The 72,089-nt window shown below is 36.3% G+C and overlaps 1 long non-coding RNA gene across 1 annotated transcript; it reads right to left on the bottom strand.

The window, feature by feature from the left end:
• Nucleotides 1–14,416: 14,416 nt before the first annotated feature.
• On the bottom strand, nt 14,417–48,645 carry LOC118146786 (uncharacterized). Its single transcript, XR_004732763.3, has 4 exons — nt 48,559–48,645; nt 23,123–23,235; nt 22,071–22,190; nt 14,417–14,734 (listed from the first exon to the last, which is right to left on the bottom strand). It is a non-coding gene; the product is annotated as an uncharacterized LOC118146786 (long non-coding RNA).
• Between the last annotated feature and the right edge of the window lie 23,444 nt (nt 48,646–72,089).

Here is a 72,089-nt window from a genome sequence, read left to right on the forward strand (position 1 = left end):
TTCACCATGTTGACCAAGATGGTCTCGATTGCTTGACCTCGTGATCCACCCGCCTCAGCCTCCCAAAGTGCTGGGATTACAGGCTTGAGCCACCACGCCCGGCCTAGCTCCCACTTATAAGCAAGAACATGCAGTGTTTGGTTTTCTGTTCCTGCATTAGTTTGCTGAGGATGATGGCTTCCAGCTTCATCCATGTCTCTGTAAAGGACATGATTTTATTCCTTTTTATGGCTGCATAGTATTTCATGGTGTATATGTACCACATTTTCTTTATCAGTTCTATGGTTGATGGGTATTTGGGTTGATCTCATGTCTTTGCTATTGTATAGTGCTGCAGTGAACATACACATGTATGTATCTTTGTAATTGAATGACTTATATTCCTTTGGGTACGTACCCAGTAATGGGATTGTTGGGTCAAATGGTATTTCTGGTTCTACATCTTTGAGGACTCAGCACACTGTCTTCCACAATGGTTGAACTAATGAGAATTAGCCTTCAGAAAAATGCTTATTTTTATAGCAGTCTTAATCTAATCCTTAGGTACATTTACTTTCATCTACTTCTCTTTTATCACAAGAAAATTTGTTAATCAGGCATTTATCCACTGGAGAATATTGGTAATCATCTGGTTGACATAGAAAAGTCTATTGTTGGAAGTCTGTAATTTCTTGGTTTGCATTTTAAGTGGTTCCCATAAACATTTACTTATATTTGCTATAAATCCTTCCTTATTAACTACATCATGTTAGCCATCTAGTGGTAATCAATTTCTATCACTCTAAGCCCTGAGTCTAGATCCCTGAATTACCATTTTACTCTCTCAGCACTGATGAAGTCCACTAGTTACCACATCATCTGAGCATCAAGATGATAAAGCCTATTTGTAAGCATCAAGTCCAAGAATGAATATTATGTAAGTGCAGAGAATCATTATTTTATTTTAAACTAAGGAGCATTCCCAGATCAATGCTATGATACATTGTTGAATTTATTGTTCTAGTCCTAATGGCACACACATTATATTGTCAATTTCAAATTATTGGGCAACTTGTGCCAAAATGCCTCCATTCATCATATTGACAGTGATGTTAATCAAATTAACTATCCTTAACAAAAAGCCTGCTTCATTTGAGTTATATTGCTTTTCTGCCTACAGGGAACATTTACACAATTAACAAAAGCAGATCAAATGCTAATAAAGAAAACAAATGAAGATTTATTCATAATCCTCAAAAGAATTCTAATAATTTAATTAAGGTATATACTACTTTTGGAAGGAAAGTGATAAGATAAAAAAATCCTTTGTGAGAAGGTAAAGGGAGGGGCAAAATAGCTCATTAAAGAATTCTTCAGCTTTTGTAATTTTCATTGATTTCATCTTGAAGAACAATAGGCAAGTATCCACTGAAGATGGACGTTAGCACTTGGGGAGAAGAAAAAAAGGAAGGATCAATCAAAGTCTGCAGCTTGCCAAATATTTGAAAGATCTAGAGACGGCCAGGAGGGAGAACAACAGTCTGAGGTGGTCTGAGGGAATAAAAGAAATACTTAATGGGATGAACTTAGAAGCAAAAGAAAATTCCAACTGATAATCAAGTAATGTTTTCTTGCAGCCACAGATTAGTCATTCCTAAGCAATGTTAGACTTCCCATGGAGATGTTTTTCTTTAAAGTTTTATTCTCAGCCATCAAGAGAGAAAGAAAGCTCCATAAACTGTGATATGAATGAAACATCAATGTTTGTGAAGATTGTTGGATCAGCTAAATGTAGTGAGGCATTTTGGGGGCACAAATCCCAATGAAGTAATAGCCTTTAAACTTAGAGTAGACTCTGAGATTCAACTCCTAATTAATAAATCAGTACAGAAAGTATTACCAAGTGGTTGAGAAAGTCACAGTCATTCTTTAACATCATCGAAATAGTAATTAATTCAGCCTTTCAAATTTATATATTATTGAGAAGGAGTTATGTCCACCATGGCATGAGAAGAAGCTATGTGTCATGAACCCATTCCTCATCCAGGTGAAGGTTAAGTATAATCTGTATGGCAACTGTAAGATTGATATGTGTAATACAGGCATATCATTAAGGCCTAAAGCATATAGGATTGACTAGAAAGGGAAATCAATGCAAGCTGGATTCTTCAGGGAAGCCAATATGGAGTTAGGCTAGGAACAAATGGAAAATTTAAATGTGTAAAAGAGGTAGGAAACTATACGTGAAGGGAAATCTATTGGAAGTCAATAAGGCAATAGTGACTATTCTTTCATTTTATAATACCGTTAAATTTATAAAGATTACATGTTCAACTACATAAAACTTATGGGAAGAACTGTATACAATTACTTATAGAAAGAGACTTTTAAGCATTGAGTCCAAGAATGAATATTATGTAAATGCAGAAAATCATTATGTTATCCTAAACTAAGGAGCATCCCAGATCAATGCTATCATACCTTGTTGAATTTATAGGAAGAGTTTCATAGGATTGCTTATAGGAAGAGACTTTTATACAAAGAGAACCTAGAACATTATGTTTTTTTCTTAAATAAAAAATAAATGAACAAAACTATTGTGTATTCATGGAGATGCCTATATATAAAGGAAGCAGTATGTGCAATACAGTCCGTACTGAATTGAAACTTTTAAGACATGGATGCGCAACGCAATTCTGCTATTAACCAGCATCAAGCTGCTGGTAAGCATCTTCATGACGATGGACCTCAGTTTAGCCATTTGTAATGAATGAATGAATGAATAGAAATAAGTAGGTAAATAAGTAACATTTCCCAATTGCGTCAATGTTCCTTTTCTGTTCTACATGTCTAAAATTATCTGAAGTAATTAGAAAAACAGTGTAGAACTACCCATGGTTTAAAAATTTTGAATATGGGAAAGCTAATTTCATGCTGATGTTGATGTCAGAACACATGGAAGATACCCAGTTTCAGTGAATGGTGAAAGGAACTCCAAGAAATTGATATCCTTCTTTTGTTACCACCTTTCCCTCGTCAGTCTTCCTTCCAGGGGCATGGTGGGCTGCGTCCCAACCACAAGTCCCATGAAGAGACATCAGGCAGGCACAGGAATATTAAGGAACCCTGGTGTCAGGTTTGGAAAGAGAAATAAAATCGAATTAGTTTGATCTCTGAGCCAAGTAGCATCTTCTTCCATTTGCAGTTTCTCATTTCAGTGGGATATAACATCAGTATCCTAACTAGTAGTTTTCCTTTTGCAAACACCCAGTGTAATAAAATTCCTAAAGAATAAGTTGGAGTCGGAGAATCCTATTTGACAAGGAAGATTAAAAAATATGTAGAATGAGGAAATGGAGTAAATCAAACACAAACATTTCTCACTTATCAAATATATACTTAAAAGGAAAAAAATGCTTGTACTTACTTATGCCGTTTTGTTACTTTTTAATTTGGAAATAAGAAAGGCTGTTTTGCATTGCTCAGTGCCTGTGTTTGTCAGTGTTAGGAAGCCAGGTGGGGTTAGCAATGGCATGTAATGAAATTGCTTATATTTTAAGCAGTTTATTGCTTCACTTTGAAAATATAAATTAAACATAAGCTGATAGAAAGAACAGAATTTAGCACAAACCCATGTCAAGGAAGACTTGAGAAATAGATTCCTACAGCATTTTTGGCTTGTTTTGCATAATGCTTCTAAATACCAAGATTCATTGCTCTAGACTATGGCACAGATGGAGATTATCTTGTAAAAACTATTTAAATAATGAAATCCAGACAGATTTTATGTGAAAGCAGATAATTTGACTGGTAAATATAATTGACTGGTTGGACAAATCCCCATCAGCCTGAATATCTCTTATAATCCACCAAGATGACAGGTTCCGTCTAGAACTGACATTCCAAATATTTTTTGTCTTAATAAGAGAGTTAATAACAGGTAGTGGAGAAAGCACTGGGTTAAGTATAAGGGGTTCTGAGCCTTCTAAGTTTTGTTCTATGATTATGAGCTATGTTGTCTTGGGCAAGATACCTTTACATGTCTACACAAATAACCCTCCTATTTCAAAAGATTCCTTACTCACACAGAGTTGTGAAATGTGATTGAAATGATGTTGATAACATAACAATGATTAAATGATAACTCAGTAACTGAATTCCAAGTTCTTAGTGTTATCTTAAGCATTATAATTGGATCATTTTTGATTTCTACAAATGACCTAAGAGATCAGCATTATCTTTTCCATTTTAAGGATGAGAAAACTGCTGCTGCTCAGAACGTTAAAGGGACTTACCTAAACTCACATGATAAGTAAAGGGCAGAATAGTTTTAAATCAGCTCTTACTGGTCCTAAAGCCTGTACTTATTCCACGGTACTGTTGGAAAAGAGAAGGGTGCCAAACAAGTGAATGTAAGTATAGAGCACTTTTCAGTTTTCAGTTACATTTCATTGCTATGAACAGAAATAAATTTTAAAAATTCCTATTACAACTTTGATTATTTGTATTTTGGTTTTACAAGCAAGGTTTAAAAGCTTACCAAAGTCTTATTTCTCAAGACCCATTTCAAATGCCACTTAGTCTGTGAAGCCTTTAGGTAAACTAGTCAGTGCTAGTTACTTCTTACTTGAGTTAATGGGACTTTTGGCATTTTTAAACATAAAGTAGTCTTTGTGTTTTTCTATGCCTCCCTTTTCTTTTAGGCAAGGCTGTTCGTTCAGTAAAGTATCATGTGGCTATTTGAATTAATCAAATTAAATTAACAACGTGGTACCTTAGTAACACTAAGTCACATTTCAAGACTTCAACAGCCACATGTGGCTACTGGTTATGTAGACACAGGACACTTCCATTATTACATCTATTGAACAGTGCTTCTTTCGATCAGGGGTTGAAAACTATGGCCTGGGGCAAAATCTGGCTTGCTGCCTATTTATGTAAATTAAATTTTAGTGGACGACAGCCATACTCATTTAATATTTTCTCTGGCTACATTTGTGTTAACAATGTAAGAATTAAGTAGCTCCAACAGAGACCAAATGGCCCACTAGGTCTAAAATATTTATTTGGACCTTTACGCAAAAAGTTTTGCAGGCTTCCAATCTAGACTACATGCTATTTGAGGCTTAAAGCTCCGAGCATGTTTCTTTTATTTTGGGGCCCATCATATCAGATTATCTAGTAAAAACCAATGTACTTTTGCTGAACTGAGTTGACATCAAATTAAGAAACAAATCCAAATTCCAACATCTAGTAAGTGATAAAGCCAGAATTCAAAACTGTTCATCTGATACAAACCCATGCACTCATGCCATGCCATCACGCTGGCTCCTGGTCTTTTGTAGTCAGTATACTAGTCAAACATGGAGACTGGCCACAGTCTGTAAGATTTCCTCTGGTTAGGCTCTGGTTGTCAAACATGGCTTCTAGCTATTGGGAACTCATATAAAAGCAATCACAATGTATAATAAAAGGGAAACTCAGGCTCATTTAGACTCCCATTCCTCTTCTCACGTACTTTGCCCTATTCTTCAGTTTGCTCTTTCTGTTCCAGCTGCAACGATCTCTCTTTCTCATGAACCTACTGGGCATGCTGCCACTGCAGAACTTTTCAGCTGCTACCCTCTCCACTTGGCAGAAACGCTGTGTAGGGTTGCTCAGGTTGCGCACCACGACATGGACAACTGAACATGGTAGCCATGACACCTACGATTCTCTTCTGTTCCAATATCCAGTGGCTCTTCCCTTGACTTTCTTCAGTGTTATGTTTGCTGTCATTTTCTCTTGAAGCATCCCTTGGCATCCCCAATCCTTCTTACTTAGTTCTGCTTTATTCAACTTCTGTATTCTAATACCAGATAATATTTAACTTACTTTCTTTGTTTATTTTCTCTCACAGTGAAGGCTCCAGGGAAGACAGGGTTTTTTTGGTTATTTTTGTTGATGATTGATATTCAGTGCGGGGTAGAGGATTTGGAACAAAATCTTCCAGTCTCTTTCTTTGAATTTCTATAGTGGCTGGCAGCCATATCTTAAGGGGTCAGGAGTAAAGTATACACAATCTAATTAACAATACCTGTAACAAGCACCTTTGCTCCCTTCTTTTGGTGAGTTCTCCTTTTTTTTTTTCCCTAATCATCAAGAATCTCAGCTCTTTGTTATTTTGAAATCTACAGCATATATATATATATATATATATATATATATATATATATATATATATAACTTTTGTATATGTATAAAAGTTCAGGGAATGAAGGTTGTGGCTAAACATGTAGAATAATAGAATTGTGTGTGTGAGAGAGTGTGTGAATGTAATGGCATGTGTAAGAGACAAGGAGAGACATTGAAAGTAATGATATTTATTGGAAAGGGTGTGAGATGTTGAATTTGACCAGATGTTAATAAAATCAATAATATGTCTATTGGACCAAGCTAAATATGTGGGGGCAAATATACTCTGAGACACTGAATTATCCAGTGCAGTTCCCAGGCAGTGTTCTCACTGTCGGTGCTGCTATTTTGGAGAGTTTCTTGGAAGCTGAAATAGATTCTGCTTGTTCCTTCCTGTAAGATTTATTTTTTTTTCCACCAGAAAAACTTAAGAGATCGTCCATAAATCAAATAGAAAGGCAGTGAGTAGAACGAGGGATTCTGTGATCCCTCTGGATTTTCCCTGCATTTTTACTCTCTAAATATATTGAAAGATCAGTTCTATTTCTTTGAATCATTTTTCTTAACCAAAGGAAACAATATCTCTCTGCTATTTCAAAGAACTGATTAATTTTGCATAATCTGGGCAGATAAGAAAATCAGGTTCAGCACTGAGGAGCATTAACAAGAGTTCAGTGCCAAGTGTCCTTGCTATACAATTTAATGTTGATGTCAATCTTTTAACTGCCTTTGACGTGGAGCTGAAGAGCCTTATAATAAAGATAATAAAGCTATGAAATTTAGACTCTGCATTGGCTGAAATTGGATAATTAGTTTAGGATTTCTTAAATTATGTGGGAGGTGGCAATAGAAAAAAATAAAAAGAATGAGAACCCGCTTCTCAGCAGCACAAGCTAATAATTTAATCTTTACAGATTGATGAATATTCACTGGATTCCCAGGAAATACTAACTACTATTGTGCAGAGATTGCCTGAGTCTGGTTCAGGACAGAAATAGAGGTTGTAATGCAGAGAAGCATATCCAACATGAAACAATCTACTGTTAGAAGACAGGAGAACAATAAAAAGTCAGCAAAAAGCATAAAGTATATTATGCTCATTTGCCATTGCTAACCTTTTGAATGTATTCATCTATCTTTTTCTTTGTTTTGTTCTTTCAAGAATCTCATGTCTATACCTAAAAAGATTTAATAAATTAAAAACAAAACAAAACAAACAAATGATACCTAGAAATGTTTTTCTGTTACTTTCCTTTGCTTTTGATGTAACTATACAATTTTCCTAATAACTTACCATAACGACACTGGTAACTTCAAGTTTATATCATTGCTGAAAAAACTAAAATCATCTTTATCTGATCGCTTGGCCCCCTAATCTCTGCTGTCTCTCCATCACCTTTCTCCGTCTCTCTTTATTTACCTTAGCTTTAAAATCTCTCTTAAAGATCATTGTAGATGTAGACTTTCTTTTTTCAAATCAACCTTTATTTTAAGTTCTGAAATACACATGCAGGTTGTGCAGGTTTGTTACATAGTGCCATGATGGTTTGCTGCACGGATCAACCCATCACGCAGGTATTAAGCCTGGCATCTATTAGCTCATCTTCCTGATGCTCTCCCTGACCCAGTGTGTTTTGTTCCCCTCACCTGTTGAGAAATGCTGAGTGTATGATGGAATATATTGTTTGCAAGGAAGAATGATGGCAAGGAAAACCTAGCCGGTCCCCCCGCCCCTGCCAAGTAGAAAACTACTTGGGGCATTCTAAAGTGGCAGGACGATATATAAATATCACGCACCAGTTAAAATAATTCTTTAAGCATGGGACATCTGATCTTCCCCTCATGGCTCCTTCATGAAGAATACTTTTTAGTTATCTGTGATCAGTGGTAAGCCGGCACCAGCTGCCTACTTGGTATATTTTTGTATTATGAGAAAATATCGAACATCCGTTTGTTAATAATCATCACTTGTTCAGGGAGAATACGTGCGAGGGTCAGAGTCTGCTTGAGCCCCTCAGCCTGGAATGCTGTCAGTCCTCCCTGAGGCTCTCAGCTCAGAAGACTGTTACATGCCCCCGGATGGACCCACTTTGCTGTTCTATCTGGGTGTCTGCCTCTCAATTCCTTCAGCGCCACTTGGGTGGGGGTCTCTATGGCCAGGCTTGTTCTTGGTACTCACCCCATGTGTCCATGAGTTCTCATCATTCAGCTCCCACTTATAAGTAAGAACATGCAGTATTTGGTTTTCTGTTCCTGCATTAGTTTGCTGATAATGGCTTCCAGCTTTATCCAGACTTTCTACAATAGAGAGGACCTTATTTTTTGCATAATTTTAAAGATGCAGAAAGCATTTTGGAGTCCAAAACAAATCATCCCAGATCTATTTTGTAAATATATAAAAATCAGACAACTGACTCGTATTGCCCACCTAATGAATGTGATAAACTAGCTTTGTGTTTCAAGCTCAAGATGGAAGGTAATAGGTCTGTCCTCATCTCCTCTGAATGATGCAGGTATCACTACGATGAGATTTGAGTTAAGTGATCCTTTACTTCAGCTGCAGCATTGTATGTGGAGCCAGGTGTATGAAACGAATCTTAATATCTCTGAGATAAGAAAGGAAATTGTGTGTGATGGAAACAATTTTCAAAATATAGATGATCAGCTGGGGAGATAAAAGACTTTTGTCTTAAGGAAAGACAACATTAGAGTAAGTGTATAAAAAAATCTCTCAAAAATGATTTAGATTCATTTTTAATAAAATTACCAAAATATAAGCCTATCTAAATTCACAACATTTTGTTTTTGAAACCTCTTTTGAAATTGTTCTCAGAGCAATGAGCACACTTGAAAAAATTATTTCAACCTAATGATAGCAAATCAAATCTTCACCTTTTTTTTTTTTTTTTTTTTTGAGATAGAGTTTCGCTTTTGTTACCCAGGCTGGAGTGCAATGGCACGATCTCAGCTCACCGCAACCTCCACCTCCTGGTTTCAAGCAATTCTCCTGCCTCAGCCTCCTGAGTAGCTGGGATTACAGGCACGTGCCACCATGCCCATCTAATTTTTTGTATCTTTAGTAGAGACGGGGTTTCACCATTTTGACCAGGATAGTCTTGATCTATTGACCTTGTGATCCACCCGCCTCGGCCTCCCAAAGTGCTGGGATTACAGGCTTGAGCCACCGCGCCCGGCCCAATCTTCACCTTTTGAGCAACAGAGTTGATTTTCAGAAATAGCCAAAACCTTTTTACCATGTATAAATAATGGCATCAGTGGTCCCTAATATTATTTTTAATAAAAAGATCATTGGTGAATATTTAGTATTGAATTCAAGTATTTTTTAGTAGTACAAGTACTGTCCACAAAGACAATTTCAGAAGTTTCTTTGAATTATGATTGAAATGAAGAGTATTTGTTAAGTGCATCATAAACCCACTGTGCCCTCTTCTCTTTGAAAGTCTTTTGTTGCTAGGAGGGAAAGTTTCAAAGCAAAGAGTAGACAGTGTTACTGGGGTTACCTTTCTTGTTATACTTCTTCGATGAGTCACCTTGGGGAGTTTACATGACGTGAGGGCAATCAGCAATATAAGATTTATACAATGACCGTGACATTCATATATCATTTTTTCCTCTGAGCTTTATGAAGTTTGAAATGAGAGTCATCCCATTAAGAAAAATTATGTTTGAAATCTTTAGGTCAGGTACAAATAAAAACAATGAGTGATAAATAACTTACATTTTACTTTGTGTCAATGTGTAGGCCTTTGTAGACAAAATTTATTACTGCTCTGAGTCAGTTTTTCCCCTATTGGTCAGGAAAAGATTGTCTTTGTAGATAATAAGTACTGATTTTAATATCAATTTACAGGAGTACATAAAATCATTTTTGCTTTGAAATGACATCTTACTTTGAAGGTTTTGTTGAATGTTAATGCAATATAATTTGTCATAAATTTTGTTCTGGGCATGGTCTTTCAAGTAGGAAGGAGAATTTTTGTTTGGCAGATTAAGCCAGTTGTTTCTTGGTGTGTGTGTGAGCATGAAAAGCAATTCCAGGGGGTGGGAGGAGATTTAAAAAAATTAATCTCCCATTTTGGAGGTTATGCAAAATCTAATTGACCTTTTTGAAAACATCTAATTGTCATGCACCCAGGTACTTTCCGGGCTCAAACTGACAGTCAAATATCACTAGAAAGGTTATTCTTGTTTTTTCAAAACTTGCTTGAACCAAGAAGCATTGTGTGTCCATGGGGGGTGGGGTTCTAATTAAGCTCATCGCGGTCTTCTGTTTAATTAATTACTTAATGTTTGTCAAGTGATTTGAAGACGCTAAATGAAATGTATGTGCTGCTTAGTATTATTCATGAAAAGCAAATAAGACATTAATCCTTTTCATTTTCTCATAAGTATGGTACCTAAGCTGGCTTATTTTTATGGACCCCATCCACAGTTGCCCTCTTATAGATTTGTAAAATGCATAATACACAGAAAGTGTTGTGTAAATTTTAGAGACAACTTACAAGAATTAGATAATATATTTTGTTCTATAATTTTAGCTAGCCTATATTCTCTAATTTTATCAGTGTGAGTCGTCTTCATAGAATAAAATAGAAGAGGTTTGTTTTACAGTGTTTCTGGTATTACTTAAGTAAACTTTACAATTGTATAAGAACCTTGAATTTCTGCACTAATCTAAAAGGATAATTTAAAGCTGGTAGGAATGGAGAATTGTTTTTCCTTGGTACCTTTCACTGAAAATGTTAAATAGAGTAGATATTCTCCATATATTCCACTTAACACTGTTAGTAATAAAAGGAAAGTTCAGTCTATTTGAAGTCAATTAAAATCTGGACCTTGCTGTGACAGTACTCATAAATATAGAACCAAGTAAAACTACTGGTTGTGACTTAAAAAGCACACACACATATGACAGTGTAGAAAATGAAGGGTGACTATGACAGCGTATAACTTTTGGGGGCTCTCCCCAAACCATGTCTTCCAATCATCACCAGATGTTTCAGTACCAAGAGACACCAAAATACACCAGAAGCACAGCTTAGTAGCAATTTTTGAGATGTTGAAACATGTAATCTTTGTTATTGAACCTAGTATAGCTGCAAATCATGCTTTAAACATAAAATTGCAGAAGGTTTTGCAACCTTTAAATCTTTTCTTGTCATTTTATGTTTCTGGCGTTAAATTTTGCTGTGTTAATGTCATCTTCACTTGGTAATATTTACAGCACCTAAATCAATGCTGAGGACACACAGAATATTGAAGGATCAACTCTACTTCTTCCAAATACACTTTAATACTTTCACGGCTAAACCAGAGTTCGAGAAATAACTGCGGCAGAATGATAATGAGAAGTTTAACAGTTTTATGATGGTTGAAGCTGACTTTATGAAAGTTGATAAATTTCATCTTGTAGGTTTCAATTTCTCATTCCCTACCGAGAGATGGGGAGAATACATTGATACTGCATTTCAAATTGGCTAGATCAGAAGGAACAGCAGCTAAAATCCATTACAACCCAATTACATCCATCAGCTGAAGCTGTGTGCATTCACTCGTGAACATCAGCATTTAATCCATAAAGGGGAACTAATGAGAAATTTGAAAATGGAATCTACGCATCAGTAAGTTTGGAGAGATTTTTCTGGGATTAATGATCTGCCAGAGCATCTTCAACATGCTGGAAAGCTATTCTCTCTGGGTTTGTTTACTGACCAAGAGAAAAAAGGGGGTTTTCTTCTGTCTGCTCATCAGATATTTGGAATACTACTTGTTTCAGTCCTTGAAAATGGGATACCATGAGCTTTGGAAGTCAGGTACGTGTTGGTGAACACTGCTGTCATTGAACAGAAAAAATTAAATTATTAAGTGAGAAGTTTCCACTTTGAGATTAGTAGCAAGTACTCTGAACAAATTATTTTACCTCTGTAGATGCTAAGACAAATGTGTTCTTTTAATTTGAGACCTGGGAGTGTGTTTAGAATTGCACATAGTGGCAATAATTCTATGGTGTAGAAAAGAGAAATAGTTTTTATTTTTTACTTTTGGTGATTGCATGGATAGAAATAAATATTCCACTTGTTGAGTTGCAATTGCTTAAAGAGTAACAAGGAAGCTTAGAGAGTAACAAGGAAGCTTAGAGAAAGTGGAGGATAAACTTGTTAACAATTGCATAACTTCACAGGTACAATTTCTGCATCAATAAACATATAGTTTGTGAAAAGTTAACACTAGATGAAGTTTTAGAATGCTTTGCAATTTGTTTTCATCTGGTGAAAATGGTTTCTGTAAGCATACAATTTAGGGATGTTACTATATCCAAGGTTTGGCAAATGTAGTCATCAGATTAAATAGATGTATATGTGGAGTGTGGAGGATTGGATTCCCAGTGATGTTTGGAAAATAATTTGGTTTAATTTGTTGCTCTTTGAAGAGAAGATAAGAGTTAGATTTCATATTCAAATTACACCAGACAGTATAACTCGTACCTCTGTTTCTGTAGTTCCTGAAGTATGCTTATTTAAGTGTGAATACAGCACCTCATGATATTGATGGCTTTAATGGAGGTTAAAAAACATAAAATTAGAGGTTTTCTTTCCTTATGCAAAATTTCAGAGAGAAGTTTATTTTCTTTCTATCTTTAGAAAAATAAATGGCAAAGGGAATACAAAGAAATCTGACCTTTGTGTTTTTGGCACAGGGAAGCCATTGGAGGACTTTTAGTGGAGGGATAACACACACGTATTAGAAGGGTTACTCTGGCTGCAATGAAGACTAGGTTGGGATAAGATTGTGAATGGAGAGCGCAGAGAGAACAATGAGGCTTTCTCTGTATTTAAAGGAAGAGTTGGCAGTGGAAACAATATTGGGAGAGGAGACATCCTAAAGGATGTATGAGAAGTAGAGCTGACAGAACTTGTTTGTTGAAATACCAGAAATTGTTTTTAGAGCAATTGGGTTATTGGTGGGTCCATTTACTGCAAAAGAGGTACTGGGGAAAAGGGAATTAGTTGTGGGGATCCAAGCTAATCGCCTGGCCTTTGCTGATGGTCTTAGGGACAGGGCTGTTATTTTTTTGTGGTGATTGTCCTGAAGCAGGGTACCTATTATCTGAAAGTTTTCTGTTTTGCTAGCCTTCCTCTTTTCTTTATTTTGGTTTGAGAGGGCTGGCTTTCCATGGGGTGTGTTTTGCATGCTGTTGTTGCTGTCTGCAGATTGCTGGCTTCTCCATCACACAGTCTGAGATAGATAAAGCAAAAAGCAAAATCAAGAAACTCATGTAATTCCTTTAGTGAAGGATCTCAAAAGGTATGTTTCTTTTCCTCCAACTTTGAGAATCCTTTTATGATTGTCTTATATATAATGTCCAGGATTTTTAGTTGTACTTTGAGGGAAGAGGAGGGAATGTACATTTACTCTATCTTGGTCTGAAACTGCAAATAACTTAGGATTTCTTAAGCTAGAAACAGTTATATTATAAAAGAACTAAGGAGGAAAAGACTAATATAAAAAATAAAGTTTCATTACTGCCTGAAATATTGACCCTTCACATTTAAACCTAAGATTAGTATATATTTATCTATGACTTACTTTTCCATATTTCCAGCATTATGGGAAACACTAGTCTGTAAGTTCTGCTTCAAAAATAATGTGGAGGAAGGCCATAGCTGTGTGTTAGGAATAAGAATTCCATTATTCTAATATAAGATTAAGACTGCTCTGACTTATGATAAGAAGAGAAAAAAATTGGCTGGGTATGGTGGTTAACACCTGTAATCCTAGCCCTTTGGGAGGCCAATGCAGGCAGATCAAGAGGTCAGGAGTTCAAAACCAGCCTGGCCAACCTGGTGAATACCTGTATCTACTAAAAATACAAAAATCAGCCAGACATGGTGGTGCATGCCTATAATCCCAGCTACTCAGGAGGCTGAGGCAAGAGAATTGCTTGAACCCGGGAGGCAGAAGTTATAGTGAGCCAAGATCATGCTACTGCACTCCAGCCTGGATGAAAGAATGAAACTCTGTCTCAAAAGAAAAAAAATATTGATTTTGATAATATCTAAACATGATGAATATTTAATAGGAAAATCAAAACATTAGAGGGAAATTTAGTATAAAATGAAATAGGTGAACAAGCATGGAAAATACACATAAAAAGTAACTAGGACTCATTTGGTGGAAATATAAATTATAGCACATTAAGGCTGTTGATGAACAATTATTTATTAAATGTCCTTTTTTTCTAATTGAGCAGTTCCATAAATATTTGTGTATGTACTTTATTATTCAATATGCTAAAATATATACTCATATACAGTCTATGTTGTTGTGGAAAGGAGTGGAGATGAGACAGAGAGAGAGGAAAAGAGAGATAATTAGTGGGTTAAAGAAGAAGAAAAAACATTAAAAAAAATTCCATGGAAGGTGGATATTCCAGGATGGGTAAATGGCTCAGCTCCATGAAGTTCTGGGCAATTCTTCTTTCTCATTATTTCACCAATTCTGAAGAGGTTGCCCATTTTTGCAAGGCTGGTTTTCTGGAACCACAGTCTGGTGTTCCATCCTATATAAAGGTGGAAAGAGAAAATGGATGTCAAGCATATGTTTCCAAATAAGTCACATGGATTAGAAAACATCATTTCCACTCATTTCTTTTGATGATGACTTCTTTCCCTCACTGACCACTTTCCCTAAGAATACTACCCCAAATTCCATTCATTTTCAGTACGCAACTAGAAATTTAGGATCTCTGAGTGATGTACAATCCTTTCCATATGCTCCAGATTTGGTTCCTGGTTAACTAATCAGATATAAACTAACATCTGTTCCCACTCCTCACACATACCCAATGTGCAGTTGCTTTAAACTCTCCTCATAGATAAAAGGAAGAATTAGAGGCATATCACAAAGTAGTCACAGGTTTTCAAGCAATCCTCTTGCCTCGGCCTCCTGAGTAACTAGGACTATAGTGCATGCCACTATGCCTAACCAAATTTGTTATTTTTTTGTGTGTAGAGATGAGGTCTTGCTATGTTACCTAGGCTGGTCTTGAACTTTTGGGCCCAAGCAATCCTCCTGCCTTGGCTTCCCAAAGTGCTGGGATCACAGATGTGAGCCATGGTGCCCAGTAGTAATCATAGTTTATAGCAATGAAGAAACTCTGCTGGCTAGGAAGGGTGAAAAACCTCTGCCTTGGAAGTGGTCTAAATTCCTTGATCAAATGCTGGTTATGCTTTCTGGAAGGAATTTCTTGGTCCAGTATTCCTCATTGCTCCCAGCTTTGCCCTCTTGGAAGTTTTGTCTATTATTATCTGTGGCTATGTCTGAAATCAGTATCAGAGAAGTCACTCTTCTTGTTTTCCAGCATTCCCAGCCTACTTCTTGCACATGCCTTTGGGAGATTTGCAGGTTGCTTTATTCATGTAACAATTCCATGGCTTTGAAGGCCAGGCTTGTAGTTGCATTGGTAAAGTAATTTCCTCTAAACTTACTAGAGTCCTGGTCTGTTTATCTCCAGACACTTTTATGTGAAAGTTAAAATCACCATTATCTTGTCTAGTCATGATTCTGAGCACATTTACTAACTGTTCTCTCCGCTTAACTCACTTCTGTCTTTCTCCATTGAATGGTGGCTACTGTGCAGCAATGTGAATCAGTAGGCATAGGTATAGGGGTTAATCAGTCTATCACAGCCAGCAATCACAAAATCTCAGTGGCATGCAACAGAAAGCATTCATTCACTCATGTGCCCACTACTGGCTGAGCTTTAACTGATGTAGGTTATGTTCAGCAGGATGACTTAAATCTAAGCTATGGATTGAGGCCATGTTTCTTTCATTCTCTTTGTGTAGCATGTTAGCTGAGGTTCCCCTAATGGGACTTGCAGAGGGAGAAGACAGCCTCTACAATTTGCTATGCTTCTCAATCCTATGCTCAGATCCTGCCACTATCACTTTTTTTTGCATAATATTATCCTTTATTAATGTATATATTCCTTTGTCTTCTAGCTATAGGAATTTGTAGTCACAGCTTGATTCATAGCACAGATCTCATTCATCTTCGTTTCACCTACAGGCCCTACCAAATCCTTTACTTTTTAATTTTTAAAAAATTTTTTATTTCCATAGGTTTTTTTGGAAAAAGGTGGGATTTAGTTACACAAGTAAGTTCTTCAGCAGTGACTTGTGAGGTTTAGGTGGACCTGTCACCCAGGCAGTATACACGGAACCCAGTTTGTAGTCTTTTACCCTTCGCCCTCTTTCCACCCTTTCCTCCTGAGTCCCCGAAGTCATTCTTATGCCTTCACATCCTCATAGCTTATCTCTCACTTATGAGTGAGAACATATAATGTTTTGATTTTCCATTCCTGAGTTATTTCACTTAGCATAATAGACTTTGATCCCATCCAGGTTGCTGTGAATGCCATTAATTCATTCCTTTTTATGACTGAGAAGTACTCTGTCATATATATAACCACAGATTCTTTATCTGCTCATTGATTAATGGGCATTTGGGCTTGTTCCATATTTTTGCAATTGTGAATTTGGCCACTATGACTTTTGTCCACATTTTATTGGCTAAAGCTGGTCCCATCACCAAGCCCAAGGGGAAGTGATGAGAGAACATGCCCATCTTTAGCATGATGGATGCCAAGTCATGTGACAAGGGATACAGGAAAACAGGCACATCTACCACAAGGAGCAATACCATTTTGTCTCTGACAGAGGATTTTCAATGGGAGCTTCTCTTATCCTTGTTGCTTGGCTTTTCCAGACTTCTAAGCCCTGAAATTTCTAGCTTGTCAGTCAAGTTAGGGGCAAGAAAAGTCTCCTTTGAGTAGCTGTATTTCTTCCATCACTGCTTGTACAGGTACACTGTCCTTAGGTACATTTTTTAAAGGATCAAGGAAAAGATAACACACACAAACATTCCAATCTCTGTCTTAGCCAGTATCACATATTTTATGTATTATTTTGACCCCAGTCTACGCCCCACTACTTTGGATATCGAATACTCTAGATGTTAATATTTAGTGGAGGAAAAATTATTCCAGGTATTATGAGAATTTAAAAGGAAAGAATTTAATACAGGGAACTCAATACTTCCAAAAGACATAGAATAGGAGTCTGGGGGCTACCACTGCTTTAAAGAGTTCAAGGACAACTGTCCCAGCTGCAATCCAGAAATCAGGAGACTGTAGCTGCTGCCATACCACTGCCTCTCAATACAGGAAACCCTGATGACCAGATGCAGATGCTGAGTAGGCCACAAGTAAAGACAAATGTCGCGTTGACTTTGCTTGCTCGATAAATAAATAAACTAATTAATTAATAAGAAGTTGTCCTTGCTTTTCTTAACTTATACACTGTCTGCACCAGCACAATGACTAAAACCTATCTATATACAAAATCCTAACTAAAGGTGAGGTGAATCTTTGAAACATACTTCTCTCTGCAGTTCAGGAAGAGGCAGAGAAGAGGGTGGGGAAGGTGAGAATATGCCAATTGACTATATCTGGTATGTCTAACAAAGGAAGCAATATCATCCCTCAAATATTTGAATTTGGCTATATTATTGAAGAAATAAATTTGAAAAGCAAATGATTAAAGATAGCTAATTTTATGCATAAAGAATTAACAATGAGGAAAATATCAATGATGTTTCATAAAAGAACTCTGTATTGTATCAGAAATCAAGAATAAAAATTTCAAAAAATAAATATATACACTGTGATGGAGAATATTTAGAAATGTATATTTTCATGGATATTTTTATGTGTACCCATTAGAAGATAAGAGAATCTATAAATTTAATGACAATTATAATTTTATCAAATCTAGAAAAAATGAAAAGAGTATAAATTCATAGTTGACACTTTTGGAATTTATTTTCTTTAGCTTTGATAATCTGACCTAAAATGCTGATGAATCATTATAATATAATAGATTATATCTAAGAAGGAATATTATTCCTTGTTAAAAAGAGGATAATAAACTTGGACTCACAGTAAGCACGGATTTGAATAAATATTTTAGTATCAAATATCACTCAAACATTCTTCACTATAAAAATGCAATGAGATTTAGGTCAGACGTGGTGGCTCATGCCTGTAATCCCAGCACTTTGGGAGGCTGAGGTGGGCAGATCACCTGAGGTCAGGAGTTCAAGACCAGCTTGGCCAACATGGTGAATCCCTGTCTCTACAAAAATAAAAAATTAGCCGGGCATGATGGCACGTGTCTGTAATCCCAGCTACTAGGGAGGCTGAGGTGGAAGAATCACTTGAACCCAGGAGGCGGAGGTTGTAGTGAGCCAAGATGGTGCCACTGCACTCCAGCCTGGGCAACAGAGCAAGACTGTCTCAGAGAGAGAGAGAAAAAAAAGATGGGCATGGTGGCATGTGCCCATAATCCCAGCTACTCTGAAGGCTGAAGCAGGAGAATCACTTGAACCCAGGAAGTGGAAGTTGCAGTGAGCCAAGATTGCGCCACTGCACTCCAGCCTGGGTGACTCTCTCTCTCTTTCACACACACACACACACACACACACACACACAAATTGTAATGAGATAAAAGGAGCTCATCTCTGTTTCTGTTTAAGAGAGCATTGCTATTGCTATTAACTGTTTATGTTTCCATTCATTTTTGTATGCATATTTTGACATATATGGTATTATACATAGCTTGCCATTGTTTCTTGGATTTTTTTCACTTCAGTTCACAACTGTCATCTTTTTTTTTTTTTTTTTGAGGTGGAGTTTCCTTCTTGTTACCCAGGCTGGAGTACAATGGTGCAATCTTGGCTCACCGCAACCTCCGCCTCCTGGGTTCAAGCAATTCTCCTGCCTCAGCTTCCTGAGTAGCTGGGATTACAGGCACGTGCTACCGTATTTTTAGTAGAGATGGGGTTTCACCATGTTGACCAGGATGGTCTCGTTCTCTTGACCTCGTGATCCACCCGCCTCGGCCTCCCAAAGTGCTGGGATTACAGGCTTGAGCCATCGCGCCTGGCCCACAACTGTCATCTTGACTAAAATAATATTTCTATTCTTTTATAAGCAGTACTGAATACACAAACATACACACTTTTCATTAAATTTCATAGCTAGAAGGGAAACACTGGTAAAATGGTTCACACAATTTAAATTTCCATTGTCTCATCAAATAGCCCTTAAAAATTTATCAATTTATATTTAAAAGAAAGAGAATAAAAGTACTTTATTTTCTATATACTGCTAATTCTAACTTACCAAATTTCCCAATATTTTCCAAATTTATAAAAGTCAAAATTATTATCATTGAGATTTTAGTTTGCATCACCCTTATTATCAGTAAAGTTGAATAGCTTTTCATATTTTTATCATGATTTTTTCTCTTGTTCTGGAAATTGCCTGTTTATTACAATTTTCCTTTTGGATTTGGAGGTTTTAACTTTTTATTAACTTCTTAGGACTATAATAGATGTGGGTGTATATAAAATATGGTTTTATATACATGTGTATATACATATATATGTGTATATATACATAAAACAAGTTTGTTGGCATGTTTTCCTTTTTCTGTTTCAGTTTGCCTTGCTGTGATTTAAAAGATTTCTGTGCTCAAATGTCTCAAACATATTAATCTTTTCCTTTATGATTATTCTGATGCTTAATACTATAATTATAGATAACTCTTCTTTAATTAATTCACATATTTGAGTGACATGTATTTTTAATCAACGAAGGTATAATTTACATACAATAAAATGCACATTTTTAATATGTAGTTCAATGAGTTCTGACACAGATATATGCCTATTTGACCAATTTGCTAATCAAGGTAGAGACTATTTCCATCATCGCAGATGCCTTTGGCATCTGATAGCAAGTCAATCCTTGCTATTCCCTGCTCCAGTCAACCACTGAATAGATTCTATAAGAATAGATTAATTTCACCTATTCTAGGATTTCATGTAAATGAAATCATGCAGTATGTACTATTTTATGTCTAATTTTTTCCCTCGGCATGCAGATTTTCAGATTTATCCATCCATGCTACGGCATTTATCAGTAACTCATTTCTTTTTATTTCTGAGTATTGTTCCACATCATGAATGTAGCAGTTTAGTTAGTAATACATTCACCCATTACTGGACATTTGAATTGTTTTCAGTGTTTACTATTACGAGTAAAGCTGCTGTGAACATTCATATACCAATGTTTCTGTGAAATGTGTCTTTATTTCTCTTGGGAAAAGACCCAGGAGAGAGATTACTGATGTATATGGTAAGTAGATGTTCAATTTTATAAGAAATTGACAAACCTTGTCAAAGTGGTTGTACTATTTTACACTATGATCAGAAATAAATGGGTTCCAGTTGCTTCAAATTCTTGTCCTCACTTGGTATCACCTTTTTTTTGTCATTCTAATAGGTGTGAAGTTATTTCAATTTGCACTTTCTTGATGATTAATAGAATTGAGCAGCTTATTTGCTAATTGGCAATCTGCACATAATCTTTGGTGAAGTGTCTGCTCAATTCTTTATGTATTTATTAAAATTTTAAATTATTATTGAAATGTAAGAATTTACCATATATTCTAGATTTCAGTACTTTGTTGGCTAGCACAAATATTTTCTCCTAGTTTGTAACTTATTTTTATATATTTTTAACTATGTATTATACTTTTTAATATATAGAGTTTGCCCTTTAAATTATAAGTTAAATTAAAATTTATAATTTAAAGATGCAATCATTTTTAAGGGTACAATTCAGAGGCATTAATTACATTCACAATGTTGAGCAACCATCAGAACTATGTATTCCCAAATCATTTTTATCACCTCAGAAACTCTATAAACATTAAGCAATAACTCTACGTTCTTTCCTCCTCCCTGCCCTCAATACCCTTAAATCTACTTTCTGCTCCAATGAGTTTGTCTATTTTAGATATTTCATGTCAGTGCAATCATACAATATTTGCACTTTAGTGTCTGATTTCTTTTGTTTAGCATAATATTTTTAAAGTTTATTCATGTTGTAGCATCTTTGAGAACTTTATTTTTTAATGGCTGAATTATATGCATATTATGTGATGTATATATATATATAATTATCACATTTTGCTTAACATAATATGCATATAATTATCACATTTTGCTTAGCCATTCAACACTTGAGTTGTTTCTGTCTTTTGTCTACTGTAATTAATGCTGCAAGGAACAGTGGCATTCAAGCACTGTATCTGTTTGATTCCTTGTTTTTAATTCTTTGGGTACATACCTAAGAGGGAATTGCTAATTTGCATGTAATTCTATGTTTAGCTTTTTGAGGAATCACGAAACTGTTTTCCATAGTAGATGTATCAGTTCGCATCCCCATCTGTAATGTAAGAGGGTTCTAATTTCTTTATATCTTCACCAACACTCATTATTTTACTTCATTTTTGGATAATAGCCATCTAGTAAGTGTGAAGTGGAACTCATTGTAATTTTGATTTGCATTTTTCAAAGACTAGTGATGTTGAGCATCTCTTCATATGACTCTTGGCCATTGGTATATCTTTATGGAATAAATATCTACGAAGTCCTTTACCCATTTTTAAATTGAATTTTCTTTTGGTTGTTGCATTTTAGTAGTTATTTATATATTTTGGATATTAAACTCTCATGAGATATATGATTTGCAAATATTTATCCCATTCTGTAGGATATTTTCACTTTCTTTATAATGTTTTTTGATGCAAAACATTTTAAGTTTGATTAAGTCCAAATTATCTATTTTTCCTTTATTGCCTAAGTCTTTGATGTCAAAGCTAAAAATTCATAGCAAATCAAATGTTATAAATTTACATTATTATGTTTTCTTCCATAACTTTCATCGTTTTTAACTTATATATTTTGGTCATTGATCCACTTACTTTTTGCATATGTTGTAGGAGTTAGGGATCCCACTTCATTCTTTTGCATGTAGAAATTCAGCTGACCCAGCACCATCTTTTGAATATGCCATTATTTCCCCACTGAATGAACTTGATAACCTTGCCAAAAAAATTTGAATGTAAGTAAGTTTAATGATATCTTTTGAAAAGCAGAATTAATTAATATTCCTGAATTTTTATTTCTTATTATTTTTTAACCTTTGGTTAGTGCTATTTACAAAAAAATCTAATCTAAGTAATCTTTCCCTACAAAAATTTACACATTCTCCCTTTTCTAATTAATTTTTATTTATAATGTGAAATGGGAATCAAGGCTCCTTTTCTATCATATGGATGTCTATCCTGCCAATATCATTTATTGAAAAGATTATTTGGGGGGTCCAAAGTGGCTCCCGCTGGAGGTCGTGGCGCTTGCGAAGGCCAGGTCATGAGTTCAAGGCTAACCTGAGCAACCTTATAAGCTCAAACTGATTGGAAAAAAAAAAAAAAAAAAAAAAAAAGAAAAGATTATTTGGAGATTGGAGAGATTATTCAATTATGGTGATGTCTTTGTTGAAATCAATCATATATGTACAGGTGTATTCTGGACTTTTGTATTTTTTATTGATTTGGATGTCTATGTTTACACCAATATATTGTTAATTAAATGAGTTTTCTCGTAAGTCTTGAAATCAGGTAATTAATAAAAACCCTCTAATTTTATTCTTTTAAAAAAATTGACACATAACATTTGTCAATATATATGTATGTGTGGTATTCTGTTGCATGCGTAGAATGGAAAATGATCAAGTCAGGGTATTTAAGGTATTGATTATCTTGAAAATTTATCATTTCTATATGTTGAGAACATTTCAATTTCTCCCTTTGAGATACTCAGATACATACAAAACATTGTCATTAACTATAGTCACCCTCTTCTGCTGTCAAATATTATAACTTATTCATTCTATTTAACTATATGTTTGTACCTATTAACTAATCCCTCTTCATCCCTCCTGACACATGCTTCCCAGGTTCTGGTAACTCTTTACCTCCTGAGATCAACTTTTTCAGCTCCCATATATAAATGAGAACATGTGATATTTGTCTTTCTGTGCCTGGCATATTTCACGTAATGTGGTGATCTCCAGTTCCATCCATGTTGCTGCAAATGACAAGATTGCATTATTTTTTATGGCCAAATAGTATTCCAGTGAGTATACATATCACATTTACTTTACCCATGTATCTACTGATGGACACTGAAGTTGATTCTATGTCTGCTATTATAAATAGTCCTATAATAAATGGGAGGGTGCAGGTGTTCCTTTGATACATTGTTTTTTGTTGTCGTTTGTTTTTGCTTTGGATAACTACCCAGTAGTGGAATGGCTGGATCATATGGTGGTTCTATTTTTAGTTTTTTTAGAGGTCACCATACTGTTTTCCATAATGGTTATGCCACCAGTAATGTCAAGAGTTCACTTTTCCTTGCATCCTTGCCAGCATCTGTTATTTTTCAAAATGTTTGGCTATTCTCTGACCTTACCAGTTTGTCAACATTTAACATAGATCTTGCTAGGATTTGGTAGTTACTGTGCTTAATCTATAAATCAGTTTTGAGAGAATGAATGCCTTCATATTGTCTTATAATTCATAAAAAAATATTTCCTCCATTTGTTTAGATATGCTTAGTTTCTCTCGGTGATACTGTCTAGTTTTTACTGTAGAGATATTGTACAATTTTATTAAATATTTTCTTTTTGATTACTCACAAATACTATTTAAGAAATTTCATTTTCAGTTACATGTTGCTAGTGTAGAAATACATTAATTTTGATATATTCATCTCATGACATAGCAAAATTTACTTCTTACTTCTAGCAAATTTTTTTTGGTAAATCTTTAGATAGTCTTTATAGGCAGTTAGGTCAAATGCAAGCAAAAAGTTTTCTTTTATTCCTTCCTTCCACAAACTTTGTGACTTACTTGTTCTGTTTGTCTTATTGCACTGCATGGGACCTTTAATATAATATTAGATAAAAGTAGCAAGAGTAAATATCCTTACCTTATTATCAATCTTAGGGATTTGTTTGTTTTTCAACATTGAATATGGTGTTAAGTGTAGATTTTTTTGTACATGCTGTTTATTGTGTTGAGGAAATTTCCTTCTCTTTATAAGTGGTGTGTTTGTGTGTCTTGAAGAAGTGTTAATGTTTTCCTGGTAAATATTTTGTGATTTATTAATCTTGTTTTTTTGAGAATTAAGGAAAATATGTTAAGGTCTCCTAATTCCATTAGCCTTCCCTTGTATTGTCATCATATATATATTTATACACACACACACACACACACACACATATATATGCTGAGCTTCATAATGCACAAATATTTCTAAAATGTATACCTTTATAGTGGAATATATTATTTCTCAATAAAATGCTATTTCTTTTTCAATACTTTTAAATAATTTTTAATACTTCTAATAGTATGGTATTAATACTATATATTCCTCTATGTTTTTTTCTCTCTGACATCTCTTCCAATTTCTTTTCAATTCAACATTTCTTGTAGACAGTATGAATTTTTATTCAATCTGAGACTTTTTTCTTTTAATATATGCTTTAGTTTTAATGTTAAAATTTATCAACATAATTAATATGCATGGTATAATAGATGCAATGAAAGAAAAAAATAATTTGACTGCAGAGATAGAGAACACACAGCTTTTCAAGAACAAATAGGACATATAAAAATAGATCAAAAATTATGCCTGCAAAAAAATTTCAATTAATTCCTTAAGCAAAATTAACATAGTCCATATTCCATGAATACAATGTAATAAAATTAGAAGTTTAAAACAGCTCTACAGGTAAAACTTCAGAAATAATTCTCTAAATAAATTGTGGTATAAAGATAAAGCTTAAATGAAAATTAACAACTATCTTAATGCTAAAAGACATTAAAGGCAGCATCTATCAAGAGATATATTATCTTGCCAGAGTGGTACTGAGCAGAAAAGTTATAGCATAAAAATGCACATACTTAAAAAACAATTAAAGCTAATAAATTATGCAAATTAAGTAAAAACCTAGAAAAGAAAAAATAAGGAAAATAAAAGGAATTGCTAGAAATAAACATAGAAACTAAATTACAAACAGAAATAAAAAGTAAAGATGATCAAGAAAATTAAAAGCAACCTCTTTATTTTATTTATTTCTTTTTTTGAGATGGAGTTTCGCTCTGGTTACCCAGACTGGAGTGCAATGGCGCGATCTCGGCTCACCGCAACCTCCGCCTCTTGGGTTCAGGCAATTCTCCTGCCTCAGCCTCCTGAGTAGCTGGGATTACAGGCACGTGCCACCATGCCCAGCTAATTTTTTGTATTTCGAGTAGAGACGGGGTTTCACCATGTTGACCAGGGTGGTCTCGATCTTTTGATTTTGTCATCCACCCGCCGCGGCCTCCCAAAGTGCTGGGATTACAGGCTTGAGCCACCGCGCCCGGCCCAAAACCAAACTCTTTAAAATTATCAATGAGATGGGCAAACTTGAACACTTTCACCAGTTAAAAATACAAACAAATAATGGCAGGAGTGAGAAAATAAATACCATTATAGATATAGAGGCAACATTGTATTAGTGCATTCTTACACTGCTATAAAGAACTACCTGAAATTGGGTAATTTATGGAGAAAGGAGGACTAATTGACTCAGTTCCACAGGCTGTACAGGAAGCATGGCTGGGGAGGCCTCAAGGAAGTTACAATCAGGCACATCCTACTATGGTAGAACAGGCGGGAGAGAGAGAGAGAGAGACAGAGAGAGAGAGAGAGAGAGAGAGAGAGAGAGAGAGAGAGAGAGAGAGAGAGAGAGAGAGAGAGAGAGAGAGAGAGACCTACTTCTAAACAACCAGATCTCATGAGAACTCATTATCATGAGAACAGCAAGGGGGAAATCTACCCCCATGATCTAATCGCCACCTCCCATCAGGTCCCTCTCCCAACACTGGGGATTAAATTCAACATGAGATTTGGGTGGCAATACAGAGCCAAACCATCTAGATGTAAATACAATTTATGTTAAAAATTAACCATCTTAGTAAGTATTATTTTCTAGTGACACAAATGACAAAAATTTACCTAAGGAATAGTAGAAATATTGGTAGTGTCAGGGAAAATATTGAGAGCTTATCTACCATGATATGGGAAATCAGGCGCAGGGTGTTTTATGGATGAGGTTAACTGTACCTTTATAGAGATAACTTCTTTATTATGTAATGTTTTCAGACTGGCATAAAGAAATATACTCTGCTTCAAATAACTCTATGGGTGTAATGTAACTCTGATATCAAGATTTAACAAAGAAAGCGTGGAAAACTCATGAATACAGAAATGAATATCATAAATGAACTATTAGCAAATTAATTTCAGGAGTGTGTTAGCAGATTAATATAAATACATTATGCCCAAAAGGTGTATACTGGGAGTGCAAAAGTATTTCAAATTATGAAACGTGCTTTAATTTAATTAGTACGTTAACAAAGGAGAACTGTGAATAAACATCTCAATATCAGTGGATAAATCATTTGATTCTTTACAGTATTTGTTACTGACTCAGAAATAAAGAAGATCTTAGTAAGCAAGTTATAGAAATACACTCTTGAAAATGGCTTAAAAATATAGACCAGAAGCTTTAATAAAATTTAATAAGTAATAGTGAAGTATTTTAAGTGTGGTAGGTTTAATGATGTCTCCTCCCCACAAAAACATCTTAATTCCCGGAACTTGTGAATCTGTTACCTTATGTATTTAAAGAGACTTTGAAGATATGATTAAGTTAAGAACCTTGAGACTGGGAGATTATTCTGAATTACCTGGCTGATACAAATCTAGACAGGGGTGAAGGCCATGTGATGATGGAAGGAAGAGGTTGGAGCACTATGAAGAAGAAGCCTTGAGTCAAGGAATGCAGGTGGCTTATAGAAGCTGATAGAGACAAGGAACAGATCCTGTCTTGCAAAAGGAAGAGCATGTTCTCCTCCGGAAAAAAACAGCCCTGCAGATACTTTGATTATAGCCCTGTACACCACACTCTGAATTCAGACGTCTAGAACTGTAAGGAAATGAATTTGTGGTGGGTTAAGTTACAAAGCTTGTGGTAATATGTTACAGTGGTACAGGAAAGCTAATATGAAGATAATCTGCGGTAAATCAGAAATAAGAAAAGAATCCCAGCTACCATGACAATACTGATGTTTGTTGGAGATGCTGTGCCATGCAATAAAAGTAAAGTATGTGTGTATGTGTGTATATACACACACACCTATGTATAGACACTATGCAAACACACATATATACACGTGACAAAGATAAAGGTTTTGTCCACCAAAAGAAAAAAAATAGCAAGACTCAATGAAAACCTATAAAAACTAGTAAGAGTCCAGGAAAGTGGCCAAATTGAAAAACAATCACTAGCAATGACAAATTTAAAATGTAACAGAAAAACTGGTCCGTTTTGAACAGCCACAAAGCTCATTAAATACTTATGATTAGGTATGACAAGAAAAGTTGTAAAACCTGTTTAGAAAATAAAAGTCTATTGAAGGTCATAACACAGCCCCTAAAAAAAAAAACAAAAAGTTATACTATGTTCTTGGTTAAGAAGTATTCAGTATTTGAAAGAGGTAAACTCTCCCATAATTATTCTGCATGTTAAAATTAATCTGAAAATTAGACTCAATATAATTTCTAAGGAATATATAGGATTATTTTAAATTTGTTATGGAAACATTATTTTCAAAACAATAAGACAACATTTGAAAGGAAGACCAATGAGAAACTAATCCTACCAAATATGAAAACATATTATAGAATTATAGCAAGTTGAACAGTGTGGTTATTACAGGAAACAGTAAGAAAATTGATGGTATGTAATATAGAGTTCAGAAATATTCATGTTTTTATAATTCAACACAAAAAATGGATGGACTATAGCACATTAATATTTTGACAACTGATTATCAATCTGGAAACTTTTATTTAGCTCTCTGTATAATCTTACTAGAAATAATTTACTATGGATAAGTTAAAAAGCTAAATACCGAACAAGTCTCTGAAATTTTAGGAGAAAATACATGAAAATATTACATATCTTGGAACTAGAATGCTTTTCTAATTATAAAACAAATCTAAACGTGACAGGAGAAATAATCAGCAAACTTGACTGCACACGAATTATAAATTATGTATTGTTTAACAGATGGAAAGAAAATATTTGCACCATCCATGAAAAAGCATTAATCATTAAATACATTAGAATCCTACAAAACAACAAGAAAGACAGAATAAACAGATCAATAGAAAAATGAGCAAAGGATTTGAAGCAATTTACATACACACATACTCACAGAAATACAGATGTCAAACATTGCTAGTATTCACATTAGATTAGCAAAAATCTAAATAAATGATAAATAATTAAGGGCTGGCAAGGTGTTCTGGCTATAATGTACTATGTAACAGATTACCCCTAAATTAGCAGATTTAAGCCATAAATGTTTATTACCTCATTGTTACCGTAGAGCAGGAATCTGAGAGGTGCTTGGCTCGGCATCCTCACTCAAGACCTCCCATCAGTTTACAGTCAAGCTGTTGGCTGGGGCTGCAGACATCCCAGGGCTGGCCTGGGTCTGGAGGATCCACTTCTTTTTTTTTTTTTAATTTTTTATTGGATTATAGGTTTTGGGGTACATGAGCAGAGCATGCAAGACAGTTGCGTAGGTACACACATGGCAGTGTGCTTTGCTTTTCTTCTCCCCTTCACCCACATTTGGCATTTCTCCCCAGGCTATCCCTCCCCACCTCCCCCTCCCACTGGCCCTACCCTTTTCCCCCCAATAGACCCCACTGTTTAGTACTCCCCTTTCTGTGTCCATGTGTTCTCATTTTTCATCACCCACCTATGAGTGAGAATATGCGGCGTTTCATTTTCTGTTCTTGTGTCAGTTTGCTGAGGATGATGTTTTCTAGATTCATCCATGTCCCTACAAACGACACAAACTCATCATTTCTGATTGCTGCATAATATTCCATGGTGTATATGTGCCACATTTTTCCAATCCAGTCTATTATCAATGGGCATTTGGGTTGATTCCAGGTCTTTGCTATTGTAAACAGTGCTGCAATGAACATTCGTGTACATGTGTCCTTATAGTAGAACGATTTATAGTCTTTTGGATATATACCCAGTAATGGGATTGCTGGGTCAAATGGAATTTCTATTTCTAAGGCCTTGAGGAATCGCCACACTGTCTATTTCTAAGGCCTTGAGGAATCGCCACACTGTCTTCCACAATGGTTGAACTAATTTACACTCCCACCAACAGTGTAAAAGTGTTCCTTTTTCTCCACATCCTCTCCAGCATCTGTTGTCTCCAGATTTTTTAATGATCGCCATTCTAACTGGCGTGAGATGGCATCTCAATGTGGTTTTGATTTGCATCTCTCTGATGACCAGTGACGATGAGCATTTTTTCATATGATTGTTGGCCTCATATATGTCTTCTTTCGTAAAGTATCTGTTCATATCCTTTGCCCACTTTTGAATGGGCTTGTTTGTTTTTTTCCTGTAAATCTGTTTGAGTTCTTTGTAAATTCTGGATATCAGCCCTTTGTCAGATGGGTAGACTGCAAAAATTTTTTTCCATTCTGTTGGTTGCCGATCCACTCTAGTGACTGTTTCTTTTGCCGTGCAGAAGCTGTGGAGTTTCATTAGGTCCCATTTGTCTATTTTGGCTTTTGTTGCCAATGCTTTTGGTGTTTTGTTCATGAAGTCCTTGCCTACTCCTATGTCCTGGATAGTTTTGCCTAGATTTCCTTCTAGGGTTTTTATGGTGCCAGGTCTTATGTTTAAGTCTTTAATCCATCTGGAGTTAATTTTAGTGTAAGGTGTCAGGAAGGGGTCCAGTTTCTGCTTTCTGCACATGGCTAGCCAGTTTTCCCAACACCATTTGTTAAACATGAAATCCTTTCCCCATTGCTTGTTTTTGTCGGGTTTATCAAAGATTGTATAGTTGTATGTATGTTGTGTTGCCTCCACTTCTAAGCTCAATCACCTAGCATTGGTGAGGCTGCAACTTCTTGTGAAAGGCTAGACTGAGTGTCTCAGTTCCTTGAGGGTGCCATGTCACATGGGCCTCTCTATAGGGCTGCTCACAATATGGCATCTTGATTGCCCTGGCATGCGAGGAAGGAAAAGAAAGGGGGGGAGAGAGAGAGAGAGAGAGAGAAAGAATGAAAATGTGTGTGTCAGTGTGTGTGAGAGAGTGAGAATGAGAATGTGTGTGTGAGAGAGAGAGAGGCAGAGAGAGACAGGAAGAGAGGGAGGGAAAGAGAAAGAAAATGTGTATTTATGAGAGAGAGGAGGAAAGATGGGGAAGGGGGAGAAAAAAAGAATGAGATTGTGTGTGTGTATGTGTATGTGTGTGTGAGCGAGAAGGAGGGGGAGAAAGAAGGAGATTGTGTGTGTGTGTGTGTGTGTGTAGGTGGGGTCAGGAGAGAGTGAGGGAGAAAAAAGTGAGCGAGAAAAAGAAAGGGAGAGAATGTGTGTGTGAGAGAGGAGAGGGGAGAGACTGTGTGTATGTTAGACAAGAGGTGAGTGGGAATGGTAGAAGGAGAAAGAAAGAGAATGAGAGTGTGTGTATCTATGTATATGTGTGTGTGAGCAAGAAGGAGAGGAGGAGAGAGAATGAAATGTGTGTGTGTGAAAGAAACAGGAAGTCAGGAAAAGAAAGAAAATGAGTGTGTGTGTGTGTGTGTATGTGTCTGAGAGACAGAGAGAGAGAGACAGAGAAATTTGGAAGCCACAGTCTATAGCATTCCATCACTGAGATATTCTATTGGTTAAAAGCGAGTCAGTAAATCTAGTCCACACTCACGGAAAAGGATTATGCAGTGTGTGAATATCAGGATGTGGGGATCATTGAGACCCATTTAGAAGCTTCAGAATCTTCACTGGTAAACAGGCTATTGGAATTAAGCCAGAGAGCCGTTTTGTATTATCCACCAAAGCTTAAAAAGCACAAACCCTGAACAAGAATTCCTGAAAGTTTTCTTTATAAGTCTGTTCTATAGACATATTTGCACAAGTGTTTAAAAATTCATACATAAGAATGTTCACTGAAGAACTGTATTAGTGAACATCGAAAGCTCCCTCAAATCTAAATTATCCTGAAACAAATATGATTCGGTGTATCTAGGAATTTGGTGCAATTGTTGGAGAGAAAGAGGTAGAGTTATGTACTGAGAAGGAAAGTACACTAGCTGTATTTGTTTTTTAAAATTAAAAATATTTTAACTTTTTAAGAAATGATATACACAAAATATGCACAATTTAATGTATACATCTTAATGAGTTGGATATATGCATATACCGTGATACTATCACCACAGCCACGGTACTAAATATGTCCATCACTTCAACAAATTCAATGTGTTCGTGGTGTGTATGTGTTTTGGTCAGAACACTTAACATGAGATCTTCTCAGATTTAAAGTGCACAATACTGTATTGTTAACTATAGGTACTATGTTGTACAGTAAACCTCTAGAACTTATTTATCTTGTATAATAGAAACTATACCTACTGAAGAATGACTCCCCCTGCCAATGGCAACTACTATTGTATTTTCTGCTTCTATGAGTTTGACTATTTTAGACACCTCATTTAAGTGGTGTCATGTAGTATTTGTTTTTCTGTGACTGTCTGAGCCATGTTGTTAAGTGACAAAAGGCAAGTTATGAAACAGTGCCTTTACTACAGGAGAATCTCATTATGCAAAAAATAAATGAACAAATGCAAAAGTAAAAATAAAGGTAAAAATAGAAATGTTCTTATATAGTTATAATTTTAAAAGAATATTTTACTTTATAAACTTGTGCATTGTTTGAAATTCTTCTGAATAGAAGATGTATCATTAAAATAACTTTTTAAATAAAAGAATATTTATGGGCATAAGTACCTTTAAAGAATTATATTACTGAGAGTACTTTAACTGGATCCTAAGAAACCTGACATGCTTTAAGTTCAGATAAGCATTATTCCAGATATAGAGGATTTTCTTTTACTTACTAGATATCGGTTAAAAATTATACAATCTGAGATTATGTCTCATATCTATAGTAAGCTTAAGTTCAAACACTGGAAAAAATATGTTCCAGAAAGTCATGGATAATATCAGGTTAAGTCATATTTTTACAAAAATCTCTGTAGGACAATAAGGTGATGAAACATTAAATATAGAACAGCTCAATGGAATTTCCTTCTGATTATAATGAAAATAATAATAATAAAAGCAAGCCAGTCAAGTTGTATGACAAAAGTTGTTATATACTCTTTTCTCTTACTTTTACTATTTAGCTTTCTGTTTTGTTGTAATATAAATATTCTAAAACAGATAATGTTATTCAAATTATATATAATTTGTGAGATTTTTATTTATACTTGAATATAAACAATATAGTATATATGTGTGTGGGGGGTATATATATATATATATATATATATATATATATATTTAAAGCCAAAGCCAAAATCTCAATTATTGTTACAACAACCTAATAACTTGATGCAATTTCACACAGTGCACACATCCTATAACTTACAGTAAGGAGAGACTGACTATCACCAGCATACACAGAACAACTTTATGCACCCTACTGGCCACTACCCTACTAAAAAACACTGTCCCAATTTCCAGTGCACTATGTTTGAAATGTATGTGAACAAATTCATGCTAAATGTATTCTTCTGAGCCTGATTTCTTTTTCTCAGAATTCGGTTTGTAAGGTTCACTCATGCTGAATGACTATTTATCTACACCACTACAGTGAATGGACAATTTGAACTGTTTCAGGTTTGGGATACTTACAAATTATGATTCTATGGTCCTTCTTGATCTTGTCTTTTGGGACTTATATGTATATTTGCTGAGTATATATCTAAGAAAATGAGAGTATGCATATGTTGTACTTCACTGGATACTGTAAAACAGTTTCTAAAGTTATTAATCAAGTTACTTTCACACCAGTGCCCTCCAGGGACTTCCTATTCTCTCAACACTTTCTGCAAGGAATTTGTTTGTCTTTAAGCATTTCTGCTGGTTAGATTGTGAAATCTCATTTGGTTTCAAGTTCCATTTATTTGATCATCATTATTATTAGGTGTTTACACAGTTATTCACCATTTTGATATCTCCTTTTCAGAGGGCTTGATCAGGTCCTTTGCCATTTTGTTTTATATCTTCCTCTCATTGGTTTATAGTGGATCTCTATATATTTGATGAATCATCTATCAGGTTTATATTACAAGTGTCTAATACCACTATGTGACTTGCCATTTTACTCTCTTAGTATTGGTCTTTTGTAAAACAGAACTTATAAAATATAAAAATATTTTAAAAAAAAATTTTCCTTTGAGTTTGGGGATACATGTGCAGATTGTGCAGGTTTGTTACAAAGGTATACATGTGCCATGGTGGTTTGCTGCACCCATCAACCTGTCATCTGGGTTTTAATCCCTGAATGCATTAGGTATTTGTACTAATGCTCTCAGTCCCCTTGCACCCACCCCACCCTCTGACAGGCCCCAGTATGTAATATTCCCCTCCCTGTGTCCATGTGTTCTCATTGTTCAGCTCCCACATATGAATGAGAACATGCAATGGTAAAAGAGAATTTCTTTATTTTAATGTAACCCAATATGTCAAGAGTTTGCTACATATAGTTAATATTTTCTGTGTCCCATATAGGAAATCTTTGCCTAGATGAAAGACATTAAGATATCCTTCTCTGTTACATTCTAGTAAATGTATTGGTTTACTTTCACAGTTAGTTTACTTTTACAATGCACTGGGAATTGATTTTGTATATGGAGTAAGGTAAAAATTAGGAATTTTACCATTTTACCACGTGGATAATAAATTGATGTAGTATAATTTACTAAAAATACTGTCATTTCATCACTTTCACATAATGCCATTTTTATTATAAGTCAGATGACCAGCTATGTGTTACTTTTTTCTTAACTCTTGATTGGTTTTCAATGCTCTCTATGCACTAAGGTAACACTGCCTTACATATTATATTTTATAGTATTTTTGATGCAAACTTTTGCAGGGATTTCAAATTTGTTCTTCTTTAAAATTATCCTTGCTATTCTTTGTCTCATGCATACTCATATGAATTTTACATTTATTTTTGTCAATTTCCCTAAATGGTTGTTTGTCAGTTTTTATAAAAAGGTGTTTGTTAGTCATACTGTTCAAATATTTTATGTTCTTACTGATTGGCTGCTGCTAGATTCATGAATTACTAAGGTAGGTATTAAAATCTCCCACTGCTATCATGTATCTGCCTATTTCTGTTTTCACTTCTGCCAATTTTTCCTTTTTATATTTTCAGGCTATATATTTAGGGGTATTTAAATTCAAAATGATCATATTTTCCTTTTACCATTATTGATTATCCCTCTTTCACTCTAGAAAGTTCTTGCCTTAAAAAATCACTTTGAGGTTCACCAACTTTCTTTTGGTTCATGTTTCATGGTATAAATCTTTCTATCCTTAATTTGCAACCATTTTATATTCTTATATATAGGATATATCTCTTGTAAGTTGCCTTCAGTTGTTTTTTCATCTCAGTCTCACAATCATTATCTTTTAATTTGAATATGTATTTCAGTTCTATTTATTTTGTTTTGACATATTTGAACTTGAGTATACCATCATACTGTTTATTTACTATCCCATCAGTTAATTATTCAAAATTTATTTTACAAAAATGAACATACGCAGTTAATTTTCTATTCTCATGTCCTGAAATACAAATTGTAGTATAAATTATAACATTGGAGACAAGAAGTAAATAATTTAAAGGACTGTGATATTTCTGTATTCTGGAAACTAAACTGGTATTCTTGATGAATTCTGTTTACTTCCATGATGATAATGAGATAAGAGAGTACAGGACTGTCAGAAGACCATGGTGAGAGGATGAACATTGCTGTTTTCAAGGACAATTTTGTACTCAAGTACATGTTCTGCTTGTGTGTTTGTAGTATTTGATAATAAATGTTGAATAAGCCTGACACAGGTCTACTCACGAAGGCAAATTTATGTGTTCCCCACTGTATGTTTAAACCTGCTAAATAGGACTGCTCTATCCCTACCTTGGACTCTGCATATACATCAGGTCCCCAGGACTCCTCTGGTCACTCCTGGCTAAAATCTTATGGCCACAAATTCACAAACAACTTTAATCGATACCGACATTTTTACAGTTCCAAAGAAAACTCAGACTCTGACTCTGACCTTACATATCTTTGTCCCTCTTAATTTGGGTCCTGTTGTGGGTGGTTCCACTACCTTGTATGTTTCTAGGAGTTCTCCTGTCTTCACACAATGTTTCCCCTCTCGCCCTTTTTTACTCTGCAGACCCCACCAGGGTCAGAGTCAGGGAAAGGAGGGGTGGTCAGTGGGTTAGGAATTTGTTTCCTTGGCTTGTGTGGTGTTTGGGGGCCTTTGGCTCTTTGAGTCTGTCTGGTATTTAGAGTTTACTTTCTTGTGAGTACTTCCATAGATTTTTCAGAGGATCCTACTAGAAACATCAAGCTTGCTGTCCTTGTTCTCCTTAGACAGGGCTCTGCATTTTCTTCCAGGTGGTTGCTACTGCCTTAGCCTGTTTCTTTTCTTTTTCTTTTTTGTCTAATAAGTTATTTCATAAAGACGCTCTTAAAGTATCATTCCTCAAAAAATAGCTACAATCACTTTATATTTATCAGGTTCTCAAACTTAGAGGATGCAGAGCAACTTCTGTGAGTAATCCTGTTGAAGCTCATCTCTTTTGACTTCAGAGGGTAAGTACTGTGTCCTCATCTTCCCTGTTGTATAGAAAAGTTGCTAATCTCAGGACAGTTCCCTCCAAAAGGGTTTTCATGAATTCCTGCTATCTCCAAAAACTTTTATTCATTTGATGTTCTTGAGTTGCCCTACTCATTCAGAGAATCTCTCTGGAGATTTTTGCCATATAGACCCTTTCATAACAGGCTTTGGTTATCAGTCATCATTTACATTTTGACTCCTGCATTGAAACTGCCAAATAATATCTTATTCATTCATTTATTCATGCATTCACTTATCCATTCATTCATGCACTCATACATTTAATACATATTGTTTATTTGCTATGTGCTAGGCACTATTTTTTGATGCTTGGGTTAGAGAGTAAAGAAAAGGAAAAGACCAAAATTTCTGCTCTTTATCTAGAGAGAGAGATAAACAAAAATATAAATAAGTTATATTGCCTATGAAAAGCTGGTAAGTGAATGCAGAAAAATAAAGCAGGGAAGAGAACTTCGAGTTGGGATTGGGAGATGGAGGCAATTTTAAGTAGAATGGTCAAGAATGACCCCACTGATCTGAGAGAAGCCCATGATCAGAGAGAAGGCCTGTATGTAGAATGTTCAAAACAGATATAACAGCAAATGCACAGGGCATGAGCTGGGAGCATGCTTGTCTTGTTTGAGAAACATAAAGAGGCCAATAGATGCAATAGCATGATGTAGTAGGCAGAGTAGTAGGAAGTGAAGCATAGAATAACTGAGAAGCTAGAGTGCAGAGACAGTCAGCCACCATGCCTGGCTCCAATCTGAGTTACAAAGAAAAGCATGGCAAGGATAGGAACAGAGGAGTGACTACCAGCTAAAGTTTTTAAATGATTATGTCTTCCGTTTTATGAAAATATTTTAAAAGAGATGCATGTGAAAGCAGAAAGACTCGTTAAAAAGCTATTGCAATATTCCAAGCAAGAAATGATAGATTGGATCAGAGAGGTAGCAGGCAAGGCGGCAACACAGAAAGGTTAAGTCAAGGATCCATTTTGAAAGTAGATCCAAGAGGATTTCCTGACAGATTTGCTGTGGAATATGAGAGAAAGAGGAAAGATGAAAAGGGCCAAAATTTTTAGTCTGAGCAACTGAAAGAATTAATTACAATTAAGGAACATGAGGAGAGGAGTATGCTGGAAGGGGATGCAGAAAGGTAGTAAACAGGGCCATGGGTTCCTGTTCATTGTTGCATGTATTTAAGTTAATTTAATTAATAGATATCCTACCAGAGGTGTTGAGTAGGCTGTTAGATACATCAGTTGGGAGTTCAAGAGTTTAGCAGAGAGGTCCAGACTCAAGATATTAATTAGAGAATCATCAGAGTATGCATGACAGAATTGGATCACCAAGGGAGGAAGTATTAGTAGAGAAGAGAAATAGGAGTTTAGGGATGGACCCAAGGTCATACAAAAGGCTAGATGATGAGGAGAAGCCAGCAAACAGACGGTAGGATAGACGAAAGAGATAAGAAGAAAACAAGAAGAATGAAGTCTCAGAAGCTAACAAGAAAGTATGCAAGGATGAGGGTATGGTCAACTAGGTCAAATGTTCTCATAGGCGTAAGAAGATCAGAACTGCATTTTGATCATTAAATTTAACAACTTGGAGGTTACTGAGGACCCTGACAAGAGCACTTTCAGTGAAGTAGTAAGTCTGTTTAGATAAAATAAAAGAGGAAATATAAAAAGTTAAAAATTTCAGGTATAGACTACTTAATACAAGTTTTACAGTAAATTAGAGAAGAGAAATGGGGTAGCAGACAGAAGGGAATTGGAGTCAAGAGTGGACTTTAAGAGAGTTCAATGTTTGTATGCTGGTGGAAATTATCTCCTGAAAGAGAAATATTGTTCAGGCAAGAAAGAAAGAGTGTGCACTGAAGACATGTCTTTATGTAGAAGAGACAGGATGTAATCTATTGCCTAGAAGTTTGCCAAGGACTGAACCATGAGAGAAGAGGAGTTTAAGAAACTGTGAAGCTGGAATATGAAGAGAATCATCTAAATGGATATTTAATGTCGTGTGATGTCACACTGAACTGATGTTGGAGAGTGTTACACGGAGCCAGAACTGCAACTGTGAGGGTGAGTGACCAAGGAGATGGCTAAAACAAGGAAGTAAAAGGGGGGTGAGTAGTATGATCAATGACAAGGGATTGGAGCTGAGGTTTTACTAATTTGGAGGGCTTTGGAGTTGGAAAGGAATAACTTTACAGTATGAAGATGAAAGGAACCATGAGAGAAGAATTTGAGAAGGCATTTCTTTTGTTGAGCAGTCATGAATTCTAGAAGGCACAGTGGAAGGGTTTCAGGAGTGAGAATGATAGGAGATGAGGACAGAATGTAAGATATCTAGATTCTTAGGAAAATTAGAGTTAGGGAAATGAGTGGGTACTCAGAATTCCTAGGCTTCTTGTAGTTCTTGTCTTAAATGGCAATAAAGAATATAATGATCTCACTCATAGGTAGGTGTTGAACAATGAGAACACAGGGACACAGGGAGGGGAGCATCACACAATGGCATCTGTGGGGGGAAACTAGGAGAGGGATGGCTGGGGGTAGGGAGTTGGGAAGGGATAACATGGGGAGAAATGCCAGATATAGGTGATGGGGAGGAAGGCAGCAAACCACATTGACATATGTATACCTATGCAACACTCTTGAATGTTCTTCACATGTACCCAAAAACCTAAAACATAATAAAATATATATTTAATAAAAGAATATAATGAGATTAATCACAGAGACTGAAAGCAGATAGTGAAGCTAAGACTCTACTGCAGCCAGGAGGCTTAGGGCACCATAGACACACAGCCCATTCTAATGAAGGGTAAGAATCTCATTGTAATGCTCTTTCTCTCATCCAGAATATGCCCTGATTTCTTTTTTTTTAGCATTATATTAATTTAATTAGTGCATATGTACTAGAACAACACATACTATTTTGACTTATTCAGTTTTGTTATTTTGGTCATTTTATCAGTTTAATAATCATGAAACTAATTAGTAATCAGAAAGTATCTTTGGTTTCCAACTCCATTACATAATGCAGAATGATTAAATGACACTTAACATATGGCACAGGCTTAGTCTTGTTGTGGGTGCTGTGAAGTATGGGGAAAGGACTTTTTATCTATTGCTTTATTTATTCTAGTTGCAATGATCTGGTTACATCAGGGATTGATAAAGAACAATGTATGTTTTTAACCCAAGGCAAGGGGAGTTCCCAAGGAGGTTTGCAATGGTGAGCTGGACATTATTTGACTTCTGGACACTCTTCTGACAATATTTCTTAAGGTCTTAATCAGTTTCCAATGTTTGATTTTAATGATAGTTTGTATTCTATTGCACTGATTTAGATTTGAGATGGAGAGAACTCAGCCTTCTCTCTGTTAGCATTTTCCTTCAGCATTTGCTCTCAGACTTCAGCAGTGATGTCCAAATGGACAGCTCTGACAGGTGGCTCCTCAGAGAGTCCTCTTGCCTGCGCTTCTTGTTTAGTAGAAGTGACAGCCAGAGATGGGTTAGAAGAGCCTGGCAAAATAAGAGGTCGCTAAAACTCATGAAGTGTCAATAATGGATTATGTCAGGGTCAAGGAGAGAGTTGGGGGAAATAGTTTGAGAAAATGTATTAGGGATACACACAACCAATTGGTTTTGTTGGCCTGTTTTTTCAGTGTAAAATTCAACAAAATGAAGTTAGAGAACAAGCATTCTTGGACATATTAGTAATTCTCAGTTATTAAAGAATTAAATTGTGATAGGGGAATAAAATCTGATTGACACTTATCTCCTTTGATCCCTTCCTCAGCTTGTTACACACACACACACACACACACACACACACACATTATTCTTTCTCTCATAGATTTCGATCACTGCTGACAGCAGTAGAATCTGATTTATATGTGTTCCAACTGCTGACTTCCCATTAATTTATTTGAGAAATATTTGTGGAGTACCTTTTATGTCCCAGCTACTATTCCAGGTACTGGTGATTTTGCAGTTAACAGGATGGATAAAGTCTCTAATTGTATAGATGTATCTATTCTAGTGTTTGTGTTGGCAGGAGGAGAGTAGAAACAGTAAATATGTTAATAAATAATATGCAGACTTGGCATATTATAAACAGGAAATCGGAATTTTAATATTTCTTTTCATGAATCACATAGAAACATGTACCTGTGCTTGAAATATATATTATCACACAGCTAGGAGGAACGTAAAGACATATGACATAAATTACTGCTCTTGTTTCATTAGAAGGAAGTTTTAGACTGAGATGGTGATCGTAAATTGTATAAAGTCAACCTAAAGTAGAGAAATTGGCAATTACTATTAAGTCAAATCAATACTTAATTTCAATTTAAAGGGTAGTTTATTTCTAACAGTCTAAAACTTGGGCAAACCCCTCCAGTTACACAACTGCTTAAACTATATGCAAATTCTAGTCATATGTATTAACATTGTTCCTTTCTAGTGTAATTGTTGGTAATCCTTTGACTACCATTACTCCTGCATCCATATTTTTAAAGACTTCACGCTTGTTTTACTACTGAGCTATATATTGGTTGTGCATACCTCAAGTCTAGATTCCATCATTCTTTTGCCTAATTTTATATACAAGAAAGTAATAGCAACCTGAAATGTACTAAGCTTGGGAACTAGCTTTAGGATACAATGACTTCTAATAGTATTCTCCTTTGGTGTAGAGGGATGCTTTAGGGTCACACCACTGAGTCACAGCAAGAGTTTACGCTTTCCTGCACTTTCTCACCACGTAAGAGCCTTCAGCAAGGTTACTCTAAAATTACCTACATGTAATATTATATTAGTGGATAGTTGATTTTTAAAAATCACTTCTCCTGTCAACCAAATCTGTCCTCACCTCCTAACCATCCAATGCAATGCATTGTGGTTTCTTGCTTTTCCCCTAGTATAGACTTTACTCCTAAGTCCTTCCAGCTACTTCAACGTTTTTAGTCAAATATTTGCCTTTTGGAAAATAGTCCTTTCTCTGGTGAAAGTGCCAAGGCAGATTTAGACTATAGCCCATTCTCTGTAGTACTGACCCTTCACTAATGGCTGGCATTTTCTTCTGTCGTATCAATTCCATTTGTTGAAAGCAGCAGAAAGCCCAACCAAAATAGCTAAGCTTTTCAGGCAATATTACACATGCATGTACAGACAGGCTGGCATTAAAAAAGAGAAGGTCGGGTTCAGGAATCTTGTGCTAGTTATGTGTAGACATAGACTATTTCAAGAACAATTTGCTTTTCCTTCAACACTTTTAGATTTGGTTTACTTCCCTGGCTGTATCAGGCCTCCTTAACAGTTGTAACTCTCTCTTTTTTTTTAAATCCAAAGCAAAGACAGAGGGGAAATGATCACAGCAGCTAAACAAAATGCACTTCCTGCAAAATGGTTGCTTGCAGAAAAATTTAATATTTTTGGTTAATTTAGAGCTTAAAACACAGAGTTCAACACTATTAATTTAAAAATGTCATGTCCTAGTTTAGAAAAAAGAAGAAGACACACACACAGAGGTCTGGTCACAATCTCAGAAGGTCGTTTCTAATATCCGCTACCATTATTATACATTTAAAAGATAAATCACAAGAAAAACTAGACTAAATATTATTGAATTTATGTTAGAGGAGGATTTCTCATATCTTACTAAAAGAATATTTTTGTTTTCTAATGACAGATCTCTTTGTTTATACCATTTGCCAAATTTCAATATACATACATTTGCATAAACTTATTCACTACCTGATTCTACCAGGTATCTAAGACTGCATGTAAGGGATACATAAAATAAAAAGGTAGAACAGAAAACAAGATAAGAAAGGGAAACAAATGGACAAAAACAAATCCAGGGCTATGAAGCAGAGGTAGAAAGGAAGCCCTTACAAAGACATCCACCAGAGTCCTCTTCATCAAGCATGAAACATACATTTGGCTCCAAGCTTTTTTACAATCCTATGCAAGGAGACGTCCGCTATGAGAATATGGCTTATAATGGTTACCACAAGCAGACCAAGAAGTTAAAATTTATTGCTACTTAAAATAGAAACTTTTCCCTCAGGGTCATTTTAAATAAGATTATGTATAATATAGAATTCCTTCTTCATATTTTAAAAGCAGCTGCTGAAGTAGAGCAGCCAATGACTTCTTCTAAAGCCCTGCAATGTAGGACAAGAATGTCATTTTCTTGTGAAGTTCTGTAGGGGCCTAGAATTGTGTGTCTAGGAAGAACAATTCTCAAATATTAACATGTGTGAAGAGCAGCTGGGTAGCTCAGTAACGTGTGGATTCCCAGACCCTACCTACCCAGGAGGTTCTTATTTATGGTCCAGAGGGAACCCTAGAATATGCATTTTAACAGGTATTTTAGGTGATTCTGATGAGGGACATATTTAAGAGCATCTATGTGACAGTTTCAGTGTTTTTGATACTTGACAGGTGATGCTTTCATGACAGACACACTGCTAAAGACATACATAAGACAGACTTCAGGCATCTTCAATCTTTTTCTCCCACTGGAAAAACACATTTCAGAAGGCAATCTAGCCATAATGATGTTGGAGGAATAACCCTACATCTGCTGTAATTATTTATTTTAAATAAATCATTTGCAAATTTCATTCTTTTAATTCTCATTACTAATAAGTAGCCTCCAATATATTCCACAATTGACAATAATGTACCGCTATGTTATTAACTCACAAATTACCTAGAGATGAACGTTTGACCTGCATATTTTTCAGACAATGCTTGACAAATGTAATTTCTTTCACCCTTTTAAAAATAGATATTGGGTGAAGACTAAACTACCTGGAAGATACCTAGAATGCAGCTGTTCTAAATTGCAAATTGCAAATTAAATCTAAATAATATGTTTTAAGTGCAGCCAAGCTGGGTAGAAGATTTTTATGTAGTGAACATTGAGGACTTAATAAGTATGTGTCCTGGAAGAGAGGGCCTTTCCACTTCCACTTGCCAAGTCCAATGTTCTTCTTAAAATATGTGTTCAATCCTTATACATAAGTAGGTTTAACCTAAGCTATATCTCAACCAATAAAAGAACAATATGTGTGAATCTTCTAAAGGACACTTAGGTTTGCAAAATGTTATTTGTTGATGTCCCTTACAAGACAAATTATAGTAACAGTGAGTCCAAATGGTGGGCTAATATAGACCCTTGATTCTCAGAGTAGTTTTCAGAGCAGGTAACTCAGCATCAGTTGTCAACTTGTTGCAAAATCAAATTCTCAAGCTCCACCTAGACCAAGTGAATCTGAAACTCAGGAAATGGGGTTGAACAGTCTGTTTTCACAGGCTCTGCAGGCAATCCTGATGCATGATAAAGTTTGAAAACCACTGCTTCCTAGCATACTAAGATTTGGGAAAAAAGAAAACATCTACCTAAAATAATACCTTTAGTTTTGGGAATGGGATTTTTATGTCCTGTTTTTCATAACAGAGAGAGCTTAAGTTTATATGTATAAATGCCTACATGTGAGATATCATTTTACCAGGCACTTCTGTCTGGTTTATTTCAAACTGTGCTCATTTTCATTTATTTTGTTATTATAGGTTACAAAATGGTAGCTTGCAGGAAGATCTAATATTTTTGATCAATTCAGTGCTTAAAAAATAGATTTCAACACTATTGATTTGAAAATTCCCTGTTCTACTTCCTTGCAGACACCCACACTCTGATTTTTGCTCCATTCAGAGATCCGTGTCACAGCCTGGCTCCTGGATGCCTTCTGCTATACCACAGCAAATCAAAATGCCATTAATTTCAATGATACCATTTTTTAGCCTTAACTTTTGCTATAGTTTATTATACTGCCTTATTCCAGTGATTCTTCTTATGTTTTATCAAATATACCTTGTACTTTTTCACTTTCTGTCTTTGCATATTATATTATCCTTTCCTAGGCTATACTTTTCATTCCTTTTTCATATTAAAAGCTTCTCTATAGGCCGGGAGCAGTGGCTCACGCCTGTAATCCCAGCACTTTGGGAGGCCGAGGCGGGTGAATCACGAGGTCAAGAGATCGAGACCATCCTGGTCAACATGGTGAAACCCCGTCTCTACTAAAAATACAAAAAATTAGCTGGGCACGGTGGCACATGCCTGTAATCCCAGATACTCAGGAGGCTGAGGCAGGAGAACTGCCTGAACCCAGGAGGCAGAGGTTGCGGTGAGCCGAGATAGCGCCATTGCACTCCAGCCTGGGTAACAAGAGCGAAACTCCGTCTCAAAAAAAAAAAAGAAAAAAAAAAGCTTCTCCATAAACAGCTGAAATCCCATTCTACCTTTGAGTCCAGTCTAACATAATAATCTTTATTGCTTTTGTGTGTGTGTTCAGGAAATGCCAGCAGCATAGATAATATCTATGCAGTAAACTGTGAAGCTTCTTCAAATGCAAAGGCTGTGTCTTCTATTTGCATATATAGGTCCAATGAACTATTTTGTACATGATATAGTTATCTTATACACTTTTTTGATTAACTTTCTTTTTTTCTGCCCTCCCTCCCTCCCTTCCTTCCTCTGTTTCCTTCCTCCTTCCCTTCTTCCCTCCTTCCTTCTTCCCTTCCTTCTTCTTTCACTTTTTCTTTTCCTTCAAGACAGGGGTCTTACTCTGTCTCCAGGGCTGGAATGTAATGCCATGATGTGGCTTACTGCAACCTCTGTTTCCCAGCCTCAAGAGATTCCTCTGCCTCAGCCTTCTGAGTAGCTGAGACTATGGGCAAGTGCCACCAGGTCTAGCTAGATTTTGTAGAGATGGGGTTTCACCATATTTCCCAGCCTGCTCTTGAACTCCTGAGCTCAAGCAATCCACCCACCTCGGCCTCCCAAAGTGTTTGGATTATAAACATGAGCCACCATGCCAAGAAGATTAATTTTTTTATTAACACAATCTACTGAATAGATTTAAAACCTCAGTGCACACTAGGTATCACCTGCCTTTTAAAGAATGTTTACTCAGCCCTCTAGAGCCAGTTCTTTTCTGGTACAAAAATGAGCTTAGCTGGAAAAGTAGAGTCCATGATTAACTAAGCGATAAAGGAATAGAGCAGGGGCTGGCAGAATAGGACAAAGCTACCTATGAGGGGACTGTCTAGAACCCCACCCAGAACAGGAGCTCTCTCCTTAAAGTGTTATCAAGCCAAGAGAGAATGAACTCACTGTAGGCGACCTAGCTGTGGTTACTGAACTGATTTATTGAAATCCTCAGTGTCTCCAAAGATCTAGAAAATTAAGGTCAAACAGATTTCCTGAATTTCAGAGATTTTTCTTTATTTTATCCTCATAATCAATGAATACGTATTTAGTTCATACTGTGTATAAGTAATTGTCCAAGCTATTGAGATAGATAGTGAACAAAATAGACAAAGATCCCTCTCCTTGTGAAATTTGCAGTCTAGCTTACTTATGTGTCCATACAGTCAAACATCAGGTCTGTCATAGCATTTTTTTTTTTGGTAGAGACAGAGTTTCTGTCACCCAGGGTGGAGTGCAGTGGCTCGATTTTGGCTCACTGCAACCTCCGTATTCTGAGTTCAAGCAATTCTCCTGCCTCAGCCTCCCAAGTAGCTGGACTACAGGCATATGCCACCATGCGCAGCTCGTTTCTTTTTTATTTTAGTAGAGTCAAAGTTTTATTCAGGCTTGTTTCAAACTCCTGAGCTCAGGCAATTCACCTGCCTCAGTCTCCCAAAGTGCTAGGATTACAGATGTGAGCCACCCCACCCAGCCAATAGCAATTTTTAATACTGAATCATCTGAGCAACTGAGCTGTAATGCTGTACCTATTATGAGGAGATCACCCTTTAGTAGAGGAATTTCCATTAGTGGCTACTACTCACATTTCCTGGTAGGTAACAACATACATTTAGGTGGGTAATGGTGTGCATTTTAATCTGGTTGGCCATTATTATTAAGTGCTCTCTTTCTGACTATGATTGATCAAATAATAATAAAATCTTGATCTCATTAGCCAATACTGCAATTATGTTTTTAGTTGCTGGTAATACTTGTACTGACCACAGGGAAAACTATGGTTCTAAACAAAAATAACTTTTACATGTGCAGTAACTTCTGTTGGATGGCATGCTTTCTCTTATGTTATCTAATTACAGGAACTGAGATATAAGGTACATACTATTATTTTCACTGCATACTTAAGAAAATGTTCAGAAAACTCGAAGTAGTGGCTTATTCTCCTGACTCCGAAATCCATTCTCTTTTCAGTCTCATGTGTTATCTCTGCCTTGTGGTAATAATGGATTATCATCAGGTCATTATTAGAGGCTGCTAGCAAGCAAAGCTCGGTTCATAAAGCTTAAAGCCCATTTTGAGGTTACATTTACTCTTTAATTCCTTGGATTGATTGATTGTTTTAGAAATAAAGACTTGTTACTTTATTTGGCAGAAAAGTATTTTGAAAAAAAAAAAAAAACAAGAAAATATGCAAATTTTGTCACTAACTCTATCATAAAAAAGCTGATAAAAACTCCAAGACATTTCTAATGTTTTCAGCAGAAAAGGTCACCCAGTTAAAATGACTCTTTGAGGATAACTTAGTTGTAGAAAGGCAAAAACCTCGTGATACGTAGAGTTTGCAAAGGGAACAGTTGGGGAAGTATTGACTATCCAGCATCCTGACATCCCTTTAGAACCTCTGCATAACGGATACTAAACTCATTTTCACATGTTTGTAACCTAATTAGGTCTTCAGAGATAGTCTCCTGAGTTCAGAGACTCACAATATGTCAACCCTCAGCACTGCTGTATTCACCTTAAAAAAAAAAAAAAAAGGCTTTCAGTCCTTCAGAAATAACAGTTTCGTTAAAGCAACTAAATTCCGGGGAAAACCAATCAGGTTGTAAAGAATTTACATCCTTCTTTTTATAAATGATCCTCCTGGCTCTCTCTTTTTTAATCTTCCTAAAAGTTGGTTGGTTTTTTAATCTTCTTAAAACTGTCACTTCCCTTCCTTTCTCCCATTTTGTCCAAGCATAGTCATTTTGATATATTTGCAGCAGCTGAGAAGCCATTGCTGAAGACATATGTTCTAAATATTTTCATCTGATTCCATGTAGCTACGTAATGTGTAGAGACATTTTTCAGTGGTGCTGGGTACTGTCATGGGGATTCAAAAGTACCCCTGCAGGCACAAAGTCCTCTGTGTTAAACCTAAAATAGTAATGTTCATTTCAATCATTTAGATTATAGCTGCAGAAATGTCCTACGGGTTAGATTTCTATCACCACCGACACTTCTATATCTATGCTTGCTTGAGGTTTAAGCCTTCTACATGTGTTTTTCTTTAGCAAGCAACCAGTCTAACTCACCTGCTGTTTCTATGAAATAGAGCAAAAATATGGCTTGATGAAACTTAATAGCTGATTCTTGTTTAGATATAATCTTCCCAATCAAGTTATTCTGGCAGGTGCACCTGGTTTAGGCTGTAACTGCCTCATTGGAGTGGAAGACAGCAGGTGAATAATATGGTGAAAGCAGAGGACAGTTGAAGCCAAGGCTAGGTAGTTCCCGATGAGTATTTTGTACCTTATGGTTGATGAGAGTAGGAGATAAATTCTTTACCACAACACCCTATGCAAAGATTGCTGGTTCAAAGTGGCTGATTATCTGAAAGGCTCTCAGGAAAGGAAAACAGAGCTCAAATCAAATAGAGTAGAAAATAGAAGAGTGAAGTAATTGTAAAAAATTATCACCAGATTAAGCACAATTATTGGCATAAAAGAAGTTTTCAATACCCATTTTTAGAATAAAGCAACATTCCCGTTCTCTCTCCCTCTTTTTCTTCCTTTCTTCCTTTCCTTCACTCCTCTTTCTTCTTTCTTTCCTTCTCTCCTTTCTTAAAAAAATTATCACAAGAAACAAGTACTGTGCAAATTACATATTTATATGTATATTACCTCCTAAGTGGCACTAGGTCATTGTCATATCAAATATATTTTAGCAACAGTTCTGTGGACCTACTCCTTTTAATGATTGGATAATTCTTAGACCATAGTGGTAAACTGTAACTCTAAACCATTTCTTTTCTTGTGCCTTAATATTCTAAATACAGTGTTATAAGACTTTTTAATTTTTAATATATCAAATATTTAATAGCTATACTTAATAAAATAACTGGGTACTTTCTGGAAGGCATGGCTTGAGGCTGATAAATTGATACCTCTGTATATATAAATGAAGGAGTTACCTGTGGTTTAGGTGACATATAAAATGGGAAACACAAAAAGCTTATTTTGTCACAGTGTACCTTGAGGCTGCCTCTCTATCACTCTAGTATTTCTCTTTGGCTGTTTATTCTCAAGGATGCTTTAGTCTATGAATAGCAACTATTGGTCAAAACAACTTGTTTATTAAAACACCCATGTAGTTGAGTTTCATGAAATGTGTACTGTTTTCTCATCAAAACCATGGTCTTGTCATGGAAACCTTCATAAATCATACTCCAAGAACAGCTCCTTAACTGCCTACTGTTTTCTTTTCAAATACCTGTTGTTAATCTTCCTGACAGTTCTGGCAGTTGTGTGCCTGCAGCTTTGAATTCCACATGTTGTAAGCAGCTTAAAACTTCAAGCCAAAGGAAAAAGAATATTCATCCATGGTAGAGACCCTAGAATCTCATCTATGATGTCACTATAGGCAGGCAGAGCTCAATGAGATTTTTTTCTAAGGATCTGAAATTTCTTCTTTATCAATGAGAGACTAATAATTTCCATTATTGATGATAATAATAGCAGAATCTACTATTTGTTTAGAACAAGACTTTTAATATGCATTTATTTGGATACTAGCAATAGTCATATCGGGTAAATATTAGGTAAAGCATAAAAAATGATGAAAGAAGAGGTTGTAATACCTCTAAGGTATAGCTAGAAAGTGTGAGAACAGGAGTCAAGCCCAGATCTTATTAAAAGTTTAGCTTATTTCTTTTTTGCCAAACTGACCTTCATTCAATTTCCCTTTCCTGCCTTGAAAAAAAGTGTATCCCTAATTTTGCTTTTATTATGTAATGAAGAGAGTATTATAACACCAATCAGAATCTTTCCAGAGAGGTTCTGCCACAGAACACAGGTGGAGATCAGCTTACTCGTAGGAGCTGGCTGCTGGTGTTCCTGTAGCCTCGCTCCCACTCCTCATGGATGCCAAATGTCAGAGGTGGGTTCTGGGCTCTGTGCAGTAGGGGGAACTTGTTTCTTCAAACTCAGGGCTTGGGGTGAGTTGAGAAACTGCTCTCACTGCCCTCACTCAGCTTGTGATTAGATACATGAAAGAAGGAGAGAGAGGTTCAAGCCTCCACTTACAGCCGCAGTGGACAAACTGCTATGAAGCACCATGCATTGAGGTTCCTGCCCGGAGTTTCTCCTAGACTTAAAACCATGCCAGAGTAAGTGACACGTTAGCTTTACTTGTACTTAGGAAATAGGGTATTCAAGTTGGAAGGAAAACAGTGTGTTCTTACCTTGCTTGACTGCAAGCCTTCCTCCCCAAGCTCCCAAAGAAAGATATAAAAGTTGCTAAAGGGTTTAAAAGTAGAACATATAGGATGCTAGGATTATAAAGAACCTTGAAAATTTATAGAACCTTCTTTTTTTTATGAAACCATCCTTGTTTTATGAGGGAACTGAATCCCAGAAAAAGTGATATATGTAAGGTTCAAGCCCTCAGTGTGGCCATGGTCTTCATCTGCCTGCAAGACAAGACCCAACGGAGTCCTGGCCCACTCTCCTCCTACTATCCTTTCACCTGCTCTGCTTCTAATTCCCTGCCTCCTGTCTGTTTGCTAACCTCACCTCCCCTGTGCATGTGTGCCTATAATGCTCTTGTACCAGATACTTGCTAGGGAACCCACTAAGCCCAGTTTTTAGATCAAGTATACCTTTTTTTTTTGCAATGCTTTCTTAGACTGGCCTCTCTAAAATAGCATCTTCATCCTTCTCTGTCCTTTACTCTGATTTCATTTTTTAATAGCACTTGTCCACTTTTGTTTGTCTTTTCCAGGAGCCCCAAGAAAGCAGGTTTTTTGTTTTGTTTTGTTTTGATGCTTTAATCCTTAAGCAAGCATGTCATCCAGTGACTAATTACTGAAAGAATAAGTGGATGATTGAACGTCCATTTGTTCTGTTTTGCTCACTGTGTTCTACTTAAAGGATAAATATGGAACAACATTTTTTCTTTAGGTGTCGCATTCTCCACAATTCTCTATTATCATTTGTCTAAATGCCCCTCATTCTGGGTTTCCACATCACTCTCTGTATTAGCACTTGGCAAAATACCTTGGGTTACCCCTTACCATACATCTTGACTCAGGCTTCTTTGGAAGCAGTCTTGAGACAAGAGCATGGATGCAGGTGACTTGTTTGGTTGGTGATCCCAGGGAGCAGAGATTAGGGGCTGACAATAGTGAAGACTGAAGAATGAGGGTAGAGATGGAGGAAAAGTCAATATAAAACTGTGATTGAGAGGTTGCTACTATGGACAATGGATACCTAAGACCTGAGACCTGAGAAACCTACAGAATGTTTTGCAGAATTGTCTGCTATTTATCCACCAGCTCCTGAGGGTGGTCCTGGATGGTAACTCTCAGACACATCCCAGCTTCAGGTATTACCTCCTCCTGAAGTCTTCCCAGCTTCACAAGAGCAAGAACAGCTCCTGGTGGTATCCAGTAGCAGAGAAGGCATGGCACATGCTTAAAAGGAGAAGTTGTTAGCACATCAGGAATCAGGAATCAAAGCCCACCTGGAACTGTCTATCCAGACGTGGTTGGAATCAGAGGTGAGCCAAACAGGGTGTAAACAGAATTCCCGTAGGTGTCTGACACTGGCATGCAGTACAACTTCAACAAATGTTTATAGAATGACTTAACTAAAATGAGATTATGAGATAACCTTGGGCTCAGGAAATAGGCTTTGGTTTAAATCCCTGTTTTGTCATAAAACCTTGGAAAAATTATATCACTTGTTTAGACCTTAGTTTTTTCACATGAAAAGTGGGATAATATTAGTTATTACTTTTTAAATGAGAAAGTTAACAGCATCCATAGTGTTTGGTAAGCAGAATGAACTAAATAATGGTTAACTCTATTAAATGTAATAATAAATAATGACATTAGCTCACTCTAATTTGCCAGGCACTGTGAACACTGTGGTTATTGACCTGATTATGGACATGACTAAGTTCCCAAATCCCAGCCCCATGCTTTTCTACCACCTATGTTTCCTCTAATGTCACAGAGGCAACTTGACTCTGGTTCTTGTGTGTGAATGGAAGCTCAACTCTTACCAGGTCCATCCACATTCAGAGAGTTTCCATAAAGAGAACAGAATGTTTTTGTTGGAGATGTTGGTGGACTAGACACAAGGCTTATTGCCTCTCTTTCCTTAGAGTTCTATAAAATTGTACATATATATATATATATATATGTATGTATATGTGTATGTATATATATATGTACCTATATATTGTCTCCGAGGAAAGGGAGACCAATATATAGGTACATATATATATACACACACACACATATATATATATATACACATACACACACACACACACACACACACACATATACGTATATACTGAACCAAAAAGGATATAAATCTGTAATCTGTAGTAACAAAGAGAATATGTTCATCAGTAGATAAGAAATGATAACACAATTGTAATAATTGGTCAAATAGATACTTTTTTTTCCTCCAAGACAGAGTCTTTCTCTGTTGCCCAGGCTGGAGTGCAATGGTGCAATCTTGGCTTACTGCAATCTCTGACTCCTAGGTTCAAGTGATTCTCCTGTCTCAGCCCTCTGAGTAGCTTGGATTACAGGTGTAGGCCACCACACCTGGCTATTTTTTTCTATTTTTAGTAGAAACAGGGTTTCACCATGTTGGCCAGGCTGGTCTCAAACTCCTGACCTTGTGATCCAGCCGCCTTGGCCTCCCAATGTACTGAGATTACAGGTGTGAGCCTCTGCACCCAGCCTTAATTCATGTTCCTGGATAAGTTCTGGTATACAATAAGCACTTGTTTCTAGAATGAATAAAAGAGGACATAAAAGTGAGCAATCCCCTTTACACAGAAAGGGGAGTACTAAACACTGGGGTCTATTGGGGGGAAAAGGGGAGGGCCAGTGGGAGGGGGAGGTGGGGAGGGATAGCCTGGGGAGAAATGCCAAATGTGGGTGAAGGGGAGAAGAAAAGCAAAGCACACTGCCATGTGTGTACCTACGCAACTGTCTTGCATGCTCTGCTCATGTACCCCAAAACCTATAATCCAATAAAAAATTAAAAAAAAAAAAAAAAGTGAGCAATCTAGGCATATTATTTAGGCACATGTAAGTAAGCATCAGGAAAAAAATTAAAGGAGAAACAGATAAAGTGGTTCTCTCCAGAAGTAGGACTTAGAATGGGGAAAAAGAGTGGCAATAGATTGTTGGTTTCCAATATAAATTAGCTTTTATTATTGTTTTCTTTTCTTTTTTTTTTTTTTTTGAGATGGAGTTTCGCTCTTGTTACCCAGGCTGGAGTGCAATGGCGCGATCTCGGCTCACCACAACCTCCGCCTCCTGGGTTCAGGCAATTCTCCTGCCTCAGCCTCCTGAGTAGCTAGGATTACAGGCATGTGCCACCATGCCCAGCTTATTTTTTGTATTTTTAGTAGAGACATGGTTTTACCAAGTTGACCAGGAAGGTCTCGATCTCTTGACCTCGTGATCCACCCGCCTCAGCCTCCCAAAGTGCTGGGATTACAGGCGTGAGCCACTGCGCCCGGCCTATGGAGAAGCTATTTTATTTTTCAATATGTGTTCACATGTGACTTTGACAAAAATTACTGTTTTTATTTATTACACTTTAAGTTCTGGGGTACATGTGCAGAATGTGCAGGTTTGTTACATAGGCATACGCATGCCATGGTGGTTTGCTGAATCCATCACTCTATCATCTACATTAGGTATTTCTCCTAACACTATCCCTCCCAAATCCCCTCACCCCTACCTATCCCTCCCCTAGCCCCCAACTCCCCAACAAGCCCCAGTGTGTGATGTTCTTCTCTCTGTGTCCTTGTGTTCTCATTGTTCAACACCCACTTATGAGTGAGAACATAAGTGGGTTTGGTTTTCCGTTCTTGTGTCAGTTTGCTGAGAATGATGGTTTCCAGCTTTATCCATGTCCGAAGGACATGATACAAAGGACATGAACTCATACTTTTTATGGCTGCATAGTATTCCATAGTAGTCCATGGTATGTGCCATATTTTCTTTATCCAGTCTATTGATCATTTGGGTTGGTTCCAAATCTTTGCTATTGTGAACAGTGCCACAATAAACATATGTGTGTATGTGTCTTTATAATAGAATGATTTATAATCCTTTGGGTATATACCCAGTAATGAGATTGGTGGGTCAAATGGTATTTCTGTTTCTAGATCCTTAAGGAATTGCCACACTGTCTTCCACAATGGTTGAACTAATTTACAGTCCCACCAACAGTATAAAAGCATTCCTATGTCTCCACATCCTCTCCAGCATCTGTTGTCTCCTGATTTTTTAATGATTGCCATTCTAACTGGCGTGAAATGGTATCTCAATGTGGTTTTGATTTGCATCTCTCTAATGACCCGTGATGATGAGCTTTTTTTCATATGTTTGTTGGCTGCATAAATATCTTCTTTTGAGAAGTGTCTGCTCATATCCTTTGTCCACTTTTTGAAGGGTTTGTTTTTTATTCTTATAAATTTGTTTAAGTTCTTTGTAGATTCTGGATATTAGCCCTTTGTCAGATGGGTAGATTGCAAACATATTTTTCCATTCTGTTGGTTGCTGGTTCACTCTAATGATAGTTTCTTTTGCTGTACAGAAGCTCTTTAGTTTAATTAGACCTCATTTGTCTATTTTGGCTTTTGTTGCCATTGCTTTTGGTGTTTTAGTCATGAAGTCCTTGCCTATGCCTATGTCCTGAATGGTATCGCCTAGGTTTTCTTTTAGGATTTTTATGGTGTTAGGTCTTATGTTTAAATATTTAATCTATCTGGAGTTAATTTTTGTATAAAGTGTAAGGAAGGGATCCAGTTTCAGCTTTCTTCATGTGCCAGTTTTCCCAACACTATTTATTAAATAAGGAATCCTTTCCTCATTGCTTGTTTTTGTCAGATTTGTCAAAGATCAGATGATTGTAAATGTGTGGTGTTATTTATGAGGCCTCTGCTGTGTGTTCTGTTCCATTGGTATATAGTTCTGTTTTGGTACCAGTACCATGCTTTCATGGTTACTGTAGCCCTATAGTATAGTTTGAAGTCAGGTATCGTACTTCCAGCTTTTTTGTTTGTTTGTTTATTTTGCTTAGGATTGCCTTGGCGATGCAGGCTCTTTTTTGGTTCCATATAAAGTTTAAGGTGGCTTTTTTCAATTCTGTGAAGAAAGTCAATGGTAGTTAGATGGAGATAGCATTGAATCTACAAATTACTTTAGGCAGTGTATGTCCATTTTCATGATATTGATTCTTCCTGTCCATGAGCATGGAATGTTTTTCCATCTGTTTGTGTCCTTTCTTATTTTTCACCATCACAAGACTAAACCAAGAAGAAATTGGATCCCTCAACTGACCAATAACAAGATGTGAAATTGAGGAAGCACCAACCAAAAAAAGTCCAGGACCAGACAGGTTCACAGCTGAATTCTACCAGAGGTACAAAAAGGAGCAGGTCCCATTCCTTCTGAAACTATTCCAAACAATACAAAAAGAGGATATCCTACCTAACTCATTTTATGAGACCAACATCATCCTGATACCAAAACCTGGCAGAGACACAACAAAAAAGAAAATTTTAGGCCAATATCTATGTCAAATATTGATTTGAAAATCCTCAATAAAATACTGGCACATGGAATCCAGTAGCACATCAAAAAGCTTATTCATCACGATCAAGTTAGCTTCATCCCTGGGATGCAAGGCTGATTCAACATATGCAAATCTATAAATGTAATCCATCACATAAACAGAACCAAAGGAAAAAAACCACATGAGTATCTCAATAGATGCAGAAAAGGCCTTCAACAAAATTCAACAGTGCTTTGGGCTAAAAGCTCTCAATAAACTAGATATCGATGGAACATATCTCAAAATAATAAGAGCTATATATGACAAACCAACAGCCAATATAATACTAAATGGGCAAAAACTGGAAACATTCCCTTTGAAAACTGGCACAAGACAAGGATGCCCTCTCTCACCACTCCTATTCAACATAGTATTGGAAGTGCTGGCAAGAGCAATCAGGCAAGAAAAAGTAATAAAGGGTATTCAATTAGGAAAAGAGGAAGTCAAATTGTCTCTATTTGCAGACCACCAAGAGCCCATGTCTCAGCCAAAAATCTCCTTAAGCTGATAAGCAACTTCAGCAAAGTCTCAGGATATCAATGTGCAAAAATCATAAGCATTCCTATATAACAATAACAGACAAAGAAAAAGCCAAATCATGAGCGAACTTTCATTCACAGTTACTACAAAGAGAATAAAATATCTAGTAATACAACTAACAAGGGATGTAGGAACTCTTTAAGGAGAACTATAAACCACTGCTCAAGAAAACATTATTAAAAAAAATTATAAGGAGATGTTGAAGAGGAGACATACCTGTGAGCGCCTTCCTTTTTTGTTTGTTTTTTGACTGTCTTGCTCTGTTGCCCAGGCTGGAGTGCATTAATCTTGGCTCACTGCAGCCTCTGCCTCTGAAGTTCAAGTAATTCTCCTGCCTCAGCCTCCTAAGTAGCTGGTACTACAGACATGTGCCACCATGGCTGGCTATTTTTCATATTTTTAGTAGAAATGGAGTTTCACCATGTTGGCCAGGCTGGTCTCAAACTCCTGGCCCCTACACAGTTCCCAAAGTGGTGGAACTACAGATGTGAGCCGCTGTGTGCAGCCACCCCTTCCATTTCTGCTGAGGGAAACTGACTGTATATACTGACCCCAGAGGGAGGTCCTGCAATCCATGTGAAATGGTTGTCTGATAGAATCTCAACATGTCTGATAATCATCAACATGTGAGGGGTGGACGTTATCTGTCAATAATACTTCAGAAGATCCCAGAGCAATATGTAATTCTCATTGATTTGTTTTGGGAAATGGACTATTTTCAAGCACCTGTGAATAATCACAGCTAATTCAGGAAGCAAAATAGAGATTGTTCACCTGGGTAGTGCCTGCACATTTAACACATAATTGTAGAATTAAGGAATCAAGGAATTAGATCAGCTTTTATAAATTTTTTCCTTTTTTAAATCTCACTTTATGTCAAGGAATTTTCTAGAAGTGCCTATATGTCTTTTGAATCAAATTGGATGAAAAGATCGACTGCTATGATGGAAGGTTTATTTACTCAAATCAATGCAGAGTAATTATTATATCCACATCAAGTTTGAGGGCTAGCTGAAGTGTATTGACCAGTCAGTCTTGCTCTTCGAATAAGTGGTGGGTGCTGGGAAGAAGCTGGTATAACCGACAGTCATCATGTGTCCAAGCTATAGGCAGGTGGGCAGAGTAATGGTCAGGGAAGGCACAAGGGGTGGGCCTTGTTAACAGATTAACAGAAGGGAGCACTGATGTGTTCCTCAGTTATAAGCCCAACCCAGCAAGGGGCTCTGGTCATTGCCTACAAAAAAATTGAAAATACAGATGCTAAGTGCCTCTTCTACTTCCCCTATCATTGGGTGGCTCTGCTTCTGAGGGTGGGGGTGGGTCAAAACATGCATATTCCAAATTTTCTGTTTTTATTGAATCTTCTCTGATTTATATCTCTCAGAAACCTATTATTATCATCATTTGCTTACAAAATGCAAATACACTCTGCTTTCCCCACAAACATTTTGGAATAAACACAACCAAACTGCCAGAAGGCTTTATTCCCCCAAAACACCCCATGCATGCAAAATTTGGCTCTCTCCCAGTTTCATTTGTTAAGGTCTCCTTCAGTTGTGCCACTTCTCTTACTAACCTATAATCTGCTTTCACTGGAAGCAGGAACCTGACGAGTCTTATGGGCTCAACAATTGGAATGGCATCTCCTCATTTTCTCTTCCCCTCTCCCAGCTTGTGAAATGCCCACTGACATAAGCTGGCAGTCAAATAAAAATAAAAATCCTATTCAATATTCCACTCATTGTCGTACATATGCAGTATTGGCATTTTGCATGTTAATATCTGACACTGTTTTTTAATTTGTTCTAAACTGCCAGCTCATTTGCATCATCGCTCTGTGATCTTCCACCTGTGCAGCAATTTGGGGGGAAAACATAACCATTTATGTACCTGCTAAAATTTGACATAGTCACAGATCCTGATCCAAGGAGAGTTCATTTATTTTCTAAATGTTCTTTATTTTGTCTTTGAACTGGGTTCTTAATCTGCTTATTCAGAGCACTGCTCATGGTCTCTAAAAACCAAGTGAAGCTTTGAAAAGTGCTCATACTCTTGGACTAAACGGATGGTATTCACAACACAGCTTGGTGATGTATACATTGTCAGGTGCATCCTATCTAAATGCTCAGACCACCCCACCCTATTCATCGTAAGTCAGCTACCTGAACTATGGGATGAGACAATAAAGCTCTGAGCTAAGCTTATCATAGGAGAAAGAGAGAAAAAAAGAAAATATGAATGTCATTAGGTGAGAGACCACAAAACAAGCATGTTTCAGCAGTTTGACAATTACAATGTAGCTGTCTCCTGGAAATTATTGAGTTCGCTTATCCAGGGACTCATAATCTAGGAAGGAAAATAGTGTCCTGTTTTGTTAGCTGTATTATAAACTGAGTATCTCGAAGAACTGAGCTTTGTCTTAATCATCACTAAATCAAGTAAGCCAAGAATGCACGATTTGGCATAGGAAGATACTGGTTTTGAAATGAATTGAATTCAGATACTATTGCCTGTTTTCCAAGACGTGTGTACCTGTAATACATAACCTAATTACTTTTTTATTATGTTAATCATTTATTATCTGTCTCTTCCCAATGAGAAAATGAGCTCCATGACAGTAGGGATTTTAACTGGATATTTTGGTAACTGATGGATCTTAAATGTCTAGAACAGTGCCTGGCACTTTGTAGATGCTCATAAATATGTATTAGGTGAACATATGAATGGAAAAATCTCTGCTCCCTTTGTGTGTCTGAAAAATCACAACGCTCTTCCTAAAAAGTGGTACCTAGTCTGAAATTTTACAGACAAAGTACATTTAAGAAAAAAACCTAAGGAAGCTAGAACTAGTGCTCCCATTTTGTAATTATTAAACATAAGGTTTTGAAAAATAATAATCCAAATGTTATTTCCACTTAAATATTTTTAATAAAAGAAAAGGTTCTTAATAAAAGAGAAGAAAGAAGAAAATAATCCAAAGTAATGGTTACCTTTTCCCAGAAAGGACTGATGCTAGCTTGAGTCACAAACCAGCATCCAACTGTTGGCAAATTTTTGAGAGCTCCTGGCTTAGATAACTACAGCGGCAAGCTCTGCTTGAATTGAAACAGATTCTACAAAGATGGGCCAGGCCTAAGGACATGCTGGATTCCAGGCTAAACAACTCAGTAACTATAGAAGCAAAGCCTTAAAGGGAATTTGAGAGACAAGTCAGTCCAGCAACTTCAGGCAAGTGAAATTCTAAACCATGTAGTTTTGTTGGGTGGCTTCCAGTTGAGTGAGTCCCTCTTGAGTGTCCTGATGTTTCTAGTGCTTAGAGGAAGCTTTCCGCAGCCAGCTGGCCTTGTAAAAACTTCCCATCTCCATCTCATTCCCCCATGGAAGCCTGCTATCTAAAGAACAAATAAAGAACAAAACCCAGAAAATAGCTCCTGATTATCTCTTTCTCTTTCTTGATATTTTTTCAGCAAATATTTGTTTCCTCCTCTCATGTAGATAGATAATAATAGGAACAATCTAAAAGTAATTTATGAACATCTAATATTCTCAAATGATGGAATTTGCATCTGTAAATATGTTGTGAAAATATGTATAGTTTGATGTATTAAAGAAGAAGAACTGCTGGGGCAGTGACTCACACCTGTGATCCCAGCACTTTGGGAGGCCGAGACAGGCGGATCACGAGGTCTAGAGATTGAGACCATCCTGGCCAACATGGTGAAACCCCGTCTCTACTAAAAATACAAAAATTAGCTGGGCGTGCTGGCTTGTGGAGGCTGAGGTAGGAGAATTGCTTGAAACCAGGAGGAAGAGGTTGCAGTGAGCCGAGTTTATGCCACTGCCCTCCAGCCTGGGTGACAGAGAGAGATTCCATCTCAAAAAAAAAAAAAACAGTCCAAGAGTCCATCCTAAAATTTTAACATGGGCTCAGGAACGTCTCCAAACTTGTTTGATCCAACCTTCTCCATCCCTCCTCTTCCTCACAACTGAGGTTTCTGGATTTTGGCCTAGTGGTAGACTCAATTCTCAACTTCCCAAGACCATCTGCCCATCAGAGGGTGTAAACTTGAGGTTGTTCAGACGTCACAGCTCCTTCCTTCTTCTTAAGCTCCAGTTTCCCTCCCTGAGAACTTCATCTACAACATCCTTTAGAAATAGGTAACTAATACCATCCTGGTTTGAAGCATTGAGTTTTTTCTTTGTTTTCTTTTTTTTTTCTGGAAACTCGACTGTTTCTTCAGTATTCTACTCTTCAAATCCCGAGTTCCTCATAGGAGTGCCTACAACATGAACTGGATATCTGGTCTGATCTTGGGCTTGATTGTTGACAGATGAGGAGATCCAGAACTTCAGACAGGCAGCAATAGGAAGGTCCAAGATTTTCTTGCCAAGATGAAGATGATGATGATAGTGATGATGGTATTTACATTTTTATAAAATTATAAGTGTCTGAATAATATCTCAGCGTAAGGCACACGTTAGGGCTGACTTCTTTTCTGAATTCATCCTCATAAGAGCAGGTAGCAACAGAATAGTGAGAAGCCAGGATAAAGAAGCCTTTTCAGTAGTGAAGAAAACATCTTATAAATGATAGTTTATTTAAATTTCTGAAACAAGAATGCAATTTTCAAGATTTTGGTTCTGTGTCTATAGGTTTTTCTTTAGTGATTTTACAAGGGAAAAAATGTGCCATTCCTGTATTCATTTTTTTATTTCCTGTTGTAAGTAGTAAACTTAAAGAGTTTTGCAGCAAACCACCTTGCTGTGTATGTACCTATGCAACAAGCCTGCGTGATCTGCACATGTATCCCAGACCTAAAGTACAATTTAAAAAAAAAAAGGTTTTGGTGGATATTTTCAGAATGGAAATGATTTTCCCTTAGTTTGGGAAACTAGGGGAAAGGACAGAGAGGCAAGTTTACCAGTAAGCATCTGTGATGAAAAGAACTATCAGCTTTGCCTAACAGAGCTATATTGTCCATAGTACAGTGCATAACCAAGTCCAACCTGTGCAGCATTGCTTGTTATAAATAATTATTTTCCGCTATACCACCAAACATTTTCCTTATTAATGTAGGTGAATACTAATGCATGAAATAGTAACATTGGAACAGATGTGACAGTTATAATGCTAGGATGAAAATGCTGCTTTATGGATTTTTATTTCTATTTAAATATTCTTATTCGTTAAAAAAAATCATCTATAAAGTGACTTGAAGTTATAAAGACAGTTGCTTTAAAATATACCTATAATAGTGTTACTTTCCATTTGGATACACTGTTAATATTTATGTGGCAGATGCAAAAATGAAAGATCATTCATTCATAAAAATGAATTCATTAAAAAATGAATTCATTAAAAAATGAAGGATCATTCATTCATTCACTCATTCATTGCATAATCTCAAAATGAAACTAAAATTCAGGCCACAGAACATTTACCCACCAGATCTTACACAAAATGTAAAATCATTTAAATACTATTAGGTATTAACATAGCTTACTGTTCTTATTTTTATTTTTTGAAATGGTTGATAGAAAGTGGAGTTTATCAATATCATATAATAAAAAAAATCTAGAAAGTTTATTTCTTTTCTGCTTCTAACTTTCTTTCTCTCTCTCAAACAGTACCCAAATACCAAGCAAAACACCACTGAGTTTTAAAAACAAAATGTTCAAACATATTTTTGCTTTCTCACAATTATTTAATTGTCTTACTAATTAATTCCACAGTCTGAAATAAATTATTGACTTACCAGACTTGTTTTTTGTGACAGCTTCAGCAGTAAACAGGCCATTAACAATTCATAATGAGTGGGACATGTTTGCTTTTTCCATGTGCTAATTTGGTACCCTATTAGAGGCATCTTTTGACTCTTCTCTTTCCTGCAGATTCATTTTGAAAGAGGGTGACAGACTGCGGGGCCCTATATGTTAGAATAAAAAGGTACTAAAAAAATAAAACTTTGTTTTGGCTGATGCAATTACTTATATAGAGATAATTCATTGGAACTTTTCTTTCATCCTTTTGTCTGTTTTTTTTTCTCTCTTTTGTAAAGGAATGTCAATAATCTATATACAGACTGAAACCTTCTTGACCTGGGCTATTTATCAATAATGAGCGTTTCTAACCAAGGTTCAAATGAATTTTCTATATTTAAAAAAAAATTTAGTTATACCGTGAAAATAGATTCAATGGTGGCAGTGAGCTGAGATCGCACCACTTAACTCCAGCCTGGGCAACAGAGTAAGACTCTGTCCCACAAAATAAAACAAAACAAATTTAACTTTGGGTTTCAGTGTTCTTATTTATAAAATTGAGATAATAATGTATACTTCAATAAATGAAAAATGTAATTAAATGTAGAGGTTGGCAATTAGTAATAACAAATTATAGGGAATATTTATTATAAGTATTCAACAGAAATATTCATAAAACATTTTTATTTTTAATATTACTCTTTATATACATTATATTATGCTGTAGAAAACATTGTAATTAAAGAATCTCAAAAGTTTAGTACTGAACCTTTGGTTTAATTTCTTGAGAAAGAGAGAATAGAGAATGATGGTTCCATGATAATAAATCAAAACTTTGGTAAATAATTTCGATTAAAGGTTGATCAGTAAAATGAGAGTCCACAGTGTTTTCTTTCTTTCTTTCTTTCTTTCTTTCTTTCTTTCTTTCTTTCTTTCTTTCTTTCTTTCTTTCTTTCTTTCTTTCTCTTTTTAGATAGAATTTCACTCTTCTTGCCCAGGCTGGAGTGCAATGGTGCGATCCTGGCTTACTATAACCTCCACATCCTCAGTTCAAGTGATTCTTTTACTTCAGCCTGGGATTACAGGTGCTCACCACCACACCAGCTAATTTTTGCATTTTTAGTAGAGGTGGAGTTTCACCATATTGGTCAGGCTGGTCTTGAATTCCTGACCTCAGGTAAGCCACCTGCCTCAGCCTCCCAAAGTGCTGGAATTACAGGAGTAAGTCACCATGCCCAGCCATAGTTTATTTTTTTATCTGCTGTATTTGAACACAGAAAAATAATATTTTTGCAATCAAAACAGTACATGAAACCTAGTATGTGGGTATCCTTCGGCAGGAAAGTTCATTTTAGCTCTAGTGGTAGATGGATTTTGTTAATTGTCCCAAATTTTCCTCTCTTCTCTACATTCATCGTCATTGTAACCTGACTGTAGCTCCTTTGATCAAGAGATGGGTTCTTTCCCTACTCCTTGACTCTGAGTGTGGCCTGTAACTTGCTATGGTCAATAGGACATTAACAGTTGCAAATCAAGCAAGGGCTTGAAAAAGTGCTTGCATATCTCCACTTCTGCTCCTGCTCCCTGCCTTAGCAAGGAGAACATGTCAGGTCAGCTTGTGGGATGATGAGTCATGAGGAATAGGGCCAAGTCATCCCCAACATCCTACACAAGGTCATCCCAAGTAAGCTGACCCTCAGCAAACTTCCAAATGTCGGAGGAAGTCCTGCTGAACCCACCAGAAATCAGTGACCCATAGCTCAGGTTTGAGCTTAGTAGCTGCTTTTTATTTTAGGCCACTGAATTTCATAGAGGTTTGTGGTAACAAAAGAGAGCTGGTATGTTCCTTCAAGAGCATAAGAATGAGATGGACCAGAACAGCATTAAAAAATAAATATTTTTTAAATTCTGAAACAAATGTCCTTGAGCCCACTGAAAATAACACTGGTTGTTTGGGCTTTATTTTAGGTCTGTAACTCATTCTTGAAGCTCTGGTCTCTTCTACCTGTCCTCACTATAACTGCTCCCCTAGCCCTGATCAACTTACCTAGAAAAGCTCTGACAAATAACCTGAAAGAATATGATGGTGTGTTCTAGTGAAGAAAAGACAAGAGAGAAGTAATCACCTGCAATTTTTGTTAGAGGACAACACAAAGTAATGTAAATGGTAATGATGCTGGATTAATACATTTTCATATTTGGATCCGACTGTGGCATTCACTAGATATGCAATGTTGGAAAATTTATTTTCATTCTCATGTATATGGAGTAATATCTACCTTATCTCTTCTCTTTCTCTCTCTTTTTGGGTTAGGAATAAATAAGATAGGAAGGACAATTGGAGCAATGTAGTAAGAATTCCATCATGATGACTGTTTTTGTCTGATGGCCACACTACACTGCCTCTTTTTGAACACATCTTGTCTTAATCTTGGTCATGGATTGTGTCTCTTTTACATGATCTGTTCATGACAGAGAACCCACTGTCTTTCATTTATCCATTCCCAGAAGTTAGCATAGAACCCAGTGAAATATCTGTATTAGTCAGGGTTCTCCAGAGGGATGGACCTAATAGAAAGTTTGTATATATAAAAGGGAATTTATTACACCAAACTGACTCAGATGGTCACAAGGTGAAGTCCCTTGATATGCCATCTTCAAGCTGAGGAACAAGGAAATCAGTAGTAGCTTAGCTCAAGTCCCCAAACCTCAAAAGTAAAGAATGTGACAGTGCAGCCTTCAGTCTATAGCCAAAGGCCTTAAAACCCCTTGCAAGTTACTGGTGTAAATCCAAGACTCCAAATGTTGAAGAATTTGGAGTCTGATGTTTGAGGGCAGGAAGCATCCCGCACAGGAGAAAGATGAAGGCCAGAAAACTCAGCAAGTCGGCTCATTCCACCTTCTTCTGCCTGCTTTTTCTAGCCCTGCTGGCAGTCAATTGGATGCTGCTCACCCAGACTGTGGGTGGGTCTGCCTCTCCCAGTCCCCTGATGCAAATGTTAATTTCCTCTGACAACACCCCACAGACACACCCAGAAACAATACTTTGCATTCTTCAATCCAATTAAGTTGACACTTAATATTAACTATCACAATATCTTTAATGTCTATTAAATACATAAATAATAATAAGCAGTGGAATAAATATTTGCTGGTTCTGCCTTGGCTCCTGGTTTTTCATTGCTATTTCAAAAAGAAAGCATGAAAAAGGCTTCCTTATTTAGAATTCAGCAGTATTAGCCATCACATTTCCTGCCTATATCACAGGGCTGGGGCAGGGATTTGTGGAAGAAATGCAGATTATGTGAAGAGCCTGAAGGTAAAATTGGGATGGTGACAAGAGCCAGGGTTTATTTCCACCCATTCCTTATGCCTACTCTGAAGTGAAGACTCTAAATGAGACTTTTAGCTGAGGCAAGAGTGGTTAAGGATTTGACTCTATAGGAGACATCTCAATACATAACCATTGGAATGTAAGCTCCGAGAAGATGAAAGTTTTAATCGTTAAGTGCCCATGTTATTAGTGCAGTCAAGTGGAGTAGCAACGACGAGCTGCATAAAATTAGTGGAATATCATTGCAAATTGATCTGAAAATTACTGGTAGTTACACTATTTCCAATAAAATGATTCATGCTAATTCAAGGAAATGTTTCTTTCCCCCATTAACAAGTGCTGAGCAACAGGGAAGTTATGAAGCTGAAGAGACAGAGCAAGCCCTGAACACTCACCTGCTCCTAGAAAGGACAAAACTGTCACACAGCTCCTTAAAGACTTTGGTTTGCCACAGGGAATCAAATTCTGTGGTGTCCTAGCCAGGTCTTCTGTTTCCCTTCTCCCTTCCCTTCTTGGTGTCTAGCATGGCACAGAACGTCTGATATGTTCTCTCAGGTCCTGGAGATAAATACGCAGCTGCACATCCATTTATTTTCTTAAATGAAGTCAGTAGTAGTTGGAAGGCTGTATTTGTTGGCCAAGAAATCTTGACTATTCCTCTCTTGTTTTAATAGGTTTGCATGTGAGTGTGAGTGTGTGTTGATTTCTGTGTAAATACATGCACTGTAGTATGTGCAACAATTTATTTTCACTTCTACACAACAGTTATTATTCACTTTGTATATGCTGTTCCACCTAAAACCAGTTCAGCATGGGCTACTGAGCTAACAGAAAACAGAAGAACCAATTGTCTCATTTCTGTTTTACTTTTTTCTTTTTATATGCTGAAGGTTGACAAAAAAAGTGAATTACAGTGCTTCCCTCTGCTTTATCATTCATCTTAAATTGCCCCTCTCTGAATTTTAGTTTTTGCCCTCCGTATATTGGGAATCACATTTATAGATGCTTAAAATTGGGCAGGAGTCTGCAAATAGAAAGCAACTGTGTGAAAACAGCATGTAGAATTTACAGTCTTATTTTTATTCTTATCACTGTATTTGATTTATTCCAGGAATTTTGATAATCATACTCTTAAATCATTTCTAAAACTGTCAGCAATTTGCATCATGGTGGGGCCAAGAGATCGCAAAATTGAATATTCATACAAGTACAAACCATTTCATTTCTGCTTCTCTATAGACGTGAAGGAAATGAACTTTACTTTAAATTTCCATCAGCACAGATACTAGGTAGCTTCCTTTGCACTTCTGCAGAACAGCCACCTACTACATTGCATTTCAGTTTGTAATTTAGATGTGTTTAACACCTTTTATAGAATAATTCCTAATGTCTTTCTAAACATCCCTTTTTATGATTTACAGTGATTATCCTAGAAGATTGCAATCAGTTAATATGCATTTATCAAGCACTTATTTTGTATCCAGTACTGAGTTGGGTTCTTGGGAGGCTACTAAAAATTATTGGAGAATCTCTGCTGGCCAACAGCTCAGAATTCATCGGTTTTGTGATTCCCAGCTAGACTGCATCTTATTGTTTCTATATCAGTTGATGTCTTGAAGGAAGAAAATAATATGCAACAGAGTAGTTGAAGAACACTCTATGAAAATGGTGGGCTGAACTGGTGAAATATGATGAAGAGAAATGTCCCAAATGATCACGCACGTTCCACATAAGGTTGTACAGGCTACATGCTGCCCAGCTTTTGGGAGTATTATTCACAAAGCAAATAATGCTTTCTAGAGTTGTGCAGTGTACAACCTGCCCAATGTACATTGTGACTTTCATAAAGAACATAATTAAATGAGAGTAGGAGGCCACTAGGGTGGTGATAAAGAGCTTGAACTGTGATTTCACATGACTCATACTTCCGCCTTTTCACAGCTATGGAACCTTGTGAAAATGACTTTAACTTTCTCTAAACCTTAGTTCTCACCAGAAACATCAGTTTTATAAAATGGTCCCTCACTCCTACAATTGATGTGAGGATTGAAGAAGATAATGACAGTTAAATATGTAGTACACAGTAAGTCACAGTAGTACATTTTAGTTTTTAGTTGTTGTTACTACTCTTTTAAATTAAAATATTGGGAAGTCATTCAGGTTTTGAGAATGGCATATAAGAAGTTAGAAGTCACCAGTTCCTCTTAACAGTAAGTAACAAGCAAAACAGACTGAAAAATCAACACATTTTCTTAGATATATCATAGAAGTGAGGTCACATGGAATCTGCTGCCTTAAATGAGACAGGCAGATACGGAGAAGGACACCTTGCTGGAACAGAAATCCATGAGCAGAGACCTCCTTGGGAACCAAGGCTTGGGTAGAAACTTCTAAATTATAATTGACAAATTGTTAGAGGCTCAGCAGGGACAAGTGGGAGAGTTAAAAACTCCAGAGAAACTTAATCATAGGGAAATCCCAAACACTTGTGACTGTTACCTTCAGGAGCTCACCAGGTTCTCACAGTAAATATTGGAGAAAAATCTTTTCATGCTTTTTGCATTGGAAGGAGGAAAGAAACCATACTGAAATATGTCAGAATATTCTGTTTTTCTTAGCAGGGTCTGCCTTCAGGAGAAACTGTTCTACCAGAGGCTAGCATGCTGGAGTTTTACCAGAGCTTAACTGACTAGGAGAAATGAAATACACCTTCCATGTGGCTCTTGATTTCCATGTGGAAAAGGTAACTGCTCAACACTAGTCCCTTCAGCCTTCCGTATGAGAGATGCGAAATACCCAATTCTGGCCTATGCTAATGATCTTGTCCCATCTAAGCGAGTGATGAGCATGTGTGCAGTTCATAATACAGAGGTTCAGGGTCACTAAAATAATGAGAACTAACATAAAACCATGGAACACCCTTCTCCCCGATAACCTACTCCCACATTGCTAAAGACCTATTTAAAGTGGTTCTTTTTGTCCAGCACATCATATCTAGCTATCAAGAAAAAATTGGAAGTCCTGCTAAGAGGCAAAAGATCCATTTGCAGAGACAGAACAAGCATCAGAACCAGACTCAGATATGGCAGGAATGTTGGAATTATCAGACTGAGAATTTAAATGACTATAATTAATATGCTTAGGGCTCTAATGGATAAAGTGGAACAGGTAGACAATGGAAGCCAAGACCTGTGTATGCTAATAAAAAACTGGAAAAGAAATGCCAAATAACAAAAACAGAGTAACATAAATGAAGAATGTTGATGGACCTCTGAATAAACTGGCCAGAGTTGAGTAAAGACTCTTTGATCTTGAAAATATCTCAGTAGAAACCTCCAAAAATGAAAATCAAAGAGAAAAAAACATGAAAACAAAACATCTCACAAGAGAACAGAATATCCAAGAGTGGCGAAAGAACGACAGGAAGTGTACCATGCATGCAAGGACAACAAGAGAAAGAAGAAAGGATAGAAAAATATTTGAAGCAATAATTACTGAGAATTCTCCTAAATTAGCCAAAATTTAACCAAAAATCCAGGAGGCACAGAGGACACCAAATGCCAGAAAAATGACATGTATGCATTATTTTTGAATTACAGAAAATCAAAGAAAAAGTCAAAATCCTGCAAGAAGCGAAAGAGGAAAACCCATTACTTACAGAGGAGCAAGTATAAAAATTACTGATTTCCCTTCAGAAACCATGCAAGCAAGAAGAGAGTGAACTATTTAAAGTGTTAAGAGAAAAAAATAAAACCCAATAACCTAGAATTCTGTACCTTGTGAAATTATTCTTCAAAAGTAGAGGAGAAATTAAGACTTTCATAATGAAACAAAAGTTGAAGGAATTTGTTGCTGGTAGAGGTGCTTTGCAAGAAATGTTAAAAAAAAGTTTATTTAGAGAAAAAGAAAATGATACAGATTAGAAACTCAGAGCATTGCAGAAGGAATAAGTGAAGGTAAAAAACTTTTATTTTTCTTATTTTTAAATAATCTAGCAGAAAGTGATATGTTCAATATAATAATAGAGGCAATGCATTTTATTATGTATATATACTTATGTATGTTTATGTATAAGTAAAATGAATGATAGCAGTAATACAAGGGATAGGAAAGAGGAATTAAGGTTATTTTACTACCTTATTATACAACCACAGAATACAATTCTCCTCAATTGTATATAGAACATTCACCAAGATAGATGATGTTTTTGGCCATAAAACATACCTTAACAAATTAAAAGATATTCTACCCATAAAGTAGTATACTTTATTTTAATGTGTGCTTGGATTGGTTGTAAAGGTATATCGCAAACACTAGGGCAAACACACACACACACACACACACACAAAGTGAAAAAAAAAGAGATACAAATAATATGTGGAGAAGTAAAAGAAAACAGAATCATAGGTATTGCTCAATTAAAAACACAAATAGCAGAAAACAGTGGAACACAAAATTAAAACAAAGAACAAGGTTAACAAATGGAAAACAATAACAAATATGGTAGATATTAATTCTACTACATCAATAGTTACCTTTAATATCAATAGTCTAAGTGCACCAATTAAAAGACAGATATTGTCAGAGTGGATCAAAAAGCAATACACAAGTATATGTTTTCCACAATAAATGCTGTGTAAAAATAAGGGCACATTCAGTTTAAAAGTAAAGGCATGTAAAAGGATATACCATACTAACATTAATATAAAGAAAGTGGTAATAGCTACATTAGTTTCAGACAAAGCAGACTTTAGGGCAAGCAAATTTATCAGTAAGCAAGAGGAACATTACATGAACATAAAGGGGCAAATTGTTCAAGTAGACATAACAATCTTTCATGTGTATATGCCTAATAAAAGAGCAGCAAAATATATGGAACAAAAACTGATAGAACTTCAAGGAGAAATAGATGAATCCATTATTATAGTTGGAGACATGAACATTCATCTATCAGAAATGGACAGATCCAGCAGGCAGAATATTAGTAAGGAAATGGTTGAACTGAAAAACCCATCAATCAGCTGGGTATAATGAATATCTATAGACTACTTTATTTTACAACCACAGAATAAATATTCTTCTCAATTGTATATGAAACATTCACCAAGACAAATGATATTTTGGGCCATAAAACATACCATAACAAGTTAAAAAAATATTAATCATACAACATCTGCTTTCAGACCACAATGAAATTAAACTAGAAATAACCAGTAGTAAGATAGTTGAAAAATCCTCAAACACTTGGAAATGAAGAAACAACACCACACTTCCAAATAACATATGGGTTAAAAAAGAAATTTTAAGACAAATAAAAAATTGATTTAATTGTAAATTAAAATACAATTATCAAAATGTGTGAGATACAGAATACAGAAAATCAGTGCTTAGAGTGGAATCATTAGCATTGGATGCATATATCATTAGAAAAGAAGGATCTACAATCAATCATATGGGCAAAAGATTCTAACAAATATTTCATCAAAGAAGATATACAGGTGGCAAATAAGCATATGAAAAGTTACTCTACATCATATGTCACCAGGGAAATACAAATTAAAACAAAATGAGATGCCACCACACATCTATTAGAATGGCCAAAATCCGGAACACTGGCAACTCCAAATGCTTGTGAGGATGTGGAGCAATAGGAACTTTCATTCATTGTTGGTAGAGATGCAAAATGGTACAACCACTCTGTTAAATTGTTTAGTGGTTTCTTGCAAAAATAAACGTATCTTACCATAGGTTCCAGCTATCACACACTTTGGTATTTACTCAAAGGAGTTGAAAAAGTATGTCCACACAAAAACCTGCACATGGATATTTATAGCAGCTTTATTCGTAATTGCCAGAACTTGGAAGAAACCAAGATGACTTTCAGTAGGTGAATGGATAAATAAACTATGGAATATCCAGACAGTGGAATATTATTTAGTGCTAAAAGTAAATGAGCTATCAAGCCATGAAAAAACATGGAGAAAACTTAAATGCATATTACTAAGTGATATGCTAGTTTGAAAAGGCTATATACTGTGTAATTTCAGTTATATGACCTGGAAAAGGCAAAACTATGGAGGCAGTAAAATGATCAGTGGTTGCCAGAGACTACTGGGGAAGTGGAGATGAATAAGAAGCACACAGGATTTTTGGGGCAACTAGTCTCTCTCATACTACAATAGAGACCATATGTGTTTATAAATTTGTCCAAATCCATTGCATTTGCAATACTGAGTAAACCTGAGTGTAAACTCTGTCAATGACTTGATCTTGGATTTTTTCAGCCTTCAGAACTGTGAGAAACACATTTCTGTGATCTGTAACCTACCCAGTTTATGATATGCTTTTATAGCAGCCCAAACAGCCTAAGGCATAAACTATAGGCTTTGGATGATAAGGATGTATCTGTGTAGGTTCAGCAATTGTATCAACTGTACCAATCTGGCAGAGGATGGTCATAGTTGGGGAGGCTATGCATGTGTGCTGGCAGCAGTATAAAGATCTCTGTACTTTCTGCTCAATTTCGCTGTGTCATTAAAACTGCTCTAAAAAGTAAAGTCTATAAAAAAAAAAACCTAGGGAATGCCTTCATACCTTAGTCATTTAGAAAGCCATTCAAGCTATTCAAAAACTTTGAATGTGCACCGTGTGTGTGTGTGTGTGTGTGTGTGTGTGTGTGTGTGTATGTGCATGTGCATGCATATTTGTGGGATGGTGCTATATTTGAATGTTTGTGTCTTATTTGAATGTTTGAAACTTAGTCCCCATTGCAGTGGTTTTCGGAGGTGAGGTCTTTTGGGAATTGATAAAGTCGTAAGGGCAGAACCCTCGTGAATGGATTAGTGCCTTATAAAAAGACTGAAACGTTAAGTGGCTGGAGGGAACTCAGCCCTCCAGCAAAGGCGAAAAAGGAACATAGCCCTTTTGCTATGTGAGGAAGCAGCTTTTGTTCCCTCCAGGGGTCTCAGCAACAAGGCACCATCTCAGAAGGAAAGACCTAGTGCTAACTAAATGCAGAACCTGCCAGTGCTTCAGTCTTAGACTTCCTAGTCTCCAGAACTATGAGAAATAAATTTTAGTTATCTATACAGTACCCAGTTTCAGGCATTTTATCATAGCAGCATGAACAGACTAGGACACATACTATGACGTCTTGTTTGTTAAAGACTTAATGGGCAAGTGATCACTTTTTGGGGACATTTAAGCAACCTTAAAAACAATGGATTAATCTCTATACTCTTATAATCAATCCCAGGGTTTTAGAAAAATTCTTCAACATCAGCTGGTAAGAAAATGCCTGAGATGATCATATCTTGTTATTTATTTAGGGTATAAACGTATTGACAGTGTCACTTCAGATGTCCATAATGCTGCAGTTTGCCAAAAAGAGTGATGGAGAGAGAAATAATTGCTCTCTGAAAAAAGGAGTGTGGAAGAACAAGGTATCCCAACCTGGTGTTAAACCTACTAGAAATTTACACAATAACTAGAAAAATACACGAATGTCTACAGCA

The sequence above is a fragment of the Callithrix jacchus genome, chromosome 13, assembly GCF_049354715.1.
Source record: "Callithrix jacchus isolate 240 chromosome 13, calJac240_pri, whole genome shotgun sequence".
Classification (NCBI taxonomy): domain Eukaryota; kingdom Metazoa; phylum Chordata; class Mammalia; order Primates; family Cebidae; genus Callithrix; species Callithrix jacchus.